At 35.8% G+C, this 57,553-nt stretch overlaps 4 protein-coding genes across 6 annotated transcripts; 2 read left to right on the plus strand and 2 right to left on the minus strand.

Moving 5' to 3' along the window:
* Positions 1 to 642: 642 nt before the first annotated feature.
* On the minus strand, positions 643 to 11,571 carry LOC139977102 (uncharacterized). Its single transcript, XM_071986185.1, has 15 exons — positions 11,194 to 11,571; positions 10,356 to 10,664; positions 9,415 to 9,705; positions 8,854 to 9,159; positions 8,107 to 8,208; positions 7,663 to 7,702; positions 6,414 to 6,502; positions 5,801 to 5,983; positions 5,035 to 5,139; positions 4,630 to 4,802; positions 3,803 to 3,934; positions 3,440 to 3,554; positions 2,775 to 2,862; positions 2,039 to 2,156; positions 643 to 1,396 (listed from the first exon to the last, which is right to left on the minus strand). Exons 1-15 carry the CDS (start codon positions 11,276 to 11,278, stop codon positions 1,316 to 1,318), a joined length of 2,217 nt encoding a protein of 738 aa, XP_071842286.1. The 5' UTR covers positions 11,279 to 11,571; the 3' UTR covers positions 643 to 1,315.
* Positions 11,572 to 11,859: 288 nt separating this feature from the next.
* On the minus strand, positions 11,860 to 28,407 carry LOC139977101 (uncharacterized). 2 transcript variants are annotated; one of them, XM_071986183.1, is made up of 16 exons: positions 28,259 to 28,407; positions 26,189 to 27,211; positions 25,344 to 25,655; positions 23,505 to 23,795; positions 22,337 to 22,642; positions 21,584 to 21,685; positions 21,150 to 21,189; positions 19,198 to 19,286; positions 18,579 to 18,761; positions 17,559 to 17,663; positions 17,175 to 17,347; positions 16,349 to 16,480; positions 15,985 to 16,099; positions 15,321 to 15,408; positions 14,582 to 14,699; positions 11,860 to 13,743 (listed from the first exon to the last, which is right to left on the minus strand). In XM_071986183.1, the coding sequence occupies exons 2-16, from the start codon at positions 26,268 to 26,270 to the stop codon at positions 13,663 to 13,665; spliced, it is 2,217 nt and encodes a 738-aa protein (XP_071842284.1). In that variant the 5' UTR covers positions 26,271 to 27,211; positions 28,259 to 28,407; the 3' UTR covers positions 11,860 to 13,662. The 2 variants fall into 2 exon arrangements, with proteins under 2 accessions (XP_071842284.1, XP_071842285.1); XM_071986184.1 differs by lacking the exon at positions 21,584 to 21,685 and having other exon boundaries at positions 28,259 to 28,406.
* A 1,157-nt stretch (positions 28,408 to 29,564) lies between these two features.
* On the plus strand, positions 29,565 to 45,215 carry LOC139977106 (vacuolar protein sorting-associated protein 26C-like). Of its 2 annotated transcripts, XM_071986195.1 has the most exons (8): positions 29,565 to 29,723; positions 30,876 to 31,019; positions 32,971 to 33,120; positions 34,204 to 34,359; positions 35,860 to 36,040; positions 36,528 to 36,653; positions 38,582 to 38,699; positions 42,855 to 45,215. In XM_071986195.1, the coding sequence occupies exons 1-7, from the start codon at positions 29,670 to 29,672 to the stop codon at positions 38,662 to 38,664; spliced, it is 894 nt and encodes a 297-aa protein (XP_071842296.1). In that variant the 5' UTR covers positions 29,565 to 29,669; the 3' UTR covers positions 38,665 to 38,699; positions 42,855 to 45,215. The 2 variants fall into 2 exon arrangements, with proteins under 2 accessions (XP_071842296.1, XP_071842293.1); XM_071986192.1 differs by lacking the exon at positions 38,582 to 38,699.
* Positions 45,216 to 45,894: 679 nt separating this feature from the next.
* Positions 45,895 to 56,731, plus strand: LOC139977127 (prenylated Rab acceptor protein 1-like). The gene is made up of 6 exons (XM_071986228.1): positions 45,895 to 46,089; positions 48,384 to 48,590; positions 49,097 to 49,194; positions 50,638 to 50,739; positions 51,203 to 51,299; positions 52,696 to 56,731. Exons 1-6 carry the CDS (start codon positions 45,989 to 45,991, stop codon positions 52,706 to 52,708), a joined length of 618 nt encoding a protein of 205 aa, XP_071842329.1. The 5' UTR covers positions 45,895 to 45,988; the 3' UTR covers positions 52,709 to 56,731.
* The last annotated feature ends 822 nt before the right edge of the window (positions 56,732 to 57,553 follow it).

A 57,553-nucleotide genomic window follows, 5' to 3' on the forward strand; every position in this document is an offset into this window, starting at 1 on the left:
GAGTGAAGAAAAAAAACAGTACTTAACAGGCAGGTCAACCAAGACCCACACCACATTGCATCCCGTACTGCAAAAAAAGGCAATGAATGGTCTTGACGATAAATTCAGCTGAAATGGATTGTATCAATGAGAATAAACAAAGTAAACCGTTTTTCTTTTAAGTATATGTTCCCTAGTCGAATATATTTATGCGACATTCTAAGTTCTCACCAGAACTTGGGTTCTGGATATTCAACTACCACAGTGCGAGTACTGTTTTCGCGATTGAAGTGCGGCTTTTAAATCTGAGCACTGACTACGAGAATTGTTTCATCCAAGTGCATAGGTCACACAATCAAAACCCAACACTTTGGGCGTAACATGCACGTCAAAATGGTAATATAACCGAAACCATCCAACCCATTAAGGATAACAGACAGAGTAATATCCATAGTCCTTGATTAAAGGAAACCAAAAGACAAACTTGTCATATCGGTACGAATAAGTCTGTCACGACTTCCAGCTAGGCCTTTGTTATGTTAATTCGTAATTAGACTCTCTGGAAGAAGGTACGATTAAAGTAGGGGTTGATTGGAAGGGTCGGTTACAAATCTACAGAAAAAACAGATTCAATCACTCCAAATAAACGATTAATAGTACCCGTTGAATTCATGTCGGTTTATTATCTTCAATTTCTCTTAATTAATGTTGGATTATAAAATGATCAATCAAATGATGTTACACAGCCTTGTATGGTAAATAAAATAATAATAATGAGATCGTTCTCTTTCGAACATAATTCCAGTTCTGAAGAGCCTGTGCAATTTGGATGAACTTGCTGGGTAGACTAGAGTGAAGCTATATACGACGATATATCATTAACTAACTGTTGAGTAGTGGAGGCTATCGCAACCCCCCCCCCCATTTCCCCACCGTACACGCAAAGTGTGACTACTTATTAGCACATAGCTCCAAAGAGCCAATCAAAAGTGAAGCCAATAAATATCAGCCTGCACAAGTGTAAATATCTGGATGGAACATATGTGTCCTAAACTCACATTGCTCTGGAAGAATTTAATATAGATCAAGTAAAAAACAAACGAGCGTGACACCAGAGGAGTCAATGTCTTCCAAGGATGTATTTCAATCGGAGGTTATCTTCATGCTGGCTATAAGAGGCTTACATGGTTAATTTAATATATTACAGACCATTACATGACACTAAACAGTACGTTCGGTGTCATTTCCCCGAGGCTGATGACGTCATAGGTTTAAAGGCCAGGGCTCAAAGGTCAAACAGTACCTTATTAATAATTATGTGTGCATATTGCTAGTGTTAATTGGATACTTTATAGATTTCTTTGTTATAGATATCAGGCTGGGGTTCCATTGCTGATGATGCTGCACCTGTGCCAGCCTGAAACAGAGCAAACCAATAGGAAAAGGTAAACAAATAAATTTCTCAAAGACCATGTCTGGAGGAAATGACATTAAAATGTATCTTTATAAACTGTTCATGTCTAGAATCAAGCTTGAAATACTTCTTTTGCAAACTAAATGAATTCAGATAGGTCCATATGCATATGCAGTTCCTAGCGACATTGTGTGCCAGTGCATCTCATGAACCCTTTACAGCTGACAGGCTGAGTACAGACTTATTATATCGTTTAACGTTGTACTTTGCGATGACGCGCAATGTCTTACAAAGTTATGGTAATGTATATTATGGTAGTTCATACTTTATCAATTCAATGTAGTTAGTTGTCTTGAGATTAACTAACTTCAAGGGAAAATACTACACTATATAAAATCAGAACGATAAAAAAAAAACTTTTGTTCTCGCACTTTCATGTTTTTCTTGCTTTCATTTTTCTTATTTGCTCTTTGTTGCACATTTGTGTTACATTTATCAGTTACAACTATAGCTTTTACTTTCTCAAATTTGTAAACTTATTTGTGGATTGTTCAAAGTTGAATTGTTTCATGACAGACTTTCGTCGTTATTTTTGATTACTTGCGTGTAATTACTTTTACTTGTATTCTTAGTTTTACATCGCACCTGTTGATTTGTCGTTGCCATGTAAGTCTCTGTCGTACTTTGTAAATATTCATGAAGCTCATCGAAGCTTAAACGAGATTGTTGATCCCACTGCCAGCAAAGTGACATTGCTTCATACCTATAAATAGAATCAATAAAAGAGTTGCTGCAATCAGATATTTTCAGGTTATTGAAGTTATCGTTGTCTTCAGTATCCTACTAGGTAAAGTTAATAACAGTTTGGAAATGTAAAACAATGCCAAATGCGTTTATTGATACCTATGTTTACAGCGGCCGTACGCAAACCGTCAGTCTATGGTATGTGTTTGGAGTGTGAACAACCAATGTGCATCCAAACATAGTAGTTTATGTATTTTTGACGTTTTTTCAGTAAAATGGCGAGTTTATCATAACTTCTAGAAGTGTGTCCTTGCATCAACCAAATAAGTTAGCTTAACCACAATGTCGGACATATTTTTAAAAACTATTTAGATGTTGTACAAACGTCTTGGCCTGTCAAGCTCACTTACGCCAGCATAATTCATGAAAGGCCTAAATTCTTAAACATAAAGCACATACATTACTTTTTTGGTAACTTCATGTACACATTTGTTTCTCTACAAATTTGAAAAAAAATTGTAATATAAATATTTTAGTGCAAAGGTCACAATTAGAGTCAGCCATTAACTGAGCAGCATAATGATATCGAAAGCTTATTAAACTGAAAGCTGATCGTTGATGACAAGTTTTAACTTACATTTGTCCAGGACAATTGCCAGGCCGTGTTAGTTTTCCTAAAACGTCTTTTGGTTTTAGTATGTCTTTATATTGTGGTATTTTAGCACCTACAATAAAAATGGAGCACAAAAAGACATAGCAAGATCGCAGAACTGATGTGTCAACATCTATAATGAAACAACCCTATTGACTAATGCAAAATATTGTGTTAATTAAATTCTGAATTATAATAAGTTAGAAATATTATCCACTTTCAGATGGTTTTCATAGTAGAAGCTCTGAATAGATAGTATTACTGTTCATCTTAAGTAAAAACTTATCGTGAAGAAATAAATTGAATTGTTAATTTTCAGTCTCAACAACACTGCATATTTCCCGTTTATATTCTGACCATGTTTTGTATTAAATCCTTTACTGTTAATATCATAACAACGTAACAATTGTATAGAATAAACATATGTCAGAATATAATGGCTTTCTCCATATGTGTGCATGATGCAGATTGTACAACTAGTAGGTATTCTAGTACGGTCTTATTCGATCTACGATCTTCTAGACTGAGAAAAACACGACAACACAAATGTCAACTATAGAAAGCTTTACAAACAAATCATAAATATTCTGAATAAAAGCAATACTTAATACCTCTATGTGAAAGGAACGGTAATGCAAAATAATACTTACCATACGAAAATATTTCCCACAGGACAACACCAACAGCCCAGAGATCGCTTTCTCGTGTATATTCTCCTTTTCGCTTCGCTTCCGGTGGGAAATTCAAATGAACTATTCCATTATTCTAAAATAATAGAGGAAATGCATTAAACGAAAACTAGATAACAAATATAGAAATTTTGTTTTACTTTGAATCGAATTGTAAATTTTTCTGGCGGATGTAATAAGAGTTATTAGAGTATATATCATGCAGCGTTAAGCGAAACACAAGTCGAGTTTCCATAGTAATTTTTCATATCAAGCAACAAGAAATTTTAATGAATTTGTATAAGGCAGCTTAAGTCACGAATTTTGATACATGCAGGAGCTTACCTTTTCAAGTTCCTCTTTAAGTCTGCCTCTTGAACACATTACGTAACAAAAGTCATAAAGTTTACAAGAAAAGGAAGAGTTTCCAGTTTGAGAAATAAGTAGTTTCTCAGTACTTAATCCGGGATGTATCCACTGAAAAATTCATGAAAAAAAGAACCCAGAAATTTGAAAAATGATTAGTCAAGAAAGTTTTAGAAGACACAAACTTTGCATTTCTCAAAGGATATTTGTACACAACGAAATTCAAGTAATTTTAAAAACATATCAAGAAAATAAAAACCGGAATATAATTCTTACATGTACAGTAGTTGGACTATACAACTTACATTCGAAGTCATCATTTCAAATTTAGTAACACTCACATATGTGATACTTTTTACAACTATTGGAATATTGCTACTACAAATCAGGATGTTATTTCGCAGGATTTTATTTCGTCATCACTCTCAATGTATTAACCAACACCAGACTTCCAACTGTTTAAAACGTTTTGCTTTATCTGTAATTCATATTTGATAAGATTTGGCTCGATGCAACCTAAACCAGTGTGTTCTTTAAATAATTGACAATACACCTTATGACAAATTAACCGATCAGTTGGAAAATAAGACATCATCACATATATTTGATATTATTCTATAGATCAACTTTTACAAGACTAGTCTAAAAGAACTTGGCACTTCTATGAACCTGGTTCTAGCGAAAATGGATCGATGTACCGAACTTCATGACTCCATACTTTACATTATAACGCAATAATTTGTATCAACCCCGAAGATATACTGAATGTAAAAACACTCATTCATTTCCATATTAAGATATCTTACACCATTCTGATGAAGAAACTTCATGCCGTCGATAACGTTAGATGCAAATGTTAGAAAGTGCTGCGGTACCGGTTCCATTGCATTCCCGTAGAGAAAGCTTTGTCCAAACGTAATTTCAAGATACGTTCTGACGGTGCCAAAAGCCATATATTCTTCCAAGCAGTATGTAACACCTGCAATATGTAATAATAATATTTTTGGCCAATATCACCACTACATAATGGTATGTTGCGAAATCAACATTTCAAGAAATGTCATATTTCTTATATTTTATCATGCACAAACTATATACGAATACATTTATGAATGAACCAACATTTTCATCATGCATTATTAATGTTGATAAAATATCATGCTTACAACCACTGATGATGGTGAACTTAAATGATGAGAGCAAAAATCTACCTGACTTCTCAAAAACTCCAAATGTTTTGACAACATTTTCGTTTTTGGGGAGGGTGGCAATGTGTCGAAGGAAGTATTCCGTTTCCTCGGAAGCTTTTGTAACATCTGTAAAAGAAAAATATCAAGTACAAAACAGACGGTCTGCATTGTAAACTAAGGCCAATCCCCTTTAACATATAGCTAAGATAACTTCATATTCTTTAAGTCTTAATATACAACCAGTAGTCCGAGTGTGTGTAATCGTTGTATAATCTATATATAAAGTCATTAAAACCAGGCTAACACTGTGTTGCAAGTGACTGTAAGAGTAAGATTGCACACCATTCTCTTGGTTGTAATGTTATTGTTATAGCCACGCTATGCTGGCATACCATCGTATTGTTACTTTCTTTGTATATGTTAATTTTCACGTATTGTTGTAGTTGTAAGCATCTCAGTTATGTTGGTAATTGTGTCAGTGTAATTGTGTGTTCTTTGTTAAGTGTCTTAGATATATATTGTAAGGAGCTGAGGCTCGGGTAGTCTGGATTGCGTCTCATTGGAATGGATATGGATTGGGCCGACGCACATTGTCGTATATAGTTAATAATTACGTATTAGAAAGAGTTCCACGCAGTCTCAGTTTCGTGTTTAGTTGTGTACATATAATTTAACTGTCTCGTACTACTACGACAGGAACCATGTCGTAGCCGAATTAGCTGGTGAATGAATAATCATATATAGTTACGGTGCGTATAATGACACAGTGCAAGTTCTCAGAACATACCTGTGCAACTCCTCATGTGTGTATAAGTTTCATTTACAGTCCCTTTATTTAATATCCCAAGCCAACGCTCTCGCATTGTTTCCGGGTTCAGTTGTGCAACAAACGTTACATACGCTCCGTCGAATTTCTTCAGCTTGTGTGGCTCCTGTGTATGGTCTTCTTCATCTATGCTTGCATACATGTCTGGATCATTAATGGAAATAGTGATACCTCATGAAGTGAGAATGTGGATATATAATAAACCAATCTAAACGACCAAATAATCAAACATTTGCCATGCAGGGGACTGCTGATTTTACAACGTTAAGCAATCATAACAGCATAAGGAGGAAGCTTATAGGTGACGTAGTACGCATAGGTTAACTATAATCAGCATGTTTTTCTTGATATCTTATATTCTATGCAGAAAGAACGCTTTATAAATGTTTCTACAGCTTTTTCACTGTTCGTTTTTTTTTTCTTTAGGTGGTGGCGTTTTTCACTTAAATTTTAGGAATGATTTTCCTTTCAGGCAAAACTAATCAACTATTTTTTATAATGAGTTTAATTTGATTCAATGAACGAGATCCTACAACGAATGAACATTACCACGCATACAGAAAATAATACGTACGAAGATCATTTTTCGCAACAGTCTCCGAAGAATTTACAAGAGTATCGATACGTTGAAGTGGAAAATCTGGGGTTTGCGGAAGATCTCGCCTGTCGAAAAGAGTTGAAAATTTGCATCACTTGTTGTAAAGTAATGAAAAAAAGACCAAAAAATCAATTGTGAAATACTTGTTATATAGTAATGAAAGATAGACCAACAAATCAATTGTGTATCACTTATTATATAGTAATATAGGAAAGACAATCAATTGTGCATGACTTGTTAAATAGTAATGAACGAGAGACTTACACAGTCAAATGTGCATCATTTGTTATATGGTATTAAAAGAAGTATCAAAATATACAAAGGTGCATCACTTGTTATATAGTAATGAAAGAAAGACCAACAAAATCAAATGTGCATCACTTGTTATATAGTAATGAAAGATAGACCTACAAATCAATTGTGTATCACTTATTATATAGTAATGTAAGAAAGACAATCAATTGTGCATGACTTGATAAATAGTAATGAACGAGAGACCTACACAATCAAATGTGCATCACTTGTTATATGGTATTGAAAGAAGTATCAACAAATACAAAGGTGCATCACTTGTTATATAGTAATGAAAGAAAGACCTACAAAATCAATTGTGAAATACTTGTTATATAGTAATGAAAGATAGACCTACAAAGCAATTGTGTATCACTTATTATATAGTAATGTAAGAAAGACAATCAATTGTGCATGACTTGTTAAATAGTAATGAACGAGAGACCTACACAATCAAATGTGCATCACTTGTTATATGGTATTGAAAGAAGTATCAACAAATACAAAGGTGCATCACTTGTTATATAGTAATGAAAGAAAGACCAACAAAATCATGTACAATTTCGCAGCTGTGCTGCCGGTGATGTGTTCTACTTGTGGTAGCTATTCAATGATCTAGCTGACATTGTTTAGTATTTATCATTTAAATGGTTAGTATCGTCGTCTAATCTATATAGTTCATCATGTCCACTATATCGTTCGACGCCGAGTGAAACCATCCATACTTGGATGTTTTGTATTTTATTTCACTGAGATATTTCGAAGCCTTCCTCATAGTAGACAAATACTGCAATTTATTCGTAGTCATTCAATGTATCATAAATGATAAGATATTAATATGTGATAATTACGGAGTATAATCATAAACAGAAAAAGGGAAAACGGCAATGAAAATTAAATAAGGAGTAAATCAAAAAAAAAAAAAATACATTACCTTATTGCTCTTAGATTAGAGCACCACGACAAACATTTTTCTGAAAATACATGAAAAGCTTATTAAATAACGAAATAATTGATTGAGAACATAATTATATGCAACGACCGTAACGGCTTCAATTGTTTGCCGTGTAGAGGTACGGTATTATTTTCATCTTAATTTATGTGACCATTACGCATGTTATGAAAAACTAAATTGGTTTAATAAATATATCGTATGCAACTAACCTAAAAGTAAACGTTAATAATCCCTTTCTTTCTTTTTTTTTAAGTGTGCCATTCAGTAACTAAGCACTATTGTAACGATGGCATAATTAATTAATTACTGATTGTTAAAAGCATACTGCTTTAGTTGACTATTTTATAAGGTAGTGCAAACACAGATACATCTACACGCATAAGTATAACAATTATAGCTGTTTATTAAAAAATGGATACTTGCTTTTAGTTGACATGGTGACTAGCAAAGCAAGGATGAAGGTAGCAATCACTGACAAGGTGTAAATTATCCAGGAACTATCTCTCCGATATATCCACGAGCTTACTGCCAGAAAAATAACACTTTAACCGTTTAGTTAAAATACATGATGTTTTTCGGGGAATTATAATAATATTAGGCCACCCTCTTTCCCGCCACCGTTTTCCACACTAACATTACTCCCACCATCCCCTCCATCACGGGACATCACATATTTGGTGATTTAAAAAAAAAGGTAATAGGTTGGACAATTCAGAACAATTAAAAATCTTCCAGCCTCACTTGGGGTTCGAACCCAGGCCTCCCCGGGGATTGCTAGACCTGCCATAACCCACAAACTATCGATTGAAGGAATATTCCAAATTTGGAAAGTCGTTATTTAAACGAGGATGGAAACAATTTCTTTTCGGATAAGAAATGGATCAAAATTGCGATAATTTGAACAGCGCATTTTGAATTGTAGTATGAAATAGAAATTAGAAATACCAAATACATATTTAAAGAGCTGTCGGTTGAATTAGAAGTTAATACCAAGTAATTTATTAATGTGCCCTTACATAATATCCTTTCTTGGCATAAACCGTTGACCGTTTTTCCTTATATGGAAGTAGGCAATAATATAAAGGATTTTTTTCTTTATGGTTGTTGGAAAATTTAATATTTTTCCGCTAATCATTTTTTTAAAAGGATGCGTACATTACATTAACTTACATTCCTTTTCTACATTGACGATGCTGCTCACGTCAATATTACCGAGGGCGTTGCTAGCTGTACACCTGTACATTCCATTGACGTAAGTGTCTTTACTTGGCAACTGAAATTCCCACAATTGAGTTGTAATGTTTGACTTGTTCAGAGGTTTTAAGTCAATTGTTTTCCACCCAAACATATCATCAAACTTCTGAAGGAAAACATCCGGTGTTGGATTACCGTCAACTTTGCAGATAACCAACAGGATATCTGCATCATTCGCAACATTGATAGTGGATGGAGTAACCATTTGGACGGTAGCCGGATCTGTTAAAGGAAAAAAAAAACATGACATTCTCGATGTAAGATGATTGGGGTTGAAAGTGGATCAAATTCGTTGGTTTTTCTTGCCCAGATGAAAAGTTGCATATGTATAAGATGTGTTCATGTTATGTATGTACCTTGGGTGATATGGTTAGGCAAGGGAAAATTTCAAATTAGGAAAAGCACATATAAATCTTAACGTTTAAGTAGTGTAAGACCCGTTCTTGTAATAGAGAAGGTTCTCTTAGGCATACTCACACCAAACATTTAACATCTGTTTTGACATTCCCTTCCGGTCACCTTTCAATTCACAAACTAAGTCTTTATTATGATGTTTGCGGTCACTTTGAAACGATGCAAAGCTGCATAATCTCGATACACTGTCACTAGTGTTAGTCTGTGTACCATGCTCTTCAGGTGTGCATGTAATGTTGTCTAGAGTCCAGGAAAACTCAACAATCGTCCCTATGGGACTAACATCAACACAGCAAACTGCTGTAATCGTCTCGTTTTCTATTATGATCTTATTTGCTCTTAGCTCTGGCTGACCTGTTGTAGGAAGCAAAATTGCAAATATGATAATTTCAATGTACACATTTACTGTTTATCATCAAAAACACAATTAATTTATAAAGTAATTTAGATTAGCTTTAATTGCATTAAGTTTTTTGGACAAAACATATTGAAAATCAGGTGTAGAATAAGACCGAATTAAAGTTTAAAGACATATATGTCCACTGTATTCATGTCTGACTCTGCTTCATTCGAAACAAGGGAGACGTCTTGGTGGAGGGGGGGGGGGGGCAGCCTTACAATATAAACTAACGATTTAAGTTGTCAACAACCGATGGTGTGCATATGTGATTTGACGGATGTACGTTTAGTACGGGTGTTTTTATACTGTTTCTTTAGGCTTTCACATTTTTTTGCCTTATTGGTTCTATATATTCAATATTTTGGTTTTTGTTACTATTTGGTTTTATGTTTTACATTTGCAAAGCGCTTTGAGCAGCTTTGCTTATTATGCGCTATATAAGTATTACTTAATATTATTACGTTGTTATGTAAACAATAAATGCACATTGCGGTCTAATTTGGAAGCTGTTCGGGTGTTTCAGTCGGTAGGTCTATATGTACTGCTGTTCTTAACAGTGGCCTGATAAGCTTATTTAACAGACTATTCTTCATGGTTTGCTTACTGTAAATTTGAAGGAGCGCGTAATCCATCCATAACCGTAATCCTGTATACATCGCACAGACATACATGCCAGCGTCAGCCACTGTAACATTAGTAATCTCCAATGACGCATATCTACCATCGTCTGATAGCTTTGATGTGTACCGATCATCCTGGTTATATGGTTCCTTTTTGTGGCTATGGCCGGCATCAGTTATGGTTACATTCTCGAAGAACCACAAGGAAGTCACATCTCCGGTGAAGTTGTTCGTGCATGCTAGCTTTGCACAACTACCGATTGCCTCTGTATGTGTTTGGATGCCAAGACAGCCTAATTTTCGAGAAGAAAATCAAAAATTGCATTTATTCATTTCATTAACTCAATTTTTTGTTATGTTTGTTTTTGGCTTCCGTCCCTCACTTTCGATATTTTTGAACTCATTACAACGACCTGATAGTTCCTTCAATTCGATGATTGTTTTATTTTCTTCTTCTTTTTGGCGTTAATTGGTACTTATACGATATGCGGTATACTTGTTTGATAAATGTCCTCGGACTATTTCTGTCAACATCAAAGCCTATCTATCCCACGCGTGATGAAAGCAGGCTTACTGAATTAATAACGTTATGTTAGTTACCCTGGATTTGCCACAAAAAAAGGGGCGATAAAACATTCAATTGGTCAAAAGGAAAACCATCATTTTAGATTGCAAACACCTAATTAGAAACAATTAACGTAGCTATACGAAGCCCACGATATCAATAGTTTGTTAAAGAAAGATTAAAGGAAGTATTGCGACCCAACAAGAAAAGGTGCGGCTGAAAAAGAAAAAAAAAATATCATCTTCAAAAGTGGTTACCTTCAAATATGAGAAAACACGCCAGAGTCCAGACGGCAGAAGTGATCTTGTAAGGACAGGTAACCGATAGATCGATCTTCATCATGTTCTTTCGTCCTGGAAACAACCGGATGCTTATGTATTAACCTGTAACTGATCATACTCGCGTCGTAGTAAATATGGCGGACTAATTTAACTTCCTGGTTCGTTTATTAATTGATCATGTATGAAAAGTGATCGCAAACATGATTGTCTGTTGTTAATGCGAAAGTGAAATGAAACATGTTTGACGTGTGTCTGTGTTTGATGTGGGTGCTGCGTGGTGTATTAGTGTAGGAGTCAAAATGGCCGGCCACGGCCCCTGGTGATCAGTGGCGTAGCTAGAAGTTTTGGCGCCCGGGTGCAAGAGTAAAAAATTGCGCCCCCACCTCCACTACTAAAAGAAAATGAAATTGCGCGCGAAAAATGTTGGTTTTTTATTTCGGGTAAGCGGTTACAGCCCCCCCCCCCCTCTTCCCCCTAAATCAAGTTGTGCTCATACGCCTATGAAATTTCCACCTATCGAAATCTACTGCCTTGGAACTGTTTAATGAAATACCGAAATTTCCGTGACATGTTGTTATTACAGAATACAGAACAGAATTAAAAAAAGAGAGAAAGCGGTCAACATGGACTGAACAACATGGAGGCACTTGCCCCACCACCCAACAATTTAGCTTCCCTTCCAAACAAGGACAACTGTTCCTCCTCGTAATCCTCTCTTGCGCGCCACCTCTATCTCGCTCTCTCTTTCTCTTCTCTCTATTTACAGGCAAACTGTTTGCAAGGCAGTTAATTTGAGTAAATTTGCTAGCAAAAAATGTTTATTTTACCCAGTGTTCCTTCTAATTAACGCGCTAAAACCTGGATATTCAGATATTCCCGTGGAAGGAAGTGGGTCCGTTCTTTGTCTAATATTTCGCTCCTGTCTGGAGGTGTCCAGGTTCATCATTATTTCATTTGCGTACACATTTTTGTCAAGGAAGAAATTCTCCATCTGAATGTAATTATAAGTAGACCTATTAATTTCAGGTGACATGCGGGTGAATCGAAACTACTGAAACTGGATGAAATTAAAACTTTTGAAGACTTAATTACACTTCAGAAGAAGTATTGTGCTCTATTAACTGAGCTACTCGATCCACAGTTTTTTCCTTTGCTGGAGTGAACAACAGTACCTTGCAGGCAGGTCAACCAAGACCCACACCCCTTTGCATCCCGTACTGCAGGAAAGTGCAAGCAATGGTCTTGAAGATAAATTCAGCTGAAATGGATTGTATCAATGGGAATGTATCAATGGGAATAAACAAAGTATACCTGTTCAATTGAAGTATGTGTTTCCTAGTCGAGTATATTATGCGTGTTCTAAGTTCTCACCAGAACATTGGTTCTGGCTATCAAGTACCACAGTGCGAGTACTGTTTTCGGGATTTGGAGTACAAGTGTCCAAGTGCTGCTTTTAAATCTGAGCACCGACTACGAGAATTGTTTCATCCAAGTGATAGGTCACATAATCAAAACCCAACATTTTGGCCGTAACATGCACGTCAAAATGGTAATATAACCGAAACCCTACAACCCATTAAGGATAACAGACAGAGTATTAATTATAGTCCTTGATTAAAGGAAATCAAAAGACAAAGTTGTCATATCGGTACGAATAAGTCTGTCACGACTTCCAGCTAGGCCTTTGTTATGTTAATTCGTACTTAATTCAGTTGGAAGAAGGTACGATTAAAGTAGGGGTTGATTGGAAATCTACAGAAAAAACAGATCCAATCAATCTAAATAAACGATTAATAGTTCCCGTTGAATTCATGTTGGTTTATTATATCTATTTCTCTTAATTAATGTTGGATTATAAAAAGATCAATCAAATTATGATATACAGCCTTGTATGGTAAATAAAAATAATGATTATAAGATCGTTCTCTTTCGAACATAATTCCAGTTCTGAAGAGCCTGTGCGATTGGGATATACACTTGCTGTGTAGACTAGAGTGAAGCTATATACGACGATGCATCATTAACCATTTCCCCCACTCTACTCACAAAGTGTGACTACTTATTAGCACATAGCTCCAAAGAGCCAATCAAAAGTGAAGCCAATAAATATCAGCTGCACGAGTGTAAATATCTGGATGGAACATATGTGTCCTAAACTCACATTGCTCTGGAAGAATTTTATGCTCAAGATCAAGTAAACAACAAATTATTCTAAACGAGCGTGAGACCAGAGGAGTCAATGTCTTCCAGGGATATATTTCAAATCGGAGGATATCTTCATGTTGGCTATAAGGGGCTTACAGAGTTAATGTAATATATTCCAGACTAATCAATGGCACTAAACAGTAAGATCAGTGTAATTTTCCCAAGGCTGATGACGTCAAAGGTCAGGGCTCAAAGGTCAAACAGTACCTTATTGATAATTACGTGTGCATATTGCTAGTGTTAATTTGATACTTTATAGATTTCTTTGTTATAGATGTCAGGTTGCGGTTCCATTGCTGATGCTGCTGCACGTGTGTCAACCTGAAACAGAGCAAACCAATACGAAAATGTAAAAAAAAAAAATTCTTAGAGACCATATCTGGAGGAAATGACATTAAAAATGTATCTTAATAAACTGTTAATGTCTATGAAGCATAAAATAACTTCTTTGGCAAACCAAATTAATTCAGATATGTTAATATGCATATGCAGTTCCTAGCGACATTGGGTGCCAGTGCATCCCATGAACCCTTTACAGCTGACAGGCTGAGTAAAAGACCTTATTATATCATTTAACGTTATTGCATGTACTTTGCGATGACGAGCAATGTCTTACAAAGTTATGGTAATGTATATATGGTAGTTCATACTTATCAATTCAATTTAGTTAGTTGTCTTGAGATTAACTAACTTCAAGGGAAAATACTACACTATATAAAATCAGAACGATCAAAAACTTTTGTTCTCGCACTTTCATGTTTTTCTTGCTTTCATTTTTCTCATTCGCCTCTTTGTTGCACATTTGTGTTACATTTATCAGTTACAACTATAGCTTTTACTTTCTCAAAAGTTGTTAACTCATTTGTGAAGTTTTCAAAGTGGAATTGTTTCATAATAGGTAGTCGTCGTTACTTTTGGTCACTTGCGTGTAACTACTTTACTCGGCCTTTTGGCTAAGATCATATGTAGTACATGTTCCCTTTCAAGGGGAATGGTGATGCACACCCGACGATGATCACACAGTCACAGTTCCGATGCAAGGGGACTGGGGTTTAGAGCGGATCAGTCGTTCGGTAGTTAGGTTTTCGTGCCCAGGTTCATTCCTGGGCGACTTTTTCTTAAAAAGTACTTGACGTATATTCTTAGTTTAACATCGCACCTGTTGGTTTGTCGTTGCCATGTAAGTCTCTGTCGTGCTTTGTAAATATTCATTAAGCTCATCGAAGCTTAAACGAGATTGTTGATCCCACTGCCAGCAAAGTGACATTGCTTCATACCTATAAAAAGAATCAGTAAAAGAATTGCTGTAAACAGATCATTTGAAGTTTATTGAAGTTATCGTTGTCTTTAGAATCCTACTAGGTAAAATTAATAATGGTTTGGAAATGTAAACAATGCCAAATGCGTTTATTAGTACCTATCTTCAGCGCCGTACACAAACCTACAGTCTATGGTATGTGTTTGGAATTTGAACAACACATGTGAATCCAACAATAGTAGTTTATGTAGTGTTGTCGTTTTTCCAGTAAAAAAAAGGAAGTTTATCATTAACTTTTTGAAGTGTGTCCTTACATCAACCAAATAAGTTAGCTTAACCACAATGCCGGACATATTTTAATAAACTATATATATGTGGTACAAACGTGTTGGCCTGTCAAGCTCATTTACGCAAGCATAATTCATTATAGGCTTAAATTCTTAAAACATAAAGCACATAAATGACTTTTTTGGTACCTTCATGTACACATCTGTTTCTTTGAAAATTTGAAATACACTTACAATATAGAAATATTATAGTACAAAAGCCACAATTAGAGTCAGCCATTAACAGAGCATTATAATGATATCGAAAGCTTATTAAGCTGAAAACTGATCGTTGATGACAATTTTTAACTTACATTTGTCCAGGACAATTGCCAGGTCGTGTTAGTTTTCCTAAAACGTCTTTTGGTTTTAGTATGTCTTTATATTGTGGTATTTTAGCACCTACAATAAAAAAGGAGCACAAAAAGACATAGCAAGATCGCAGAACTGATGTGTCAACATCTATAATGAAACAACCCTATTGATTAATGCAAATATTGTGTTAATTAAATTGTGAATTATAATAGGTTAGAAATATTATCCACTTTCAGATGGTTTTCATAGTAGAAGCTCTGAATAGATAGTATTACTGTTCATCTTAAGTAAAAACTTATCGTGAAGAAATAAATTGAATTGTTAATTTTCAGTCTCAACAACACTGCATATTTCCATTTTGTATTCTGACCATGTTTTGTATTAAATCCTTTACTGTTAATATCATAACAACGTAACAATTGTATAGAATAAACATGTGTCAGAATATAATGGCTTTCTCCATATGTGTGCATGATGCAGATTGTACAACTAGTAGGTATTATAGTACGGTCTTATTCGATCTACGATCTTCTAGACTGAGAAAAACACGACAACACAAATGTCAACTATAGAAAGCTTTACAAACAAATCCTAAATATTCTGCATAAAAGCATTATTTAATACCTCTATGTAAAAGGAACGGTAATGCAAAATAATACTTACCATACGAAAATATTTCCCACAGGACAACTCCAACAGCCCAGAGATCGCTTTCTCGTGTATATTCTCCTTTTCGCTTCGCTTCCGGTGGGATATTCAAATGAACTATTCCATTATTCTAAAATAATAGAGGAAGTTCATTAAACGAAAACTAGATAAAAAATATAGCAATTTTTGTTTTACTTTGAATCGAATAGTAAATATTTCTGGCGAATATAATAAGAGTTATAAGAGTATATATCATGCAGCGTAAAGCGAAACACAAGTCGAGTTTCCATAGTAATTTTTCATATCAAGCAACAAGAAATTTTAATGAATTTGTATAAGGCAGCTTAAGTCACGAATTTTGATACATGCAGTAGCTTACCTTTTCAAGTTCCTCTTTAAGTCTGCCTCTTGAACACATTACGTAACAAAAGTCATAAAGTTTACAAGAAAAGGAAGAGTTTCCAGTTTGAGAAATAAGTAGTTTCTCAGTACTTAATCCGGGATGTATCCACTGAAAGATTCATGAAAAAAAGAATCCAGAAATTTGAAAGATGATTAGTCAAGTAAGCTTTAGAAGACACAAACGTTGCATGTCTCAAAGGATATTTGTACACAACGAAATTCAAGTAATTTTACAAACAAATCAAGAAAATAAAAACCGGAATAAAATTCTTACATGTACAGTAGTTTGACTATACAACTTACATTACCAGATTACCAGATAAATTTAGTAACACTCACATATGTGATACTTTTTACAACTATTGGAATATTGCTACTATAAATCAGGATGTTATTTCGCAGGATTTTATTTCGTCATCACTCTCAATGTATTAACCAACACCAGACTTCCAACTGTTTAAAACGTTTTGTTTATCTGTAATTCATATTTGATAAGATTTGGCTCGATGCAATCTAAACCAGTGTGTTCTTTAAGTAATTGACAATACACCTTATGACAAATTAACCGATCAGTTGGAAAATAAGACATCATCACATATATTTAATATTATTCGATAGATCAACTTTTACAAGACTAGTTTGAAAGAACTTGGCACTTCTATGAACCTGGTTCTAGCGAAAATGGATCGATGTACCGATCTTCATGACTCCATACTTTACATTATAACGCAATAATTTGTATCAACCCCGAAGATATACTGAATGTAAAAACACTCATTTATTTCCATATTAAGATATCTTACACCATTCTGATGAAGAAACTTCATGCCGTCGATAACGTTAGATGCAAATGTCAGAAAGTGCTGCGGTACCGGTTCCATTGCATTCCCGTAGAGAAAGCTTTGTCCAAAAGTAATTTCAAGATATGTTCTGACGGTGCCAAAAGCCATATATTCTTCCAAGCAGTATGTAACACCTGCAGTATATAATAATAATAATTTTGACCAATATTAACACTACATAATGTAATAGAAATGTCATTTTCTTGTATTTTATCATGCACAAACTATATTCGAATACATTTATGAATGAACCAACATTTTCATCATGCATTATTAATGTTGATAAAATATCATGCTTACAACCACTGATGATGGTGAACTTAAATGATGAGAGCAAAAATCTACCTGACTTCTCAAAAACTCCAAATGTTTTGACAACAGTTTCGTTTTTGGGAAGGGTGGCAATGTGTCGAAGGAAGTATTCCGTTTCCTCGGAAGCTTTTGTAACATCTGTAAAAGAAAAATATCAAGTACAAAACAGACGGTCTGCATTGTAAACTAAGGCCAATCCCCTTTAACATATAGCTAAGATAACTTCATATTCTTTAAGTCTTAATATACAACCAGTAGTACGAGTGTGTGTAATCGTTGTATAATCTATATATAAAGTCATTAAAACCAGGCTAACACTGTATTGTAAGTTACTGTAAGAGTAAGATTGCACACCATTCTCTTGGTTGTAATGTTATTGTTATAGCCACGCGATGTTGGCATACCATCGTATTGTTACTTTCTTTGTATATGTTAATTTTCACGTATTGTTGTAGTTGTATGCATCTCAGTTATGTTGGTAATTGTGTTAGTGTAATTGTGTGTTCTTTGTTAAGTGTGTAAAAGTAAGTTGGCCTGACGTTTCGATCCTAGCAGGATCTTCTTCAGAGGCTAAATGACAAGTTACAGTAACAGAGGGGACAAAAAAACCCCTTTGTCCCCTCTGTTACTGTAACTTGTCATTTAGCCTCTGAAGAAGATCCTGCTAGGATCGAAACGTCAGGCCAACTTACTTTTACACATTCTATTACACAGGCTCTCTAGTGGATAAGCAGTTTGCTAACAGTTTTATTTCATTTTCTTTGTTAAGTGTCTTAGATATATATTGTAAGGAGCTGAGGCTCGGGTAGTCTGGATTGCGTCTCATTGGAATGGATATGGATTGGGCCGACGCACATAGTCGTATATAGTTAATAATTACATATTAGAAAGAGTTCCACGCCGTCTCAGTTTCGTGCTTAGTTGTGTACATATAATTTAACTGTCTCGCACTACTACGACAGGATGCATGTCGTAGCCGAATTAGCTGGTGAATGAATAATCATATATAGTAACGGTGCGTATAATGACACGGTGCAAGTTCTCAGAACATACCTGTACAACTCCTCATGTGTGTATAGGTTTCAGTTACAGTCCCTTTATTTAATATTCCAAGCCAACGCTCTCGCGTTGTTTCCGGGTTCAGTTGTGCAACAAACGTTACATACGCTCCGTCGAATTTCTTCAGCTTGTGTGGCTCCTGTGTATGGTCTTCTTCATCTATGCTTGCATACATGTCTGGATCATTAAATGGAAATAGTGATAGCTCATGAAGTGAGAATGTGGATATATAATAAACCAATCTAAACGACCAAATAATCAAACATTTGCCATGCAGGGGACTGCTGATTTTACAACGTTAAGCAATCATAACAGCATAAGGAGGAAGCTTATAGGTGACATAGTACGCATAGGATAACTATAAGCAGCATGTTTGTCTTGATATTTTATATTCTATGCAGAAAGAACGCTTTATAAATGTTTCTACAGCTTTTTCACTGTTCGTATTTCTTTTTTTTCTTTGGGTGGTGGCGTTTTTCACTTAAATTTTCTGGAATGATTTTACCTTTCAGGCAAAACTAATCAACTATTTTTTATAATGAGTTTAATTTGATTCAATGAACGAGATCCTACAACGAATGAACATTACCACGCATACAACAATAATACGTACCAAGATAATTTTTCTCAACAGTCTCCGAAGAATTTACAAGAGTATCGATACGTTGAAGTGCAAAATCTGGGGTTTGCGGAAGATCTCGCCTGTCGAAAAGAGTTGAAAATTTGCATCACTTGTTGTATAGTATGAAAGAAAGACCAAAAAATCAATTGTGAAATACTTGCTATATAGTAATGAAAGAAAGACCAACAAATACAAAGGTGCATTACTTGTTATATGGTAATGAAAGAAAAACCTACACAATCAAATGTGCATCACTTGTTATATAGTAATGAAAGAAAGACCTACACAATCAAATGTGCATCACTTGTTATATAGTAATGAACGCGAGACCTACACAATCAAATGTGCATCACTTGTTATATAGTAATGAAAGAAAGACCAACAAATACAAAGGTGCATCACTTGTTATATAGTATTGAAAGAAAAACCTACACAATCAAATGTGCATTACTTGTTATATGGTATTGAAAGAAAATCCTACACAATCAAATGTGCATCACTTGTTATATAGTAATGAAAGAAAGACCTACACAATCAAATGTGCATCACTTGTTATATAGTAATGAACGCGAGACCTACACAATCAAATGTGCATCACTTGTTATATAGTAATGAAAGAAAGACCAACAAATACAAAGGTGCATCACTTGTTATATAGTATTGAAAGAAAAACCTACACAATCAAATTTGCATTACTTGTTATATAGTATTGAAAGAAAAACCTACAAAATCAAATGTGCATTACTTGTTATATAGTAATGAAAGAAAGACCTACAAAATCAAATGTGCTTCACTTGTTATATAGTATTGAAAGAAAGACCTACAAAATCAAATGTGCATCACTTGTTATATAGTAATGAAAGAAAGACCTACAAAATCAAATGTGCATCACTTGTTATATAGTAATGAAAGAAAGACCTACAAAATCAAATGTGCATCACTTGTTATATAGTATTGAAAGAAAAACCTACAAAATCAAATGTGCATCACTTGTTATATAGTAATGAAAGAAAGACCTACAAAATCAAATGTGCATCACTTGTTATATAGTATTGAAAGAAAAACCTTCAAAATCAAATGTGCATCACTTGTTATATAGTAATGAACGAGAGACCTACACAATCAAATATGCATCACTTGTTATATAGTAATGAAAGAAAAACCTACAAAATCAAATGTGCATCACTTGTTATATAGTAATGAACGAGAGACCTACAAAATCAAATGTGAATCACTTGTTATATAGTTATGAACGCGAGACCTACACAATCAAATGTGCATCACTTGTTATATAGTAATGAAAGAAAAACCTACAAAATCAAATGTGAATCACTTGTTATATAGTAATGAAAGAAAGACCTACAAAATTAAATGTGCATCACTTGTTATATAGTAATGAACGAGAGACCTACAAAATCAAATGTGCATCACTTGTTATATAGTAATGAAAGAAAGACCTACACAATCAAATGTGCATCACTTGTTATATAGTAATGAAAGAAATACCAACAAATACAAAGGTGCATCACTTGTTATATAGTAATGAAAGAAAGACCAACAAAACCATGTACAATTTCGCAGCTGTGCTGCCGGTGATGTGTTCTACTTGTGGTAGCTATTCAATGATCTAGCTGACATTGTCTAGTATTTATCATTTAAATGGTTAGTATTGTCGTCTTATCTATATAGTTCATCATGTCCACTTTATCGTTCGACGCCGGGTGAAACCATCCTTACTTGGATGTTTTATATTTTATTTCATTGAGATATTTCGATGCCTTCCTCATTGTTATTCGTTCGTAGTCATTCAATGTATCATAAATGATAAGATATTAAACATGTACTAATTACGGAATATAATCAATGCAAAAAAAAAAGGGAAAACGGTGATGAAAATTAAGTTAAATTAAGAGTATATCAAAATGAAAAAAGAAATACATTACCTTACTGCTCTTAGATTAGAGCACCACGACAAACATTTCTCTGAAAATACATGAAAAATTGATTAAATAACGAAATGCTTGATTGTGAACATAATCATATGCAACGACGGTAACAGCTTCACTTGTTCACCGTGTATTATTTTCATCTTTATTAATGTGACCATTACGCACGTTATGAAAAACTAAATTGGTTTAATGAATACATCGTTATGCAACTAACCTTAAATAAAAAGGTTTATTATCCTCTTTTGTTAAGTGTGTCATTCAGTAACTAAGCACTTTTGTAACGATGGCTTAATTATTTAATTAATGATTGTTAAAAGTAAACTGCTTTTAGTTGACCATTTTATAAGGAAGTGCAAACACATGTGATAAGTCTAAACGCATAAGTGTAACAATTATATAGCTGTTATTAAAAAAAAATGGATACTTGCTCTTAGTTGACATGGTGACAAGCAAAGCAAGGATGAAGGTAGCAATCACTGAGATGGTATATATTATCCAGGAACTATCACTCCGTAATATCGACGAGCTTACTGCCAGAAAAATAATACATTAACTGTTAAGTTCAATTCAATGATGTTCTTCGGGGAAGTAAAATAATATTAGGCCACCCTCTTCCCCATCGCCGCTTCCACACAAACATTACCCACCCTCCCCCTCCCCTCCATCACGGGACATCACATATTTGATGATTTTTGTAAAAGTAGGTAATAGGTTGGAAAATCCAGAGCAGTTGAAAATCTTCCAGCCTTTATCGGGATTCGAACCCAGGCCCGGGATTGCTAGATCTGCCATAACCCACAAACTATCGATTGAAGGAATATTCAAATTTGGAAAGTCGTCATTTAAACGAGGATGGTAACATTTTTTTTCGGATTAGAAATGGATCGGAAATGCGATAATTTGAACAGCGCATTTTGAATTGTAGTATGAAATAGAAATTAGAAATCCCAAATACATATTTAAAGAGCTGTCGGTTGAAGTAGAAGTTAATACCGAGTAATTCATTAATGTGCCCTTACAATGCTTACATAATATCCTTTCCTGGCATAAACCGTTGACCGTTTTTCCTTATATCGATATACGCAATAAAATAAAGGATTTTTTCATTATGGTTGTTGGAAAATGAAATATTTTTCGGTTAATAATTTTTTTAAGAGGTTGAGTACATCACATTAACTTACCATCCTTTTCTACACTGATGATACTGCTCACCACAATATTACCGAGGGCGTTGTTAGCTGTACACCTGTACATTCCATTAACGTAGGTGTCTTTACTTGGCAACTGAAATTCCCACAATTGAGTTGTAAGGTTTGACTTGTTCAGAGGTTTTATGTCAATTGTTTTCCATTCAAACATATCATTTAACTTCTGAAGGGAAACATCTGGTGGGGGATTACCGTCGACTTTGCAGATAACCAACAGGATATCTGCATCATACGCAACATTTATAGTGGATGGAGTAACCATTTGGACGGTAGCCGGATCTGTTAAAGGAAAACAAAACATGAAATTCTCAATGTAAGATGACTGGGGTTGAAAGTGGATCAAATTGTTTGGTTTTCTTGACCAGATGAAAAAGCTGCATATGGGCATCAGGTATACTGTAAAGACAAGATCCTTGTTCAAACAGTCAACATTAACATTGGTCAGGGTTTGGATTATACTAAGGAAATTAGGGCAATAGGATTGGGGTTGAGATAAGGGGTTGTGGTTAGGTGTTGGTGTTTGGATAATGGTAAGGAGTTGATTGGTGGGGTTAGGCATTTAGGGTCGGGTGATAATACGGTGATTCGTAATCATAACTAAGAATATTATTGATGTGAACCATTAGTGATATATCTTGATGTACTGTTAGCCCGTGATACAATTTTAATAGCCATGATATTTTAAAGTGCTGAAAACCCCCCATATTTACTTCCAAAGGAAAATTCAATTGGAGTAAAAATCTTTCCTGGTAAATTTAACTAAAAAAAGGAGACATCCACAGGGTTGCTGCAATGAAGTATATATAAACTGGTAAAATCAAATTGATTACTAAGACGATTAGATCTCCAATTCTGCAATGAGTTATCTACAAGAAAGTTGACTCATAACATTCCTTTAAAATTATAGTAACATAAGCTAGCTTAAAAATGAGACATTTAAGTGCACCTATTTGGATTTCTACAATGCTTCACCACACAATATACAATATGTGTACATGTAATGTATGTAAATTGGGTGATATGGTTAGACAATTTCAAATTAGGAAGAGCAAATATAAATCTTAACAATTAACGTATCCAGTATTAATCAGTGGAGGACCCGTTCTTGTAAAAGAGAAGGTTCTGTAAAAAATATACTCACACCAAACATTTAAAATCTGTTTGGACATTCCCTTCCGGCCACCTTCCACGTCACAAACTAAGTCTTTATTATGCTGTTTGCGGTCACTTTGAAACGATGCAAAGCTGCATAATCTCGATACACTGTCACTTAGGTTAGTCTGTGTATCATGCTCCACAGGTGTGAATGTAATTTCGTCTAGAGTCCAGGACAACTCAACAATCGTCCATATGGGAGTAACATCAACACAGCAAACTGCTGTTATCGTCTCGTTTTCTAAGATGGACTTGTTTGCTCTTAGCTCCGGCTGACCTGTTGTAGGAAGCAATATTGCAAGATATGATAGTTTCAATGTACACATTTACTGTTTATCATCAACATATATCATATAAAGTAACATATAGGGTAATAAAGATAACTCAAAGTTCACATTTCAAAAGAAACTTATGAAAGTAATTTAACTTAGATATAAATTTGTACAACTGGTTTGTATCTTGTCTTCTCTTAGATACGGCGGAAGTCCAAAAATAGATATCTTAATTGTCGGTGCAGTTAAATAGCCAATAAAAGGCAGATGTTGTTTTCTATCAGTTAAGGCTTGTGTGATGCGCAAGGCGCAGCCCATCAAGTTCTTTGTCTAACAAGAGTACCATTTTCGTGACTTTCACGCATGTATAACCTAAGCACGTTGACAGAGGGTCTCCGGATAGTGTCTGCAGCTAACGTCCACCACAAAGTAATTTCTGTAAGTCCTTTGAAAATGTAGTTGTACGTAAATCATTGATAAACGTATTTGGCGTGACCATCGTAATGTTTATTTAATTTTAAGAGTAGTAGCGTGTGTAACTGACATAACTAAGCCCTTATAGTTATTATCATTAGTTTGACAGGTCTCGCTTTCTTAGAATTTCTTTTATCTCCATAAGAAATAATTGACAAGTTAATTAAACGAACGATCTGGCATGAATCAGTCTTTGTGACGAATTTACTTCAATCGAAGTTTTTACATAAAATATCTTAGGACTAGGCTGACTTAACTATGCACACAACCTATGAACAGTACTGTGTTCATCGTACAACCTGTCCTAGAAGCAAGTCTGAATATTTTGGGAATTCTCTCGTTCTCTCTAGTAGAGGATAAATGCTTATAAAGTAGTGACTGCATTCTGGTATTGGCAGATGTTCGAAAGAGGAAGTGAGAGTGCACTCATATTTAATTATAACAGACTAGGTAACAGCAGATTGCCGGGGTCTTGAACAAGACTAAGTTTAAACATGTTGCATTGCGTTTTTGACGCAGTGGGTACGTTTTGCGTTATTGTTGCGGTGCGTTCGTTTCGCGCTATTGGTTCAATGCGTCTAAATTTCGTCGATTATTGTACTGAACTAGTATGTTAGGACAAGATTGAATACATTTACTCAGCTAACAGATAATGTGTTAGTCTGTTCTAGTACTTAGTCCCTTCCTTACGCTAGCTTGTTCATCGATTCTGTACTTTGATTGCATTAATATTTTGAGGCAAATCACATTGAAAATCAGGTGCAGAATAAGACCGAATAAAACTTTAAAGACATATATGTCCACTGTATTCATCTCTGGCTGTGCTTCATTGAAAACAAGGGAGACGTCTTGGGGTCGGCCAGCGTTACAATATAAACTATAACGATTTAAGTTGTCAACAACCGATAGTTTGCATGTGAATATGTGATTTGACGGATGTATGTTTGTTATGTAAACAATAAATGCACCTTGTGGTTTAATTTACAGTTGTTTCTGTCGGAATAGGTCTGCATGTACTGCTGTACTTAACAGTGGCATGATAAGCATATTTAACAGACTATTCCCCATGATTTGCTTACTGTAAATTTGCAGGAACATGTACTCTTTCCATAACCGTAATCCTGTATACATCACACACGAATACGTGCCGACGTCACCCACTGTAACATTTGTAATCTCCAATGAGGCAGATCTACCATCGTCTAATAGCTTTGATGTGTACCGATCATCCTGGTTATATGGTTCCTTGGTGTGGCTATGGACGGCATCAGTTATGGTTACATTCTCGAAGTACCACAAGGAAGTCACATCTTCTCCGGTGAAGTTATTCGTGCATGTTAGCTTTGCACAACTACCGATTGCCTCTGTCTGTGTTTTCATGCCAAGACAGCCTAATTTTTGAGAAGATAATCAAAACATTGCATTTATTCATTCCATTAATTCAATTTTTGATATGTTTGTTTTAGCTTCCGTCTCTCACCATCGAACTCATTAGAACGACCTGGTAGTTCCTTTTATTCGATATGTTATTTTATATTTCTTCTTTTGGGCGTTAATTAATTGGTACTTATGCGATATACGGTATACTTGTTTGATAAATGTTCTCAGATCCTTTCTGTCAACATCAAAGCCTATCTATCCCACGCGTGATGAAAGCAGGCTTAATTAATTAATAAGGTAATGTTAGTTAACCTGCATTTGCACAACAAAAAAAGAGCGATAACACATTCAATTGGTCAAAAGGAAAACCCATCATTGTCGATTGCAAACACCTAATTAGAAACAATTAACGTAGCTATACAAAGCCCAAGGTATTAATATATGTTCGTTAGAGAAAGATTAACAGCAGTAACGCTACCGTACAAGCAAAGGTGCGGATGAAAAATTAAAAAAAAACATGATTATCATTTTTCAAAGCGGTTACCTTCAAATATGAGAAAACACGCCAGAGTCCAGACGGCAGAAGTGATCTTGTAAGGACAGGTAGCTGATAAATTGATCTTCATCTTGTTCTATCGCCCTGGCAACAACTGGATGCTTATGTATTAACCTGTGATTGTACATACTCTCGTCGTAGTAAATATGGCGGACTAATTTAACTTCCTGGTTCGTTTATTAATTGATCATGTATGAAAAGTGATCGCAAACATGACTGTATGTTGATATTGCGAAAGTGAAATGAAACATGTTTGACGTGTGTCTGTGTGTGTGTGTGTGTGTGTGTTGTGTGCATGGTGTATTAGTGTAGGAGTCAATATGGCCGGTCACGGCCCCTGGTGATCAGTGGCGTAGCTAGAGCTTTTGGCGCCCGGGTACAAGAGTAAAAAATTGCGCCCCACCCCCACTACTGAAAGAAAATTAAATTGCGCGTGAAAAATGTTGGTTAGTTATTTCGAGTAAGCCGTTACAGCCGTTACGCCTATGATATTTCCACCTTTTAAAATCTACTGTCTTGGTACTGTATAATGAAATACCCGAAATTTCCGTGACATGTTGTCATTACAGAATACAGAACAGAATTTAAAAAAAAAGGAGAAAACGGTCAAAATGGACTGAAAAGAAATCACAATCTATAAATTTGCTAATTAAAACAACTACATTCAGTTCAGATTCTTATTAGTAACTGGAAAATGTTCATGCCTGATGACATACATCAATTTCGTCATGTTTTTCTAAAAGTGCCTATTTTTAAACTCTCATTCTCCAATTTCAGCGCCCCCTTAACCCGGCGCCCGGGGCACGTGCCCTCCTTTGACCTCCCCCTCCCTAGCTACGCCATTGCTGGTGATTGCTCTCGTTTACTGATGAAGGAGCTGGCGGTTGTTAAGGTTATAGGGTTATGGTTAGGACCCATACTTTTTCAATCCTTTTCCGTTACCGTGAAGCCGGGCTTAGTAACGTCCTTCCACGTTGTCAGTATTGTAAGGAACAATATATATGCATTGCACTGTAATGAATAATAATTCAATGTTTTACTATATTATTATCAATGTAATCAGTAAAGTAATAAATCAGTCAATGATTGGAAGCAGCGACCACCGCAAAACACACGCATGCATTCATCAAATAGTATGTAGTGAAGCATTGTGAAGATGCTGATGGTAAAACAAGTCATGCAGCTCAACATGAGATCAACCATCCATACACACAAATGATACGGAATGTTTCAAACACCATTTTCAACAAGTAATTATTTAACACATGAATCATCTCAATCCAACACTCAAATATGATTTCTTTTCAGGGGAACATGATGTTATTTTAATTTAAAAAATATTTTACGATATATAAAAAAATTAATATTAATTTTAGTACTATTAATTTTAATATTAAAAATTTTACGATATGCTATATCTTATACTAAGACAGATCTGAACGGCGAGATTCGCATTTTTATGATAGCTATAGCTGTGTGGAATTGTTCAATACATATTTCTACAAATAGGTAAACTCAGAGGTGCTACAGAAGTGGTATTGATAGTTGCTTCACGTATTTCTCGATAGGAGAGGCATGAAACCTTACAATCTAACATTAAGGTCACCAGTCTTGTCCCCACATAAACTCAAGAAGTCAAATAAGGGTCACGAAATATGTTCATACTTCAACGCGCATTTGAATGTCACACTCAAATCATTTTTAAGCGTGTAGACTTATAATACCCTGACTAAATGACTTTCTATTGCATTTAGTAAAGTAACTTGTGGAAGGACAGCTGAGTCTGCGTGAAGGAACTTTTAAAACTTTTAGTAATTTGACTTTTACAAATAATTAGTGATTGAATAGTCAGAGGTCATAATCATTTATGGCATATAAGTTTAGATACACAATTATAAATAGTATCGTGGCATTTGCATTACTTCTGGCTTATAAATAAACATATACATATGACGGTAACGGATATTTGGTAGACATTACGTATCAAGATCTTACCATTTAGTCAAACGATACAAACCTAACCAATAAATTAATTAACTTATAAATTTCAAAGTTTACCTGAATTAGAGACCAGCACTGTGAGAATATCTGGTAGAATTATCAGCTTCATATCTTCCTTAATTTATAAAAAGTAAAGTAAACTAAACAAAATGTATTATGATCACACTACACGGAGATGATTGTATGCTCTGAAATCATAGAATGACTCTTCACGATTAAACATCAAAATACTTTAGTAGTAGGTCAAACAATTACATGATATATAAACAGTTATAACGTTAATAATATGGTATCGTTTTGCTTTCACTTCATTCTAAAGAATTGATTTATGACAATTTCTAATAAAACTAGTAACATAATCCACACTAATGATTTAATAATTAGTAAGTCATGAACAGAACTGACAGTGTTCTCTGTACGATCGTGTCTATAATCGAGTCTCCACGAGACCAAATGCTATAAGGATATGGTATTGATCAACAGTTTTCTGCAATTAGGCGAACAATCAATTTCAGCCACTGAAAAACCTTCAAATCATTCCTGTTACCGATTTGACTGCATAGAATGCAAATTATGCGGGTACCCTATCATTACGTAAGCTACATATGTCTGAAGTGATAGTCAGTCAAAGAATATGGGATGATTTTGCACTGATTTATTCCGATTTTTATTTCATAGTTAGCAGAGCAATAATATAGATACAGTACGATCCTTGATCAAATGTTGACAACTGGATATCACACAGTTCCATTTCTATGATATCACACCACATCCGAGCTAACCCCTGCAAATGTTAAACTTTGCAGAATTTGCTCAGAATGCAGTGCTCAATTTGTATAGGAATATAGTCTGCTGGTATCAACACATGTCAGGTGATCGCCTTGCTACCTTCCGTCCTTGTTCACAACGTTCACACTAGTTCCCAAGTGTTTCGTGTTCATGCTCAGTACATGATCAATGGCTTTCGGTGACCAGTATGCAGCCTTTTATTTACATTCAGTTTGCTGCTGAAATGTAGCTACTCCGATGACAATTAAAGAAACAATGAGTTTCAATTAGAGTTAACTTTTCTCTCCCTCTAATCGTGTGACAACAAAGAGAAGTTCATGATTCAAACGATGTTATGAGCATATCTGCATCAGCAAACATTAACAGCCGTCCGTCCGAGCAACGTGATCGCCCCCTCCCCCCTCGCTCTCCCTCCGCCTGAGTGTCCCATATCAACTGAAAAGGTGTGTATGTGCACATAATCGATTAAGGAATGAGCTACTTGACGAAGTCTCGAGTTGGTTTTGTAAGCTTTTCACTACGCATCCAACTAAGTTACAGTTTTGGACTAGGGCACGAAACATGCATGAAACACTTGGTATGTAAACTATGCTACTCCCTGTTCTGTGGTTCAGAAATCGAACCCGCAAGTCTACACTCAAAACATTTCACTGAAGCTTCGTTGTCAACTCCAAGAGACATGGCCACACTCGACATTAAGCTTAAGCGAGTCCACAAAATATATCACGAAGGGGTAATTTCTTGTCATTATATCTTCTATAGAGGCTAATAACAGCAATGGCAGTGGTTACATTGTTTGGAGGTTCTACAGAAGCTGCTGCAGCAGTGCATACTACAGTACAACTATAAGCCTAACGTTAGAATAGTCATTACAACTGTTTCGTGGAACTAGGCCAGTGTCTGTTATGTAGCTGTGGGCTGCGCAAAAACACTAAACCCGCACACACTGTACGACATATAACGGCCTGACTCAACTCGACCGTCGTTAAATGGACCAATTATTGGTTCTTGTTTGAATTATATACATGTCCTATTGCATGACTGTATACTGATTATACTTGTGAAAGCAAGCATCTGTCATTTAATGTTAATGAAGAACCAGCAGTCCAGCAGAATATTATTATTATATACAATCATGGCCATCTAACTGTATGATTAATGGCAATAAAAATAACCAAATATTGCCAATTATGGATGACATATGTTTTTTATCTACATGTTAAAGTCAAAGAGCTGTGATGATGCCATTGAAACTTCATTTCTAAAATAATCAAGATTCTCCTGCCTATCTGTATTCCCCAACTGATTTAGGTTGGAGGGAGGGATGCTGAACTTGTGTGGAAATTAAGGGCCCCCAGAAAAAAAAAAACATAAATTGACATTTAGTCAAATGGTGCATTCTGTGGCAAGTTTAGAATATAATTTAGGTCTTTTAAAATTAGCTCTAAACTTAAGGTATTGCTACTGTTTACCTTGTGTTGGTTGAAAAACAAGAGGAGGGGATGGTTCACCTGAAGTAGTGGTCCAATTCTTCTCTGGCTACATGCACAACCCTCCCCTCCCCCCGACTGACAATTGTTGGTAGGGGTTGGGGGATGGGCCCTCCCCTAATCCCTCACACTTTGTGTTCACCAGTGCTATGCAAAAAGGTTGGCAAAAATTGTACTCATGCAGGCAAGTACAAACATGTTCCTGAAGAATCAGTAGGCATTACACAGTTCATAGAGGTAAATTCTCCAGTTAAAAGCCTGCTGAAGAGTGGTTTGATTTATATTATGCAAGCCCACCATAGTTTCTCAACCTAACATGAATACTTTTGTTTTAATGTTTTGTTTGATACTGTATGTCTTTTGTTCTGTTTTCTTTCTTTCTTTGTTCCCTTTAGGAAGTGCTTGCTGGAGTTGTCATTGTTCAATGTAAGAGCGATGTCCAGCATCAGGGTATCACTCTGACCTTGGATGGATCGGTCAACTTACAGCTCAGCAGCAAAAGTGTCGGATTATTTGATGCATTCTACAACTCGGTCAAAGTAAATCTCTTTCACAATTACATTCCATGATCAGTGTATTTCTCGTCGGTAATTTTAGTCGGTTCTGTAGTGTCTCATTGTTTGCTGTTATTGTGTGAGTAGTGAATTTGGTTATTGATGCAGGGAGGTTTCTATTCCTCTAAACAGGTTGTACTCACTTCTGCTTACATTTGGCTATATAGGCACATACCCATACTAACTTACATTTGTGATGTGGGAATCCCATGTGACCTGTCTTGATGGTAAAAGATGGCTGCAACAATAACAACAAACACAAGTGCAGAAAGTAGCTATGCTTGGAGCCAATAATCGCCAAAGTAAAGAGCACATCAGATATCTAAGGTGTCCTGCTGAATAATTTGATAAAAACAAATATGTAGTTTATGAGAATTTTAAATTTCATACCTGTTATCAAGAACAAGATATGAGCTTCCAAACGCAGAACACAACGGACACAAGCCCAGAGTGGCTAAAAGGGAGTTTGAACCAAAATTCACAGAGCCATATTCCAGAAACCAAATTGAGTATAAAGTTTTTGTGTGTGTTCATTGTGGTCACATTGCATTATTCTGATAAATATTCAGATATATAAAGAGGATTACCAGGGACCTCTCAATTGCTTACATATTCACTGCAGGAAATGTGTTACATCCTTCCACCTAACTATGAAATGAAATTTTCTACACAACCTTTGGTCAAAGTTTTGAATGCCTGGGTAAATCTGTCCACTTGGCCTTGAGGCCTTCCGATAGCAATCACTTTGCAAAATATTCTGTGGAACCAACTTTGGTGTCTGTTACTACCAACATTTGCTCTAGATAATAGCCATACTGGCAGATAATACTGAGCCATAATATTGAGATACTGTACTTAGGTTTCAGCATAGGAACCACAAATGTCTGAAATGTTTTAGTTAAAGATGCCTTTCTGCTTCAAAGCAAAAACTGTTTTTATTCCTGTTTTGTAACTTATTACAATCAAAAAGATATTAACAGCCCATAGTGGAAAAATTGTGCTGGCGACATTAACTGTAAAAATATGGTATTGCAAAAAACATTGAGGGCCATAAATTTTTACACGGTTGGTTCGAGGGGTTACAATATTCTGTGACTCTAATTTGTGTATAGTGGTAGAACCATGTGGAGTTTCTGGAAAATGAGATGCAATTATCCCTTGTACCACATGATGATTTGGCAAAGAAAAGCTAGGTTCTGGTCAGGAATGGACAGATATATCTGGTTAGGATTAGCCAGGTATCTGATCAGGAATAGTCAGGTACTGTATCTGGTTAGGATTAGCCAGGTATTTGGCAAGAAATAGACAGATATACTGTATCTGGTAGGAATAGTCGGTTTCTGGTCAGGAATAGACAGATATCTGGTTAGGAATAGCCAGGTATTTGGCAAGATATATAGCCAGGTTTTTTTGGTAAGTAGTAGCCAGGTATCTTGTTTGGAATAGCCAGGTATTTGGTTGTCTCAGTAATTTGGATGTACTGATGAGATACTAACATATGATCTATAAACAGGTTTAAAGAACATGTTTTATTGTTTTTACTTACACAAAAGGTAGTAATTGTTGCCAAAACCTGCTGCTACTAATCACCATTAAATATTTGAACATTCACAAAAATCACAAACTCTTAAATCCTGCTTTAAGGTCATCCAAATTTATCATTTGGTTGTTCATCACCATGGATTATAAGTGAATAATTACTTGTTGCAATTCTTCAAACCCCCACCCCACCCCCAAAAAAGGCCCAAGTTCATAGAAGTTTTATATAAAAAAAAAATTATCTTTTGTATTATATTCTCTGTCACACATTGAATGGGATTATATATATCTTGCATATTTAAATTAGTCATTTTGAACGATTTGTTTTAGACATAATTTATCTATGACTTATGTTAGTGTAATCTTACTCTTATTTGCATTTCCTTTATTTCCACAGCCCATTCAGCTTTTGACCGGTGTTCTTCAAGTTGTAAAGCCTGGTAAATTTCCAGCTGGAAGAAATGAATTACCTTTTGAATTCCCATTAAAAGCAAAGGGAAGCAGGAAGCTATTTGAGACTTATCATGGAGTCTTTGTGAATATACAGGTAATAATACCCAAAAATAGGAATATTAATTACATTATTGCCGTTTAATTGTTTTAGCGCATACCTGATGGTATTTGTGGTGTTTAGTCTTCGTTTTATGAAATTCAAGTGAGGTCATAAGTAAACTTTCTATTTCTGAAATTTTGTCTGAATTAACTTAATTTCAGATTTAAATGCAACTAGGATATATTTACTTCTTTCATTACCAGCTCAAAGGTAACAAAGTCGTTTATGAAATGTCAAGAAAAATCATGTTTTGTGCAATACTCACTTTGACATACTATGCTCATAGTAATGATCAGCCCAGACAAAGGTTAACAATACCAATGAAGGATTTCACTACTGTGTTGCTAAAGCTTTTTAAATAGGTTATAAGAAAATGGAGAAAACCACATGCATCGTTCATTTTTTTCCATCATCTATTTTATTTTATAAGAGCTCTCCATTGTTGTTCTTTCAATACTAAACACATACTTCCATAGACATGTTCTTTAATTTGTTGTTAACATATATATAAAATTATCATGAGCAGAAGTGTGTTTACTTATCTGCAAACAAAACTATCTTAGTGAGACGAAAGAAGTTTTTCTCAGATGTCAAATACTGTTATTGGAATTATGATGTAATATTTGAGATATTATTATTATTATCATTAACCAGCATTTAGAACGCTATTCACATGCCAAAGAGTGTACCATAGCGTGTACAACTTAGCCCTGGTAACTTGTCATACTTACACACCAAAGTGTGCAAAATCCAATCAATATCTCCTGGGGCACCACATTGCATCACAACCACGTGTCCCCCAGGGGACTTACCATAGGGTGCAGCCACAAACCGGCGCACGCAACTATATTTACAAATTACCTAGCAAGTCCCCATTTATACACCTGGGTGAAGAGAGGCAATGGAGATAAATAGCCTTGCCCAAGGACACAGCGTAATGATCTGGCCAGGACCCCAACCTGTAATCCTTAGATCACAAGTCCACTGCCTTAACTACTTGACTACAACGCTCTCTCTATTCCATAATTGTTTAAACAATAGTTTGAATTTGTACCTGCCTGTTTCTTTGTTTTTCAGTATACTGTGCGAGCTGATATGAAGCGGCCATTGCTGGCAAAAGATATGGCCAAAACAGTAGAGTTTATCATAGAGTACACTAGCAAGAACGCCAAAGCTGAGACCAAACCAGTAACATTTACAATTACCCCTGAGTCATTACAGAACATTAAAGAGGTAAGGGAAATTAAGAAGCATATGGTTGAATTTGAATTGGTTTTCACCTAGAGATGAGGGAAGTTCTCCTTGTATGGATGAGAAAAAATTAAGAATATTCGAATATTAGGCTTTTGAATATTTAACGCTGCATTTGTAAGGATCAAGAATGTTACAGTAAGGCTTAATAATGTAACTTATCATTCCTAAAGGAAAGCTTCCATAGAGGATGAAATTCATGAAAAAGAGACAAATTTCTAATTATGTTTACGTTCTTTCATATGTATGTACACAATGTTTGCTTCACCCCAAGTTTCAGCCTTTAAATCATCCAACACTTTCCTAAAATACTATTGAAAAACGAGCAGTTATGGACATGTTTTGTTGCCTCTCTAGTAGGATTATGCTAATAGATGGGAGATGAACAACTTTTGTGGGGTGTACTAGATGCTTGCTGGATCTTGGTCCTTGATGTGTTGTTTGGCTTTTACTTGTAGTATGAATTTATTAGTCACTTTTATATTTGACTTGTAACTTGACTTGCAATAACATCAAGTTACTTGTGTCTTGACAGGACTTGATGACAATAATGTCTTATGTCTTCACAAACATTGACTTGTGAATTGACATGACTTGATGACATTAATGTATTGTGTCTTCACAAACATTGACTTGTGAATTGACATAACTGAAATTACTTGGTTACAACACTATGAGATGAACCCACTGTGATCACTTTGGTAGCTAAAGTGGCTGTTAGCATTGTTTTGATTAAAGTTTCTATCCAATTAAAATATGCCCATGAAAATGTCGTTCAGTAGCCAGTTCATCCTGCAGGTGATTAATATGAGATGTTTCTGGGTAAAGAAATTTATTAAATTGAACGGAATCATTCATTTCTTTTTTAGTTTCTTTTTGTTTCTTCAAATTTAGGATGTGTTTTACTTGTACCAATTGCAATCCTCTTGAGTTCCATGGGTTACCACACTCAGTTACTACTAGCAACACTGTCTGGTATATGTTTTAAAGTTTTAAACCATGTCCTCTACAGAAAAAAAAGTGGACTTTTGTATGAGTGTATGTATGTATGTATTTTAGATCCTCCTGCAAGCAGCAACTCCTGAAGAAGCCGTCATTGGCTTATCAAAGCCGCATGCAGACCGAAGTCAGTCTCTTAGATTCATATTTAACGTCCATGATTATGAATTGTCAATTGTCAACAACTCTGTAACTGGACGACATACATTAATCTTGGAGTGACTCGAACTCGGGACCTTATCATTGAAAGGCACCAGCGTTAACCACTGAGCTAACACTCGTAACTTTTAACTTGATTTATTTATTTCTTTCATTTATTTATTCATTTATTTGATTTATTTCATAGTTGTAACATATTTCTGATTCTGTGAAGATCATTCATATAGCAAGGTAGATAGACTGGCCATTGGTTTCATTGTTTAAACTCTACCGCTACATCATATGTTGTTTTTGATGGTTTGATCTGTTTTGTTCCGTTTGCAGCAAAAGTCTAACATGCCAAAGTTTAAAGTGAAAGGGAAGCTGGACTCCTCATCGTGTTGCATAACAAAACCACTGACCGGTCATGTGGTCGTAGAAGAATGTGTGGTTCCAATCAAGTCCGTCGAGATACAATTGGTGAGAGTAGAAACCTGTGGCTGTGCAGAAGGATATGCTCGAGATGGTGAGAATAAACTTGTACAAAAATGAAATTGTAATATCTCCCAAAAAAGGTCAATGTTTAGCTGTAATGTTGTATCCAGAAGACAATTTCAATTTGGAGAAATCAACGAGATATTGTGTAACTTTAAAGAGAACATGTGGCAAAATGTTGTTAGAAATTTCCTGAACACATTTGCCTGTGAAATGGATTTAAAAAGGATGCTGGAAATATATAGGCAAAAGAAGGTAATAAAAAGCATCAGTGCACTCTTTGAACAGGCCTGGATGTTTGGATATTGAATGGTTATAGTAAAAAAAATATGTTTATCTGTATTAGAATAATTGTGAGCCCAGAGTCTGTATATTGCTTAAGATAAACTCCTCATTGTATTCATCATGAGAGACACACCATTCAATCTTATTATACTTCTAGAAAAAAGACTTTTCACTTCTTTCCATTCTCCAATCTAAAACTAAATATTGTCCATTCATATCGATTTATCAAACAGCGACAGAGATACAGAATATCCAGATAGGAGAGGGCGATATTTGTAGAGGCATCACGATTCCAATCCACATGGTCTTCCCACGACTCTTCACATGTCCCACAGTAGCCACGACTAACTTCAAAGTTGGTGAGTGTTGTTTGATATTGAAGCTGAATGCAATGCCACTTTATGTTTTTATATCAATAACATCTTCATGAGGTAGCATACTCCATATAATGCCCCATATAACCTACACACTAGCTCATCAAAGTATGGTGGTCTCATAAGTCTAGATAGAATTTATCTATTTGAAGTTATCTATCTATCTATCTAAACCCTACCCATCACTGGATAGCTGACAAGTTGGCCATTCACGGCACTATCAATTTTCCATATCAGACCATTGGTATGAGAGCCTGAAGTTTTCGTCTCTTATCTATTTGAAGTTATCTATCTATCTATCTAAACCCTACCCATCACTGGATAGCTGACAAGTTGGCCATTCACGGCACTATCAATTTTCCATATCAGACCATTGGTATGAGAGCCTGAAGTTTTCGTCTCTTGTAAAAACAATATTTGTATGCTGCTCTCGGGAGACCGTAAGTGGTCTAAAATTGGTCCAATTGTCGCACGACATGTACTTTCATTCATGCTCTTCAACATCCAAGTCACAAAAAACTAGATTTTGTTTGATAAATATATAAAAAAAATGTTCTCTTGATGCTTTTCCACACATTTTGAGAGGAAGGATAATTAGGCTGTTTGATATATACTCTATATGGAGTATGCCACCTTACGCATACAAAAGACTCTCAGAATTAATGTGATTTAGCTTAAATCATATGTGCATATAAAAGGAGTGTTACTTTAAACACATGCACTTTATGGTCACTAACGTCCTGGTTTTACAATCAATAACTCTTTTTGTTTTGTTACAGTTTTGGGTTTCAGGTTCTATCATGGGACCAGCAAGTAAAGCCTAGCTCTGATAGTTGTAATGTATTAAGAGAGTATTAGAGTTTTGAGGATCTAATCATGTACGAGATGTATATTAAATGGCCACTGTACCTTTACATGAGGAATACCTTCGTTGCTGTATACTCTCCTTAGCAGACAGGTTACTGTGACTTTGTGAGGGTATCTTACAAAATGTAAAGAGAAGTTAACCACATGACAGGAATACTAGTCCACAAGTGTCTTTCATAAATCTTGGTACTCACAAACACATCCTTCCAGAGCAAAAGTGGACTTTCTGAATGGTAAAGAAAGTCCGGCTTATCAGGTTTCATTGACTCAAGTGCAGTCTGTGCCGAACAGATCAAAACGTAAAACCGTAGCCACTTAATATACTAACCTATAGTCTCTATTTAGGTAATACTCCATCTACCCCCCGGTCATTGATAAACTGTGCAGGTCTATATGGATGAAGTATGAACTGTGACATAGTGAGCGGTAGTGTTGATATACAGAGTGTACAGATGGTTGGATATCAACTAATATCAGCAAATTTAATTTGTGCCTCAAATTTCTTTTTGCATTTTCTTTACTTCCTTTCTCTGTTCTTCTGTTATGCTTTTTCTTCCAGTTTCCTTGCTCTTTACTTTTATGAATATTATTCAGTTTAATAACTTTCACCATATTCCTAAAAGCTGATCTTAAAAACTACTAACCTAGCATGGCATGTTTTTCATCATTGTGCTAATAATAGTTTTGAAAGCTAGTCCTCCCTTTTTTTGTTTTTGCATATTTAACTTTGCACTGCACCTTTAGAGCAATTTTTTTTTTTCTGATGCAGACTTTGAAATCAACATTGTAGTTGTCAAACTTGTCATGAAAAATGATTACCTTTTGCATTGCTCTTAACAGTAATGAATATTATTCAGTTAAAATTATAACTTTCACAATATTCCTTAAAGCTGATCTTATAACTACTAACCTAACATGTCATGTTTTTCATCATTGTGCCTAATAATAGCTTTGGAAAGCTAGTCCTTTGTGTTTGCATATTTAACTTTTATTTCTTTTGCACTGCTCCTTTAAAGCATGTTTTTGTTGTTTTCCTTCTTATGCAGACTTTGAAATCAACATTGTAGTTGTCATGAAAGATGATTACCTTATCTCAGAGAACTTTCCGCTCTCTATCTATCGCAATTAGTTTGCTCTTACTCTTCCCAGCTGAAGCGATTTCTGGTATTGGTTTGTTTTCAAATCATGCACTGCTGCTATGCATACCACATATAACTGTGATGTTGTTACTGTCCAGTATGCATAATCCTATGTGTTATTTGTTGCATCATTCCATGAGAGGAAACCTTAAAATAAAACTAGGAGAAAGCATTGTTTACTATGTTTACATACATGGAGAAAGAGTCTTGTGATTTACCATTCATATGCAAATTCATGTTATTTACAATTCATATGCAAATTTTTGACAAGCCTCTGACATACTGTTCAAGGAGACTAGTAAAAAATACTTTATAGAGAAAGTATTTACTTGCATTGAAGATAAGGCACCTAAAATGCAAACAAATTATCTCTAACTTAAAAATTATAAAGGGTAAACTTGGGAATATGTTGAACAATCAGTGAATTGAATATTTTGTTTGTTGGATTCAGAGTCTGGTTATAGAACTCACTATTTAGAAGTATTAGTTTGGATGTAGCTACAAAGATATCTTTGTTAGGTTGAACCTAGAACTGAAAAGAATTAGGCAAAGCTACAACCTCATGCAAAGCCAGTGGCACAGCCTCTGCCCCCCCTATGCCCCCTGCCCCCCTCACAGAAATTTTCAGGGACGAAGCGAGGACTGCAGAAAATGGCACACGCATGCAAAGTTGTATGAGCTGGGAAATGTAGTAAATATTATAAAATATGATAGCAGCATGATTTTGCATCTGAGCCCAGTTATGGAAACAAAATCTCTCAAAAGAGAGCCAGCCCAACCATCTAATTTCAAGTTTTTAACTAAAGATAGATACCATATGGTGTCATGAAAAGACATATCAAGGTAAAACAAAATGTCAGACTCTGAAAATGGGGAGAACATTTGGCTTTTCCCTCTCACCCCTGTGCAATGCCTGTGCAATGAAAAGACAGAATCTACCGTTGGTTTTTGTTCCCATTTTACCATGTCTCTGTATTCTGTAACATTGCACCATGTCTATGTATTCCTTAACAGTGCACCATGTTCTCAATGCATATTTTATCACCTGCTTTTTTATAATCTCTCCTTCTTGTTAATATCATGTTTTTAGTTTATTGAATTGTAAGAAAAACTTCAAACAGAACCAAGGATAGGATATGATGAAATAGTCATTGAAAAAGTGCCTAATTCAGGCTAGCACTTCACTTCAATTTCTTAGATAAACATACATTCATATAGATAGATAAAGATATCTCGAGATCCGGCTTTAGGAATCACAAATGATTTCGAGTTGGTTAGCATCATGTTTGATCTCTAGAGTAAGGCAAATATGTCACCAAGACAGAACTAGTATTGTTCGATACAGGTGACAAACGCCTACAGTGGAAGTACACCTTCCTTACCGGTTTCGAACCTCTGGACATACAACCAGTGTCCATAGCCTAGTGGTTAGGGTGTCCGCATATAATGCGGTAGGCGAATCCCGGTGGAGGCTGGAAGATTTTTCACTGTTCTGGATTTGCCAACTCACTACGATTTCAATTATATATATATATATATATATATATATATATATATTATTATTATTATTACTAACCTCTTTCGTCTCTCATGTCATACAATTAAACGTAGACGATCAATACACTTGCTTTCACAATACATACATCATACAGTCATATATGTTTCGTTGTTGTCTATCTGAACAATATCTGTGATATTTGTGATAATAAATTCTATACGTATATAATAAATATAAATATATATATATATATATTTATATATAGATAAATATATATATATATATATATATATATATATATAGATATAGAGACTCACTACAATATGTACCTGGCACAAACAGTTACTCTGTTAGTTTGGTATGGTAGTTACCATGGTTTTAAGTCAATATATAAATAGCACTGACTGACTGTGTCACATGATCGTATTGTTGCATTTTCCGGCAGTCTTTCATCACAGGCAACCAATTTAAAATTGTTGATGCTTTTATTGTGAAGAGTTACAAAGGCATGGCAATACGTGATTGGGTCATTGTGTATTCTTCTGTGAGGACAATGAATGGCTTTTTATGGGTTGAAAGAGGCTTGTAAACTATAGTAAAGCAGTGATGAGGTGTTAGTATAGGTAGTATGATATGGCTAATTATGCAGGAAACACCATGGTGTAACTGATGGTGGTGTGATATGGCTTGTAATGCAAGAACTACAATTTCTGTAACTAATGGTGGTATGATATGGCTAGTTATGCAGGAAATACCATGGTGTAACTAATGGTGATATGATATGGCTAGTTATGCAAGAAATACCATGGTGTCACTATATTGTTGGTGTGATATGGCTAGTTATGCAGGAAATACCATGGTGTAACTAATGGTGACCGTATGATATGGCTAGTTATGCAAGCAGGGGCGGCGATCTGTTTCAAATATTGGGGGGACATTTGCTTGGATGCAGGCGAATTACTATCAAAGCGGAGCGCCACCATTGGTTGGCGCGCACCATACAAGAAAATGTTTGGTTTTGATAGCCCCCCAGATCACTGGAAATGGCACTTCTCGGGCTTGAAAATGACCAACCAGATGTACACTTTTGCCTGAGAACCAAGTTTTACCTAATAGATTTTTTTCTTCATTCATCATACCTTTTTTCAAGATTGTCACCAGTCACACATGTTCGACCTCATTGCATCTCCTGTGGATCATTGCTTTTGTAGGTAATTCTACGTAACGCCCCTTAATACCCGTCAGCCCCACTTTTCAAGGTTTTAAGCCCATTATTTGTTCAGAATTTGAATAATAAATTCACTTCAAAACATACCCATAATGTTGCACAAAATTTAATCTATTGACAACCAATATAGAAAACCCCCCTCAACCCCTAACAGACCGGTCAAAATTGCACGAGTAGAGGGAAGTATGATGAAGAATGTTGTTCAAAGAATTTTCGAAAATTCAGACACAGTTAAATTATTGGTGTAAAAATATTGAAACCTCTTATAACGGCTACTATAAAACTTCGATATCATAGAAAATACCAAAAAAATATGCTTGAAGGGGAGGGCGGTCTCCACCCTTCACCCCCCCCCTCCCTTGGCTAAGCACCTGCGGTTAGAAATCTTGTAGGAAACAGGCCAAATGGAAACCCAGTGAACCCATATCGATGTGGATCATATGTATGATTGTACGTACTTACACTCATACACAAGATTCCAACCAAATTTCATTACGGATGCGGTCCGTCTAGCTATTCATTTCGAAAAAAAGTAAAAACTACTTTCGGTCATATATAGTAACAAATTGTGACACGGTTAAACAGGCGCCTTGTGAGGAATTTGCCAAGGGAGGGGCAAAGCTTGTACCCAGACTATCTAAGCGTAGCGCCACCATAAGTTGGCGCGAAGCGCAAAAGAAAATTTTGGCCGAAAATGCCTCCCAGATTGCTGGAAATGGCACTTCCCAGGCCTTTTAAGTTGCATCTAAGCATTTTCTATTTTGAAATTACTAGCAATATCATAAAAAAATACAAAACATATGCTTAAAAAAAAACTATGCCACCAAATATTGGGGGGGATATTAGATACTATATCCCCCCAACAAAAATATTGGGGGGGACATGTCCCCCCATCCCCCCCCATGATCGCCGCCCATGTATGCAAGAAATACCATGGTGTAACTAATGGTGGCGTGATATGGCTAGTTATGCAGGCAATACCATGGTGTAACTAATGGTGGTTTGATATGGCTAGTTATGCAAGAAATACCATGGTGTAACTAATGGTGACCGTATGATATGGCTAGTTATGCAAGAAATACCATGGTGTAACTAATGGTGGTGTGATATGGCTAGTTATGCAAGATATACCATGGTGTAACTAATGGTGGTATGATATGGCTAGTTATGCATGATATACCATGGTGTAACTAATGGTGGTATGATATGGCTAGTTATGCAAGAAATACCACTATTTACCACTATGCCAGTTTCAGTGCTGCATAAAGTTAGTAACAAAACATCGTTCCCTTCAGTAGTAACAGGATAATGGTTCCTCTCTGTTTGCATGTACCATTACATCAATGATCAAAATTAGCAGTAATTTTATTGCCATAGGTTACCTTCATAGGTGAATCTTCTATTATGTCATCATATACTTCATTGCAATTTCTTTTTCCTTTTTTCTCTTATAGGATTTGAAGTCAACATGGTGATCGTGTTGAAAGACGAACATTACATTACTGAGAATTTTCCACTGGAACTTTTTAGATTTTAAGGAAGCAAGAAATTATTGAACTTTGAATATCATCTACTTGCCAATAGACTGAAGATCTTAAATACTTAAAAGTCTGGAAGAAATGGTATTGTAAATTATGTAGTCTGTGCAGCAGAAATAAGACTTGTAATGGCTCTTGATTTACAACTCATATTACAATTCTCCAAATGCTGGTATGAGCCATCTTGATGAGAGAAAAGGATTTGCATAGTTTTACACGCAAAGTTTTACACGCGATAATTATATATTATTTTTGATTCCCGGGCGTTTGTGTGTGTTTGGTGGGGGGGGGGGATGGCTGGGCTGGGGGTGCATGGGTGTGAGTTTGACACATGTAAACATTGCACATCTCAAAGTAGCCTACCATCTGCTGACAGAGCATGTACTACACATGCTGCTTGTTTGGGAGGTCAAAGGTCATGTGCGGCCATATAAGAAGTCAATGTTTGAAATCCTTTAATAATTTGACAGGAATACTACCATGGACACAGTTTACAATAATGTCAAGTGTATCTCACTCAAGGGCGGCGGAACCGGGGGGGCACAGGGGGCACGTGCCCCCCCACTTTTCCTCAGGTTAAAAATGTGCCCTTTTTCTACATAAATATTTCTAAATAAAAAAAGAGTTTACAAAGCGAAACCCACGTCGAATGAATTATTTCGGGAAGTTTTAAATGTTTACTACCACAGGCGTAAGAGCCCAATTTGATTTGGGGGGAGGGGGGCTGTAACGACTTGCCCGAAAAATATTACCGAAATTTTTCGCGCGCTTCGCGCGTTCAACATGTTAATTTGCATATCATATAGTCATGCGTTGGTTATTACATCGCATGCCAATAACTTACAATCATTTGCCGTGTTATAACCCTTCCAAATTGGTTATAATTATTGGGAAAGTCGTTACAATCATAATGATCATAATAATATCAGTTTAACCATTGAAAAACACATAGAAAATTATTTTTCTTTCAGTATTTTGACATATTTCATTTGCTTTCATGCATGTATCGATCGCGTGTGCAGGGACTTGGACTTTATAATGATTTCACCTCATTTTGTCTTTTTCCTTGTTTCCCAATTTGCACATTAGATATTGCAGTGCTAGTATGCATTGTTTCCTTGAGGGGGGGGGGGGGGTGGCGTTGATGGAGTGATGTGTATACGCAAATAAGATAATACAATAAGAGTTATAAAGGGTACTAAATATCAGGCTGCATCAGTCCAATCGAATTTCTGCAAAGTGCCCTTCGACGTTGGTGCCCCCCCAGATTAAAAGTGCTTCCGCCGCCCTTGATCTCACTGTCTAATAGATGACAGAGGTTTGCATTAATTAAGTATATAGGCCAAGTAAGGTCAGTTGAGGTCAATGTAGGAATACCATGGAAGTAATGTGGTTGGTAGAGTGCCTGAGGTCAAACTTGACAGGTAACTCTCCTTTGTAAACTACAAGAACGTTATTATTATTATCAATGAAAGTCAAGGACAATATGTGTTAATTAGGTGATAATGTGTAAGATTTTTTCTTAAACACTATACCAGTTAAGAATGCTGTCATAGGCAGTTCATTGTGTGAGTGATAACTTGCATTGTAAGCAAATTGATGATGTACAAAACATTTGAGCTTCAGAGGTCAATTAAGGTCAATAAAAGTTAAATTATAATTTCCAGATAAACATCTCAAAGATGGGAAAGGTTACTATACAGTAGCTCATAGTGAAACAGTTTGTTCCTCAATTTTTTTTTTTTTTTGGGTCACATAGCTGTATAATACCAGACCAAACATGTTTTATTCAACCTCAAAGAGGCCCACTGATTAATTATGTGCAAAATAATGTTATGAAATGTTTCTCTTTGTTGTGTGAAATGGAATGTGATTCACTAATGCTCTGTACTGTTATTAAGTTTAATTATCCAACCATGTGGAATATGTACCAAGGCTGGCTCAAAGTTTATTCCATTGTGATATAGCACAATTTGTAAAAAATAAAATGAAAACTTTTGTATTAAAACTGAAAGAGGTTAGATGGCTTCTTTCATATCACAACTTACACAATTATCTAGTTTCTACTTGGAGGAATTTCCTTCACAAAAAATCTATTCCTTGTTTCTAGGAGAGGTCATTCTCTGCCATTTAAAATAGCTAATTGCACCCATTAACCATCAACAGGTGATTTTCTTTAATCACAAGGTACAGGCTGTGAGTTAGTTTGTAGAGTCTCTGTATTTACTAATGTCAAAAATATTACAAATACATTTATCATCTTATTATTAAAAGAAATCTTGTGTTTGTTTTTGTTTGTCCTTCTTAAATGTTCAATGAATCTATGCAATCATGTTAGCATGAGGGGGGGGGGGGGCTTGTTAAAAACTCCCCTGACTGATCAAGTTAGGAAGGTGCATGTGCAACTTAATGGATGGACCAGAGGTGAATCAAGGTATTTTTAAAGAGTAAGTGCGACACCTGTGGTCATTGAGGCCGACTACCATGTGGGGGGTGGGTTCTAAAACAGCAAAAAAAGTTTATATGTCAAAAAGTGCATTCTGAGGTATGTTTAGACTAAAAGTTAAGTCTAAGTAGTTAGCCCTAAATGAAAGGTTGTGCTAATAAATTACTTTGGGTGAGATTGAAAAAGTGAAGGGAGTCGGTGTACACCTGTAGCAATATGCTCATCGTGACGGGTACTTTTGTGACTGCAATTGTACGGTAGGTAGGATGTGTCGGTTGAAACGTTTATCCATGTTCAAATGGACCATACAAAGTGACGTTTTTTATATAAAATGACAACGGAGGGATAAACCATGGAACTATCCCAGGATTATAGCTCCATGGATAAGCACTGTACCGTGTACCCTCTATACACGTTCGACTAACTAGCTAGACACCAACGTTGAGTTGGCATATTATCGCCCTGTAAATTGACCTCATAGTAAAATCGTCATAAACTCGTAAATACGACTATGACAGCCGAAAATACAAAATTCTTCAAAACCAACTGAACTGTACACACCGCTGACCTAGCCCAGTACGTGTATTTGTGTGTATACCGCTAAATGGACGATTTTGGAACGAGCAAGGAATCTAGTTCTGCCTACGATATTCCGACAGAACTAGGACTAGAAGGAAATATTGAGATACCCGAGAGTGTGAAAAAGTAGGTTTCGTAATGTTCACGTCTATGTCGTAGCACACACAGCAGTCTATCAATTAAGGGTTTAGTTAGCTCGATCTGTGCTGAGGTGGGCTATAGTATAAAGGCCTAAACGTATAACGTATTTCCGGAATTACACGTTGCACGATCTTGTTTTGGTTATACAGTAGCAATACTGTAGAGATTATCGCACAATTTAGTGTAGGCCCTGGCCGCGTCAATTCTTAGTCGGAAATGTGGTAGAAGTAGCTCACTCCTATATTAGCCTATCTTTAAGTTAAATTGTCTTGTTATGCACATATGAATCAAGCCTAGATATATATCACCTAAAAATAGAAGTAGACCTACTGTAGGCCTAGGTATGTTGTTAAATAAAGCAGCCATGTTTCAGTTGTCTGTAACTGATGTGTAAGTAGATATGTCATGGTCTACTACTATAATTTTTCAGTTGATTTTAGATCACCAAGAATTCTTGAGACAAGCATTCTCGAGACATACAAGATTAAGGTATTATTCCGAGTTGCAAACTGGTAAACTAGTAATGAATAACTCACAACGTACTGTAGGCTTGAAAAAGGGTTTAACAGATTTTTTGAACATTTTCAATATTTGCAGACGACTACTGCAGAGCCATATACAGTCTGTTATTGCAATAAATGCAACTATACTCAATATTAACTAGTTTTCCAGTAGTACTTTTTAAGAGAACTCACCCAAGAAAGAACCTGGCCATGGAAATCAAACAACCAAATGACTGACCGCTTTCAACCCCAGTCCCCTCCCATCGAGACTGAATGTGTGATCATCGTCATGTGTATATCACGATACCCTTAGAAAGGGAACAGATCCTACGCATGATCTTAGACAAAAGTTTTCCAGTGGTGTAGATAAAAACAGCAAACAAGTTCAAGATATAACTTCTGTATGTGGGGTTGATTTATAATATAAATCTTAACCTACTAGCACTGATAATACAAGTGTAGGATCTGAAACGTTCCTTGGTAGAGATACTGTAGCAGACGGGTCATTCCATGTCAAATCAACCAGTGGTCTCTACATGAGCTACAGAGCTCTCTTCATGGTATAAAGACTGAATTATGAGCTTTCAAAGTCGGAAAATATCACAAAAGTGGCTTTCCGCAAATTGTGCATGCACAAACGGCCATTTCGACCAAATTTCAACGGGCCATATCTCGAAAACGACATGGAGTATGACTTTACTTTTTTGTTTGTGTTCATTTGGGCCATACTCAATCATTCTTATGAAATTTCATTTAAATCTGAGAGGGTCACCTGGGAAATCTTTCAGAAAATTGGTTGATTTGAGACAGAATGACCCAGATGTTCAACCTCTTGGGTTCCATGTTTCTGAACATGTTACTAATCCAATCATTTCTGTGACCAGTGTAAGAATGTTGCTCTAGTAAATACTGTACACTGTGTTATGTTGTTTGTTTTATTTTGTTTGTTTGCTTTTATTTTCATGATAAGTAGAAGACAGATAAAACATTAATGATGACAAAGAAAGATATTCATGCATCAATCTGTATTGCAAACCTCAACAGAAAGGAATCATTTAGCAGGAAAATAAAAGTTGCTCTCAGTTATAATGTAAAACTGAGAACAACATTGTATTTTCCCGCCAAATGTTTTAAAACTTGGAATATAAGTTACATAAAAACATAAACTCTTAAGTTTCAGTTTTGACCAAAATCATATATTGACAAGGGCAAATAACTACTTTGTGGTTTTCAATAGCACACCTAAACCATTTCAAGTATATAATTCTTTAAAGGCATTGAAGACTCGCCCCAAACAGCGTGCCACCATCTTTAAAAAGTTAACTTTCTGTTGCTTGCAAGTGATGTTTTGTTTGTGTCGCTACAAAATGCAGACAGTAATGAAATGTGAAACCTTGTTATCGTTAGCTGGACCTGAGATGTCCATCGCTGTATCGTTTGTACACTGTGCTGTGGGTATTGACCGCAGCTGTTTGTACTGACTGTACACTAATGTCTAATTACCGACGGTAGCAAGCTATGTGTGTGTATTTTCTGGGATCGATGGTGGTGTCTAACACTTCTGTTACACCTCATTCTAAACTAGGCCAGATTACCGGCATTAGACGTTTCTTTTTGCGCGAGTCTTCACACCCTTTAATGGTTTGTGATCATCCCAGAGGTTGCTCATATACAGTAGTTTTAGATTCAATAAAAGTTCAGCAGGTCATTCCACATTTTCTGTTAATACAGTCAGTGCTTAAATGATATATTTGTGATTTTTCTTCATTTTCACAGGATGTCTCTCAGTCTTTCCAATGCTGGAGTTCGGGACTGGATATTCCGTCGCAGAGAAACCGTTCGACCTTGGGGGGAATTCCTGTCTTCAGCGAGGTTCTCAAAGCCATCTAGTGTTGCCAATGCAAGCCAACGGGTTGTAGCAAACATTGAACACTTTCAGAGCAACTACATCTTTGTTTTTGTTGGCCTTCTACTTTATTGTTTGTAAGTGCACACATAATTGTACATTTTACTGCAGGATTTTACATACAGTGGAAATATTTAGTTTTAATACTGTTTGATAGAAGAGACTATTAAGAGGTTAAAGATTCTAAAGGCAAATTCATCTGTAAATTTGTTAGAAACTTGAAAAGCTTCATTCCTGGTGAGGATGAGGCAATTCATCTGTAAATATGTTAGAAACTTTCAAAGCTTCATACCTGAGGAAGTTTTAGAGGCATTTTCATGTTAAGTCACCAGCATGCTTTATTGCTACCCTTGCTTGTGGAATTTAACATGTGTTCTACTTACTTGCATAGGCAATCATTTACAGTTTTCTGAATTAAGCTGGTTGTTAGAGAAGATATTCAGTATATAACTGTTAATTGCTACTAGTTGTGTATATAATTTACACAAAATCTATCTGCAAAATAATCTAGCAAATTGTAACATTAATGATTCTTCCTCTGTTAAGTGGTAAATGAAACTACAAATTTATTATTCCTCCTCAGAATCACATCTCCTCTCCTGCTGATAGCATTGGCTGGAGTGTTTGGTGCCTTCTACTTTGTGAGCGTGAAAAATTCTGGACAAAAGCTGAATATTGCAGGTACAGTAGAAAATATTGTTCCATACTTTTTGTAAATTGTGTTATGCTAGAATAATTAGCAGAAAGACTAACAGAGTTTCATTAAAAGTCCAGTATATATAAGCACAAATAGGATACTGAAGAGATTCTGTAATACCACTCTGAAGTTCCCTTTAATTCACACTATATGCATCCCAGCTACCATCCTATTGTTGATTCTTGTAACATATATATCTGAGACATACATAAGATAACATTATGACCATGTTACGAACATCATCCCCTCCTAGCACATCTGGTACATAAATTTCAATTGTAATTTTCTCACTCGTCTGAAGGTGAGTTATCTTTTGCTTTTTGGTTATGTGTGTTCAGGTCATTAGAGTTACAAATAAACTTGGTGAATAAAATATTTGAGCATTTTTAATTTTTTGGGGTCATGTCACAATTTCTGTTGCAGTATCATATTTGTGCATTTATATATATGCCAAAATGAATCGGAAAAAACGCGACATACTTTCAGAGTGAATTGCTGCCATTGTACAGTTAGACTAGTTAGTCATTGGTAGATTCCAGCTGTTAGGAATGTTTGTCAAACCCATCATGTGATGATATGACAGAGTTGATTACTCAGCATCAATATCTGAAGTGTGTTTTTTTTTTAATGTTTTTTTTTTAATGCTTTGTATGTTACTTTGGAAAACACCTTTGTCCACATTCACCTGCAGTAACTCCAGAATATATGTGAACCTACATATATGCTGTGGGGTATATACAGTAGCATCATTCAAACATACATTTACCTACAGTAACTTCAGAATATATGTGAACCTACATATATATGCTATGCGGTATATAGCATCATTCAAACGTACTGTACATATCATTCAAGCATACAATTTTATAAATGTAGTTCATTACCATTGGTTGTATGGATATAGAAAACAAGCCACACCAATGTCAAGATGAGAGAATCACTTAGTGATTGTAGGGCACAGAGGTCAGCAGTGGCGTAGGAAGGTACTTTTGAGTGGGGGGGCTGAAGACTGATGGCCGGCCTGGGGGAGGGGTCTAAGGGGAGGGGGTGTCCCCCTCCCCTTTGGAATTTTTTGCATTTCCAGGTAGCCTCAGATGCAATTTGGTGCAATATAGCACACTTCAACACCCACTCCATTTTGTAAACTTAATTTTGTATTTTCACCAGGCCTTAGATGCAATTTGGTGCTCCAAATGAGATTTTTTTTCTCATTTGGAAATGAAAAAGGGGTTTTCTGACTTGCAAAGCGGGGGGGCGGAATGATACTTCCGCCCCTCCACATTTTTCACTGGGGGGGCTGGCGCCCCCCCAGCCCCCCCGGTTCCTACGCCCTTGGAGGTCAGGATAACATTACCATTACTGTTGTTCTTGAAAGTACAGTACAAGTTGTGAACTTACATTTTATTTTATATTATTTTTCAATTTAGGTTATGAGTTGACTTTATTCCAGCAGTACGTAGCCATCGCTGCATGTTCTCTTCCGATCTTCTTCTTCATCGGGGCAGGGTCAGCCTTCTTTTGGGTCATAGGTGAGTTGTGAGCATTTTCATGTATATGTGGGGAAGGGCATTTTTTCATCGGTAAAGGAAGCCCATTTCACATGCATCAGTTGCCCCATTTAAGAACAATCAGGAACCAATTCCTATAGACTTTAATCTGTGTTTATCAGGGCTCGAAATAGACGGGGGCGAAGGGCGATTCAGTTGTTAACGCCGGTGCCTTTCAATCATAAGGTCCCCAGTTCAAGTCACTCCAAGATTAATGTATGTCGTCCAGTTACAGAGTTGTTGACAATTGACAATTCATAATCATGGACGTTAAATATGAATGTAAGAGACTGACTTCGGTCAGCTAGCAGCTTTGATAAGCCAATGAGGCTTCTTCGCGAGTTCCTGCTTGCAGGAGGATCTTAAAAATCCAGTAGATGAAGGTTTGTTTATCCTGTGATATCATCATTTCATGGTTTTTTCTTGTTTCTCTTCTCTTCTCCAGGAGCATCCTTTGTGGCTATCATGCTCCACGCTGTGTTCTTCAATACACAGATTGATGGTGTGGATGATGCAGAGACTGAACTCATGATGGATGAAGTGTAAGCTACTATTCCCTTGATTCTACTCACTCCCTACCTTAATTCCTCATCAGCAATTGATATTTTCTTTGTTACAATATTATTATATATATTTTCTTTAATATATAATTGCTAATTTCTTCTTATCTTGATATTCATATCATTGCATCTATCTTTAGGGTTCATCGTGTATTAAGAATCATACACCATATTTTTAATTGAATGCATTTAAAACCTGCATTTTTTAGGGACCAGAGGCTTTGAGATACATTGACCAGTTAATGCATTTTTCAGTACTTCAGTGTGGGTACTGTATGTCATGTAATGTTAACTTCAGTACTGTTAGGTGTTTCTCTATTTACTTAGGCTTTAAATAACTAAATGAAATGAATGGTGCAATGGACTTCAAATAACTGGACTCTACTGTGCAGATGTATGTGCAGTAGTTTTACATTAGGAATGGTAAGATTCAAATCTGGTTAATGCAGGCAATAGAATTCTCATTAGTCCAGATTTTTTACAGTAAGCCAAAGGTTCACCAATCCTACCTACAACAAGCACAGTATCATTACAATACATTAATATGTGGCATCAAAGAATCAATACCACTGAAAAATACAAATTGGTTCTCTAATCTTGTTGGTAAATTAGTGTTGTTTTGAACACATGAAATCATACCTATTGTACAGTTACTGCAAATAGTCACAAATTTCTCAATTTTTAACATTGTCAGCTAATTTTTTGCTTTTCTTTTCTATTTTGCTTTTTTTTTCTGTATAAGCCCCATTCACTTTCAACTTACATGAGAGAATCTGACATCTACACTCAGATTCTTGCAGCTTTTCTATTGTTTTATTTTACAGCTATCTTTTTTAATGCTCGCTGTGTGTGTTTTCTGTTTCTTGTTTCTTAAAAACAACCAATCCAATTAGACCATCAAACGCTTTGTTTTTAGACTTTGTCAACAACAACAAAAGTAGAAGTTTGTGTTCCTTCTCATATGTGAAATATTCTTACCTCCCTCTAATCGTCACATTGTCTGCAATGGAAATAACTCTCTTTTAGAGAGTGTCTTCATTACATTACTGAAAAAATAAGGATAAAATTGGGGATGTGAATGTTGAAAGTGCCATGTAGGTGAAACTGTTGTGATATCATGCCAAGTCAAACCCATCAATGTGAAAATTTGTTTTGTTGCAACGTTTTTGTTCCTTTTTATATTTCATAAGGGGTAAAAAATGGGAAAATTTTGCTCTCTGGTATAAAAATTTGACCAGCGTTAGTTTTGTGATGTCATCACTTGAACGTCGTTTTGAAGTCAGAAGGGAATTGTTTCATGTGTACAAAACTGATGTGTATTCATTATCAATTTATTTTATTTTCAATATCTTTCTTTCTTCTTTTTTTTTTTTTTTAGAACTGTGGGCTAGACGGTATCCAGGACCTATCGACTTCACCGACTTACCAACTCACAGACTTACCAACATTTGGCTGTTGGGTCTTGAAGAGGTTACGTTTGAAATAGGTTCTTTCTGTCGCTATGACAACTAAATCAGTTTGGAAATCAACAGTGTATCACAGTGAACTTTAACCCTAATAAGTTTGTGACTTCATATTTTTATATGACTGGTCACCTTGGGGTGTGTTGGAATGGGGTCTTAACCTTCCTATTGAACTTTCTTTTTAAAACTGAGGTGAAACTTAATACACTTTTAACAGTTCAAGTTTATTACAGCAAATTATAAATCTATTTATTATCATTTATATTTCTAGCAATCTCTCTCTTTATTTAAGATATTTGTTTTCTACGTTATCAAATCAAGTCTGTTTAGTTATTAGGTTACACAGGAGACATACATTACTGTGTTTCTATGTTGGTCTGACAAACATACATGAAACACACTGTTATTGATTTTTGTGGGTTTGGATACATATGGGACACACAATAATATGGTAATGTGGGTTTGAGGTATATATGGGATGTCCCATTTATACCTCAAACCCACATTACACACATTGTCATTGAACATTATGTGGGTCTGAGGTATATAGGGCACACTCATTGTTATTGTTATGTGGGTCGTTGGTATATATGGGACGCACATTGTTATTGTTAAGTGGGTCTGAGGTACTGTATATGTGGGACGCACAATGGTATGGTAATGTGGGCTTGGATACATATGGGACACACATTGTTATTGTTTTGTGGGTCTGAGGTATATATGGTACACACAATGTTATGGTAGTGTGGGTTTCAGGTATATATGGGACACAGAATGTTATGGTAATGTGGGCTTGCATACATATGGGACACACATTGTTATTGTAATGTGGGGCTTAGGTATATATGGGACACCCATTGTTATTGTTATGTGGGTCTGAGGTGTATATGGGACACACACTGTATTCTTGTGTGGACCTGAGATACACAGTGCACATTATATATACCTAAGCTACATAGAGTATTGGTTGTAAACCACCAGCCATGTTAATAATCTGGACTATATAATCTCAAACTGTATTCTGTTTGATTGAGTTCATTCAATTCAAGATATAGAGATATTATCCTAAATAAGTATTAGGTGTGATTCACTTTCAAATTACTCTGGTTGTGTATATTAGCCCCATGGAGTATGTTTACAGCCTGTCCATCAGGCATCCCTTTATTGTTTTCATTACTTCTCATTCCCAACAATTTCATGTTTCTAAGATATTAATTACCTTCACATTAAGGTCATTCTATAATAATCTAGTGCTGTTATTACAATGTAAAGAAAGCACACGCACACACACACCTAAGATATAGCTTTAATAATTCATATATCACATATTGTTTGTTCTTTGAGTTCTTTGTATCAAACATTAATCAATTTTTTCCTGTTGGCCTTCTGTGTGGTTTTATTCTTCTTACACCAGACTTTAAATTAAGGATAATACCTGATTAAAATGTGGCTTTGTTGTGTGACTGTTGAGCATATCGTGCCATTGACGTCAATGTAAACAACATGCCCAAAAACAAATATTTATATGATGACTATTTCATTTGGGGGAGCAAAGTCCTATTTTAATGAGTCAATACATACGTCTGTGTCATTAACCCGAAATTGAAGTGTTCTGTACAGCCCATCTTCCGAACATTTAGTTGCAACAATTCATGTGTTTTATTTAATCTTTTCTGTTTGATGAGTAATATAAGTAATATTTACTAAATGTCTTCTAAATCTATTATGTGATACAGTTTTGAGAGCTTCTGTAGTTTCTTTTTCTACACAATAGTTCCAAGTTTTATATTTATTTTTCTACTATAATATTAGCCGTTTGAGAGTTTTCATGTATTTTTGCTTTACTACATTCATGATTCCCATCCCGTTCCACCCCCCCCCCTCCCCGACAACTTTCTGGGTACAAAAAAAGTGAATCTCAATCAAACATGTACATGCACAGTGTTGTCAGTTCCTAAGCTTCAAATGATGGTGAATTGGCCAGCAACAGGTTACAAATATGTGTGTACACATCAGATCATATGACTGACTGTGTGATTATTGACTAGCTTTTATGGTATTTCTCATCAATAATTCAAATTATTTTATTCAACTAATTTTGTCGCTATTGGGTGTTAGGCTTAAAATGTCACGCTATATTAAAATATTTCAGCTTGTCTTTTGGAACTTTTCTTCATGTGTTGAAACTACTTCCTGTCATATTTTTGGTTCTACTATCTTTTGTAAAGTTCTGTAGAAAATTTAAAAAAAAAAAAAAAATTTGAATATTTTAAAACTGCACCATCAACTATGAATGATGGTTTGACAGTCTTAGTAACAAACATCACTGCCATTTTTTATGAATATTCATAAAGCTGTTCTGTTAGTCCAAAGTGCAGTAAGGTGAAGTTACATTGAGGTGAATGAACCTACTTTCTTTTTTTTTTTAATTTCGACACCCACATATTAGGTTATTCATGACATGTCAGTGGTTACCATGGTTACAATACTTGGCCAATTGCCAAACTTGACGGAAGTGTAGTATCATTTAAATAACTAAACTGGTTTCTCTTCAGCTGTCGGTTGTTGAGTTTAAAGTATATAAGGTTATCATAATTGTGTTGTGTTGTGGTTGTGAAGCAATTACTAGATCCAGTATTAATATCAGTAAGTCACGTTATTTGAGTAAAGTTGTACTTAAAAATGTTATTAATATCTCCATCTAGTCACGGGACAGGTGAGTTATCCCACATTACCAATGGACACAAATAAGATAGGAAAAAGTATTTCTGTCAAATAGTGATTGAGACAGAGAATTGTCCAGTATATCTTTAAACCACGGCCAATGTATAGTAATATGTCTGGGAAAAGATGCATAGCAATTGTGTGTAGTCTGTGTTAAGTAAAAGATTTGAAACTTATTCGCTGTACAGTTATGCTACCATTATCTGATAACATGATATATTTGGATTGAAGTACTTGCTGGACTTTCCTTTATGCAGAGCTTTCTTAGTTACACTACAGGGTAAATGTCTCAGTGAGAAACATTCTTACTATAAAGGCCAGGATCTTGAACCTACTTTGTAAAATATAGAAAATCTAAGGTGAGAATGTGGTTAGTACTGGACCTTGAGGGTGGGATATTTCAGGGCTAGCAGTAACTAAAACACCGAAGGTTAGAGAGCAGAGTTATTCTTCCAGTCTTGCAGCTTTCCCGTCCAGTTCTAAAAACAACAGAACTTCTGTGGTGATGAGGATATTGTGTAGAATCGTATTTCGTGCCCAACTTCCACATCCCAAAACTTTGCTTTAAAAATCCGTTAATCGCACAACGTTGATGCGAATAGGACATAAATGTCAATATTGTTGTACTGTTTAGTAATGAGAGCTACATATCGGTGTTATCTGAGACGGTATTTTCTACATTTTCATATTGACACACAAGCTAATTATTGTATAAAGATTATGAGAGACAAAAGTTTTGATCCTAGCAGGCAGGATGATTAGATTAGATTAGATCAACTTTATGAAACCACGAGGGTCATTGCATGCGATCACCTCCTCTCTGAAGAAAGTCCTGCTTGTAGATTGGCATCGGCTGGTCCTCATACTTGTTCCATATAAATGCATAGTTTGACATTTTAAACTACTCTGAAACAGTAATGAGCATGTACCTAGCGAGCAATTGCAACACGGATGTGTGTCATACTGTGCAAACCATGTACATGAATATGTAACTTTGTGCTGGGAGTTTTTCTGGTTCGATTACCGCACTAGCCGAATGATGTGAGTTAGAATCTGGCATTTCTCTATTCTGAGCGTAGGCTTATGTGAATTAAACTGAAATTTGTGTGTAAAGTGGGTTACAAAATTTTCGAATTTTCCTGTAAGTTTTCTTTGGGCTAACAAATATTTATACCATTTATTCGGTTTTCAAAACTTTCTGAAGAATAAAATTTGACTCCACTAAAATCTGCGTGTGTTTTTTATTAAATTCTCAGTCGTCAAAACAATCAGTATTATGAATGTTTAACAGTTGCACACACATTGGTGACTGGTAGAATATTTAAACACCAAGAAATAGTGGACATGAGTATATATGCTGTGTTTTATTGACTTCCAACGATAGTGCGTTCATGCTTTTGATTTGTACATTTGGTACTTTTTAGTACATTGCATTACCGTAACGTTAAGTACGCAGTTAACGGCTGGCTAATGCTTTCTGTCAAGGGCGTAGGAACCGGGGGGGCTGGGGGGCGCCAGCCCCCCAGTGAAAACTATGGGGGCGGAAGTATCATTCCGCCCCCCCCCCCCCGCTCCGCGAGTCAGAAAACCCCTTTTTCATTTCCAAATGAGAAAAAAATCTCATTTGGAGCACCAAATTGCATCTATAAGGCCAGGTGAAAATGCAAAATTATTGACAAAATCGATTGGGTGTTGAAGTGTGCTATATTGCACCAAATTGCATCTGAGGCCACCTGGAAATGCAAAAAATTCCAAAGGGGAGGGGGACACCCCCTCCCCTTAGACCCCTCCCCCAGGCCGGCCATCAGTCTTCAGCCCCCCCCCCCACTCAAAAGTACCTTCCTACGCCACTGCTTTCTGTGGTCCACCAATCAAGGCGGTGGATTTGACCAGGTACGCCAGAGGAGGGCTTCGTCTGGTGGGAAAGTCAAATGGAGATGGGTCGCATGGTATGAGATTAATTTAAGGAGGCAAACCACAAACATTTCGCCAAATATGAATAATCTGTGTATCACCGGCGTATCATGAGGTGGCCAACCGTCGCGGGTT

This window comes from Apostichopus japonicus, chromosome 12 (genome assembly GCF_037975245.1).
Source record: "Apostichopus japonicus isolate 1M-3 chromosome 12, ASM3797524v1, whole genome shotgun sequence".
NCBI classification, from domain to species: Eukaryota; Metazoa; Echinodermata; class Holothuroidea; order Aspidochirotida; family Stichopodidae; genus Apostichopus; species Apostichopus japonicus.

Coding starts and splice junctions, on each gene's coding strand:
- LOC139977102 (XM_071986185.1), bottom strand. CDS start 11,278: ATGATGAAGATCGATCTATCGGTTACCTGTCCTTACAAGATCACTTCT. Junction 4,803..5,034: donor TGGAGTTTTTGAGAAGTCAG/GTAGATTTTTGC, acceptor TACATATTGCAG/GTGTTACATACTGCTTGGAA. Junction 1,397..2,038: donor TGGCAACGACAAATCAACAG/GTGCGATGTAAA, acceptor GCTCTGTTTCAG/GCTGGCACAGGTGCAGCATC.
- LOC139977101 (XM_071986183.1), bottom strand. CDS start 26,270: ATGAAGATCAATTTATCAGCTACCTGTCCTTACAAGATCACTTCTGCC. Junction 25,656..26,188: donor GTGTTTTCTCATATTTGAAG/GTAACCGCTTTG, acceptor CTCAAAAATTAG/GCTGTCTTGGCATGAAAACA. Junction 21,190..21,583: donor TGTCACCATGTCAACTAAGA/GCAAGTATCCAT, acceptor ATGTATTTTCAG/AGAAATGTTTGTCGTGGTGC.
- LOC139977106 (XM_071986195.1), top strand. CDS start 29,670: ATGGCCACACTCGACATTAAGCTTAAGCGAGTCCACAAAATATATCAC. Junction 29,724..30,875: donor ACAAAATATATCACGAAGGG/GTAATTTCTTGT, acceptor TGTTCCCTTTAG/GAAGTGCTTGCTGGAGTTGT. Junction 31,020..32,970: donor CATTCTACAACTCGGTCAAA/GTAAATCTCTTT, acceptor TTATTTCCACAG/CCCATTCAGCTTTTGACCGG.
- LOC139977127 (XM_071986228.1), top strand. CDS start 45,989: ATGGACGATTTTGGAACGAGCAAGGAATCTAGTTCTGCCTACGATATT. Junction 46,090..48,383: donor ATACCCGAGAGTGTGAAAAA/GTAGGTTTCGTA, acceptor TCATTTTCACAG/GATGTCTCTCAGTCTTTCCA. Junction 50,740..51,202: donor AGCCTTCTTTTGGGTCATAG/GTGAGTTGTGAG, acceptor TCTCTTCTCCAG/GAGCATCCTTTGTGGCTATC.